General features: G+C 31.1%; 1 protein-coding gene and 2 non-coding genes across 3 annotated transcripts; all 3 read left to right on the top strand.

Annotated features, from left to right (window-relative positions):
• Positions 1–30,031: 30,031 nt before the first annotated feature.
• LOC145277660 (small ribosomal subunit protein eS19-like) lies at positions 30,032–55,692 on the top strand. Its single transcript, XM_080129320.1, has 6 exons — positions 30,032–30,116; positions 34,323–34,390; positions 39,738–39,838; positions 44,363–44,431; positions 44,603–44,717; positions 55,489–55,692. The coding sequence occupies exons 1-6, from the start codon at positions 30,099–30,101 to the stop codon at positions 55,619–55,621; spliced, it is 504 nt and encodes a 167-aa protein (XP_079985446.1). The 5' UTR covers positions 30,032–30,098; the 3' UTR covers positions 55,622–55,692.
• On the top strand, positions 45,806–45,875 carry LOC145278600 (small nucleolar RNA R38). The gene has a single exon (XR_013868379.1). It is a non-coding gene; the product is annotated as a small nucleolar RNA R38 (small nucleolar RNA).
• On the top strand, positions 55,266–55,336 carry LOC145278599 (small nucleolar RNA R38). The gene has a single exon (XR_013868378.1). It is a non-coding gene; the product is annotated as a small nucleolar RNA R38 (small nucleolar RNA).
• Positions 55,693–72,089: the final 16,397 nt, after the last annotated feature.

Genomic DNA, 72,089 nt, shown 5'->3' with positions numbered 1-72,089 from the left:
ATTTAGACATTAAATCAAGACAAAATTGACATAGTTCAAAAATTGTAATTTCCCATGTACGCGGACATGTGAGATTTTGCCTATTTTAAAGCGTTTTTGGTTTAGATGCAAATTTCAATATTTACTGAACAATACTAGTGTCATAATGTATTTCTTATGTATTTTTAGCTGATTTTCCATTATTTAGACATTAAATCAAGACAAAATTTACATATTGCAAAATTTGTCATTTCCCATGTACGCGGACCTGTGAGATTTTGCCTATTTTAAAGCGTTTTTGGTTTAGATGCAAATTTCAATATTTACTGAAGAATACTAGTGTCATAATGTATTTCTTATGTATTTTTAGCTGACTATCCATTATTTTAAAATAAAATAAAGTCAAAAATGACATAGTTCAAAAATTGTAATTTCCCATGTACGCGGACATGTGAGATTTTGCCTATTTTACAGCGTTTTTGGTTTAGATGCAAATTTCAATATTTACTGAAGAATACTAGTGTCATAATGTATTTCTTATGTATTTTTAGCTGATTTTCCATTATTTAGACATTAAATCAAGACAAAATTGACATAGTTCAAAAATTGTAATTTCCCATGTACGCGGACATGTGAGATTTTGCCTATTTTAAAGCGTTTTAGGTTTAGATGCAAATTTCAATATTTACTGAGGAATACTAGTGTCATAATGTATTTCTTATGTATTTTTAGCTGATTTTCCATTATTTCGACAAAATTGACATAGTTCAAAAATTGTAATTTCCCATGTACGCGGACATGTGAGATTTTGCCTATTTTAAAGCGTTTTAGGTTTAGATGCAAATTTCAATATTTACTGAGGAATACTAGTGTCATAATGTATTTCTTATGTATTTTTAGCTGATTTTCCATTATTTCGACATTAAATCAAGACAAAATGGACATAGTTCAAAAATTGTAATTTCCCATGTACGCGGACATGTGAGATTTTGCCTAATTTAAAGCGTTTTTGGTTTAGATGCAAATTTCAATATTTACTGAAGAATACTAGTGAAAAAATGTATGTCTTATGTATTTTTAGCTGATTTTCCATTATTTAGACATTAAATCAAGACAAAATTGACATAGTTCAAAAATTGTAATTTCCCATGTACGCGGACCTGTGAGATTTTGCCTATTTTAAAGCGTTTTTGGTTTAGATGCAAATTTCAATATTTACTGAACAATACTAGTGTCATAATGTATTTCTTATGTATTTTTAGCTGATTTTCCATTATTTCGACATTAAATCAAGACAAAATTGACATAGTTCAAAAACTGTAATTTCCCATGTACGCGGACATGTGAGATTTTGCCTATTTTAAAGCGTTTTTGGTTTAGATGCAAATTTCAATATTTACTGAAGAATACTAGCGTCGTAATGTATTTCTTATGTATTTTTAGCTGACTTTCAATTATTTCAACATAAAATAAAGTCAAAAATGACATAGTTCAAAAATTGTAATTTCCCATGTACGCGGACATGTGAGATTTTGCATATTTTAAAGCGTTTTTGGTTTAGATGCAAATTTCAATATTTACTGAACAATACTAGTGTCATAATGTATTTCTTATGTATTTTTAGCTGATTTTCCATTATTTAGACATTAAATCAAGACAAAATTTACATATTGCAAAATTTGTCATTTCCCATGTACGCGGACCTGTGAGATTTTGCCTATTTTAAAGCGTTTTTGGTTTAGATGCAAATTTCAATATTTACTGAAGAATACTAGTGTCATAATGTATTTCTTATGTATTTTTAGCTGACTATCCATTATTTTAAAATAAAATAAAGTCAAAAATGACATAGTTCAAAAATTGTAATTTCCCATGTACGCGGACATGTGAGATTTTGCCTATTTTACAGCGTTTTTGGTTTAGATGCAAATTTCAATATTTACTGAAGAATACTAGTGTCATAATGTATTTCTTATGTATTTTTAGCTGATTTTCCATTATTTAGACATTAAATCAAGACAAAATTGACATAGTTCAAAAATTGTAATTTCCCATGTACGCGGACCTGTGAGATTTTGCCTATTTTAAAGCGTTTTAGGTTTAGATGCAAATTTCAATATTTACTGAGGAATACTAGTGTCATAATGTATTTCTTATGTATTTTTAGCTGATTTTCCATTATTTCGACATTAAATCAAGACAAAATGGACATAGTTCAAAAATTGTAATTTCCCATGTACGCGGACATGTGAGATTTTGCCTAATTTAAAGCGTTTTTGGTTTAGATGCAAATTTCAATATTTACTGAAGAATACTAGTGAAAAAATGTATGTCTTATGTATTTTTAGCTGATTTTCCATTATTTAGACTTTAAATCAAGACAAAATTGACATAGTTCAAAAATTGTAATTTCCCATGTACGCGGACCTGTGAGATTTTGCCTATTTTAAAGCGTTTTTGGTTTAGATGCAAATTTCAATATTTACTGAACAATACTAGTGTCATAATGTATTTCTTATGTATTTTTAGATGATTTTCCATTATTTCGACATTAAATCAAGACAAAATTGACATAGTTCAAAAACTGTAATTTCCCATGTACGCGGACATGTGAGATTTTGCCTATTTTAAAGCGTTTTTGGTTTAGATGCAAATTTCAATATTTACTGAAGAATACTAGCGTCGTAATGTATTTGTTATGTATTTTTAGCTGACTTTCAATTATTTCAACATAAAATAAAGTCAAAAATGACATAGTTCAAAAATTGTAATTTCCCATGTACGCGGACATGTGAGATTTTGCATATTTTAAAGCGTTTTTGGTTTAGATGCAAATTTCAATATTTACTGAAGAATACTAGTGTCATAATGTATTTCTTATGTATTTTTAGCTGATTTTCTATTATTTAGACATTAAATCAAGACAAAATTTACATATTGCAAAATTTGTCATTTCCCATGTACGCGGACCTGTGAGATTTTGCATATTTTAAAGCGTTTTTGGTTTAGATGCAAATTTCAATATTTACTGAAGAATACTAGTGTCATAATGTATTTCTTATGTATTTTTAGCTGATTTTCCATTATTTAGACATTAAATCAAGACAAAATTGACATAGTTCAAAAATTGTAATTTCCCATGTACGCGGACATGTGAGATTTTGCCTATTTTAAAGCGTTTTTGGTTTAGATGCAAATTTCAATATTTACTGAACAATACTAGTGTCATAATGTATTTCTTATGTATTTTTAGCTGATTTTCCATTATTTAGACATTAAATCAAGACAAAATTTACATATTGCAAAATTTGTCATTTCCCATGTACGCGGACCTGTGAGATTTTGCCTATTTTAAAGCGTTTTTGGTTTAGATGCAAATTTCAATATTTACTGAAGAATACTAGTGTCATAATGTATTTCTTATGTATTTTTAGCTGACTATCCATTATTTTAAAATAAAATAAAGTCAAAAATGACATAGTTCAAAAATTGTAATTTCCCATGTACGCGGACATGTGAGATTTTGCCTATTTTACAGCGTTTTTGGTTTAGATGCAAATTTCAATATTTACTGAAGAATACTAGTGTCATAATGTATTTCTTATGTATTTTTAGCTGATTTTCCATTATTTAGACATTAAATCAAGACAAAATTGACATAGTTCAAAAATTGTAATTTCCCATGTACGCGGACCTGTGAGATTTTACCTATTTTAAAGCGTTTTAGGTTTAGATGCAAATTTCAATATTTACTGAAGAATACTAGTGTCATAATGTATTTCTTATGTATTTTTAGCTGATTTTCCGTTATTTCGACATTAAATCAAGACAAAATGGACATAGTTCAAAAATTGTAATTTCCCATGTGAGATTTTGCCTAATTTAAAGCGTTTTTGGTTTAGATGCAAATTTCAATATTTACTGAAGAATACTAGTGAAAAAATGTATGTCTTATGTATTTTTAGCTCATTTTCCATTATTTAGACATTAAATCAAGACAAAATTGACATAGTTCAAAAATTGTAATTTCCCATGTACGCGGACCTGTGAGATTTTGCCTATTTTAAAGCGTTTTTGGTTTAGATGCAAATTTCAATATTTACTGAACAATACTAGTGTCATAATGTATTTCTTATGTATTTTTAGCTGATTTTCCATTATTTCGACATTAAATCAAGACAAAATTGACATAGTTCAAAAACTGTAATTTCCCATGTACGCGGACATGTGAGATTTTGCCTATTTTAAAGCGTTTTTGGTTTAGATGCAAATTTCAATATTTACTGAAGAATACTAGCGTCGTAATGTATTTCTTATGTATTTTTAGCTGACTTTCAATTATTTCAACATAAAATAAAGTCAAAAATGACATAGTTCAAAAATTGTAATTTCCCATGTACGCGGACATGTGAGATTTTGCATATTTTAAAGCGTTTTTGGTTTAGATGCAAATTTCAATATTTACTGAAGAATACTAGTGTCATAATGTATTTCTTATGTATTTTTAGCTGATTTTCTATTATTTAGACATTAAATCAAGACAAAATTTACATATTGCAAAATTTGTCATTTCCCATGTACGCGGACCTGTGAGATTTTGCATATTTTAAAGCGTTTTTGGTTTAGATGCAAATTTCAATATTTACTGAAGAATACTAGTGTCATAATGTATTTCTTATGTATTTTTAGCTGATTTTCCATTATTTAGACATTAAATCAAGACAAAATTGACATAGTTCAAAAATTGTAATTTCCCATGTACGCGGACATGTGAGATTTTGCCTATTTTAAAGCGTTTTTGGTTTAGATGCAAATTTCAATATTTACTGAACAATACTAGTGTCATAATGTATTTCTTATGTATTTTTAGCTGATTTTCCATTATTTCGACATTAAATCAAGACAAAATTGACATAGTTCAAAAATTGTAATTTCCCATGTACGCGGACATGTGAGATTTTGCCTATTTTAAAGCGTTTTTGGTTTAGATGCAAATTTCAATATTTACTGAAGAATACTAGTGTCATAATGTATTTCTTATGTATTTTTAGCTGACTTTCCATTATTTTAAAATAAAATAAAGTCAAAAATGACATAGTTCAAAAATTGTAATTTCCCATGTACGCGGACATGTGAGATTTTGCCTATTTTACAGCGTTTTTGGTTTAGATGCAAATTTCAATATTTACTGAAGAATACTAGTGTCATAATGTATTTCTTATGTATTTTTAGCTGATTTTCCATTATTTAGACATTAAATCAAGACAAAATTGACATAGTTCAAAAATTGTAATTTCCCATGTACGCGGACCTGTGAGATTTTGCCTATTTTAAAGCGTTTTTGGTTTAGATGCAAATTTCAATATTTACTGAAGAATACTAGTGTCATAATGTATTTCTTATGTATTTTTAGCTGATTTTCCATTATTTCGACATTAAATCAAGACAAAATTGACATAGTTCAAAAATTGTAATTTCCCATGTACGCGGACATGTGAGATTTTGCCTATTTTAAAGCGTTTTTGGTTTAGATGCAAATTTCAATATTTACTGAAGAATACTAGCGTCGTAATGTATTTCTTATGTATTTTTAGCTGACTTTCAATTATTTCAACATAAAATAAAGTCAAAAATGACATAGTTCAAAAATTGTAATTTCCCATGTACGCGGACATGTGAGATTTTGCATATTTTAAAGCGTTTTTGGTTTAGATGCAAATTTCAATATTTACTGAAGAATACTAGTGTCATAATGTATTTCTTATGTATTTTTAGCTGACTTTCCATTATTTTAAAATAAAATAAAGTCAAAAATGACATAGTTCAAAAATTGTAATTTCCCATGTACGCGGACATGTGAGATTTTGCCTATTTTACAGCGTTTTTGGTTTAGATGCAAATTTCAATATTTACTGAAGAATACTAGTGTCATAATGTATTTCTTATGTATTTTTAGCTGATTTTCCATTATTTAGACATTAAATCAAGACAAAATTGACATAGTTCAAAAATTGTAATTTCCCATGTACGCGGACCTGTGAGATTTTGCCTATTTTAAAGCGTTTTTGGTTTAGATGCAAATTTCAATATTTACTGAAGAATACTAGTGTCATAATGTATTTCTTATGTATTTTTAGCTGATTTTCCATTATTTCGACATTAAATCAAGACAAAATTGACATAGTTCAAAAATTGTAATTTCCCATGTACGCGGACATGTGAGATTTTGCCTATTTTAAAGCGTTTTTGGTTTAGATGCAAATTTCAATATTTACTGAAGAATACTAGTAAAAAAATGTATGTCTTATGTATTTTTAGCTGATTTTCCATTATTTAGACATTAAATCAAGACAAAATTGACATAGTTCAAAAATTGTAATTTCCCATGTACGCGGACCTGTGAGATTTTGCCTATTTTAAAGCGTTTTTGGTTTAGATGCAAATTTCAATATTTACTGAAGAATACTAGTGTCATAATGTATTTCTTATGTATTTTTAGCTGATTTTCCATTATTTCGACATTAAATCAAGACAAAATTGACATAGTTCAAAAATTGTAATTTCCCATGTACGCGGACATGTGAGATTTTGCCTATTTTAAAGCGTTTTTGGTTTAGATGCAAATTTCAATATTTACTGAAGAATACTAGTGAAAAAATGTATGTCTTATGTATTTTTAGCTGATTTTCCATTATTTAAACATTAAATCAAGACAAAATTGACATATTGCAAAGTTTGTAATTTCCCATGTACGCAGACCTGTGAGATTTTGCCTATTTTAAAGCGTTTTTGGTTTAGATGCAAATTTCAATATTTACTGAAGAATACTAGTGTCATAATGTATTTCTTATGTATTTTTAGCTGATTTTCCATTATTTAGACATTAAATCAAGACAAAATTGACATAGTTCAAAAATTGTAATTTCCCATGTACGCGGACATGTGAGATTTTGCCTATTTTAAAGCGTTTTTGGTTTAGATGCAAATTTCAATATTTACTGAAGAATACTAGTGTCATAATGTATTTCTTATGTATTTTTAGCTGATTTTCCATTATTTAGACATTAAATCAAGACAAAATTTTCATATTGCAGAATTTGTAATTTCCCATGTACGCGGACCTGTGAGATTTTGCCTATTTTAAAGCGTTTTTGGTTTAGATGCAAATTTCAATATTTACTGAACAATACTAGTGTCATAATGTATTTCTTATGTATTTTTAGCTGATTTTCCATTATTTAGACATTAAATCAAGACAAAATTGACATAGTTCAAAAATTGTAATTTCCCATGTACGCGGACCTGTGAGATTTTGCCTATTTTAAAGCGTTTTTGGTTTAGATGCAAATTTCAATATTTACTGAAGAATACTAGCGTCATAATGTAGTTCCTATGTATTTTTAGCTGACTTTCAATTATTTAAACATAAAATAAAGTCAAAAATGACATAGTTCAAAAATTGTAATTTCCCATGTACGCGGACATGTGAGATTTTGCCTATTTTAAAGCGTTTTTGGTTTAGATGCAAATTTCAATATTTACTGAAGAATACTAGTGTCATAATGTATTTCTTATGTATTTTTAGCTGATTTTCCATTATTTAGACATTAAATCAAGACAAAATTTTCATATTGCAGAATTTGTAATTTCCCATGTACGCGGACCTGTGAGATTTTGCCTATTTTAAAGCGTTTTTGGTTTAGATGCAAATTTCAATATTTACTGAATAATACTAGTGTCATAATGTATTTCTTATGTATTTTTAGCTGATTTTCCATAATTTACATATTAAATCAAGACAAAATTGACATAGTTCAAAAATTGTAATTTCCCATGTACGCGGACATGTGAGATTTTGCCTATTTTAAAGCGTTTTTGGTTTAGATGCAAATTTCAATATTTACTGAAGAATACTAGTGTCATAATGTATTTCTTATGTATTTTTAGCTGATTTTCTATTATTTAGACATTAAATCAAGACAAAATTTTCATATTGCAGAATTTGTAATTTCCCATGTACGCGGACCTGTGAGATTTTGCCTATTTTAAAGCGTTTTTGGTTTAGATGCAAATTTCAATATTTACTGAAGAATACTAGTGTCATAATCTATTTCTTATGTATTTTTAGCTGATTTTCCATTATTTAGACATTAAATCAAGACAAAATTGACATAGTTCAAAAATTGTAATTTCCCATGTACGCGGACATGTGAGATTTTGCCTATTTTAAAGCGTTTTTGGTTTAGATGCAAATTTCAATATTTACTGAAGAATACTAGTGACATAATGTATTTCTTATGTATTTTTAGCTGATTTTCCATTATTTAGACATTAAATCAAGACAAAATTGACATATTACAAAATTTGTCATTTCCCATGTACGCGGACCTGTGAGATTTTGCCTATTTTAAAGCGTTTTTGGTTTAGATGCAAATTTCAATATTTACTGAAGAATACTAGTGTCATAATGTATTTCTTATGTATTTTTAGCTGATTTTCCATTATTTAGACATTAAATCAAGACAAAATTGACATATTACAAAATTTGTCATTTCCCATGTACGCGGACATGTGAGATTTTGCCTATTTTAAAGCGTTTTTGGTTTAGATGCAAATTTCAATATTTACTGAAGAATACTAGTGTCATAATCTATTTCTTAAGTATTTTTAGCTGATTTTCCATTATTTACACATTAAATCAAGACAAAATTGACATAGTTCACAAATTGTAATTTCCCATGTACGCGGACATGTGAGATTTTGCCTATTTTAAAGCGTTTTTGGTTTAGATGCAAATTTCAATATTTACTGAAGAATACTAGTGTCATAATGTATTTCTTATGTATTTTTAGCTGATTTTCTATTATTTAGACATTAAATCAAGACAAAATTTACATATTGCAAAGTTAGTAATTTCCCATGTACGCGGACCTGTGAGATTTTGCCTATTTTAAAGCGTTTTTGGTTTAGATGCAAATTTCAATATTTACTGAAGAATACTAGTGTCATAATGTATTTCTTATGTATTTTTAGCTGACTTTCAATTATTTAAACATAAAATAAAGTCAAAAATGACATAGTTCAAAAATTGTAATTTCCCATGTACGCGGACATGTGAGATTTTGCCTATTTTAAAGCGTTTTTGGTTTAGATGCAAATTTCAATATTTACTGAAGAATACTAGTGTCATAATGTATTTCTTATGTATTTTTAGCTGACTTTCAATTATTTAAACATAAAATAAAGTCAAAAATGACACAGTTCAAAAATTGTAATTTCCAATGTACGCGGACATGTGAGATTTTGCCTATTTTAAAGCGTTTTTGGTTTAGATGCAAATTTCAATATTTACTGAAGAATACTAGTGACATAATGTATGGTTTATGTATTTTTAGCTGATTTTCCATTATTTAGACATTAAATCAAGACAAAATTGACATATTACAAAATTTGTAATTTCCCATGTACGCGGACCTGTGAGATTTTGCCTATTTTAAAGCGTTTTTGGTTTAGATGCAAATTTCAATATTTACTGAAGAATACTAGTGTCATAATGTATTTCTTATGTATTTTTAGCTGACTTTCAATTATTTAAACATAAAATAAAGTCAAAAATGACATAGTTCAAAAATTGTAATTTCCCATGTACGCGGACATGTGAGATTTTGCCTATTTTAAAGCGTTTTTGGTGTAGATGCAAATTTCAATATTTACTGAAGAATACTAGTGACATAATGTATTTCTTATGTATTTTTAGCTGATTTTCCATTATTTACACATTAAATCAAGACAAAATTGACATATTGCAAAATTTGTCATTTCCCATGTACGTCTGAGATTTTGCCTATTTTAAAGCGTTTTTGGTTTAGATGCAAATTTCAATATTTACTGAAGAATACTAGTGTCATAATGTATTTCTTATGTATTTTTAGCTGATTTTCCATTATTTAGACATTAAATCAAGACAAAATTGACATATTGCAAAATTTGTAATTTCCCATGTACGCGGACATGTGAGATTTTGCCTATTTTAAAGCGTTTTTGGTTTAGATGCAAATTTCAATATTTACTGAAGAATACTAGTGTCATAATCTATTTCTTAAGTATTTTTAGCTGATTTTCCATTATTTACACATTAAATCAAGACAAAATTGACATAGTTCACAAATTGTAATTTCCCATGTACGCGGACATGTGAGATTTTGCCTATTTTAAAGCGTTTTTGGTTTAGATGCAAATTTCAATATTTACTGAAGAATACTAGTGTCATAATGTATTTCTTATGTATTTTTAGCTGATTTTCTATTATTTAGACATTAAATCAAGACAAAATTTACATATTGCAAAGTTAGTAATTTCCCATGTACGCGGACCTGTGAGATTTTGCCTATTTTAAAGCGTTTTTGGTTTAGATGCAAATTTCAATATTTACTGAAGAATACTAGTGTCATAATGTATTTCTTATGTATTTTTAGCTGACTTTCAATTATTTAAACATAAAATAAAGTCAAAAATGACATAGTTCAAAAATTGTAATTTCCCATGTACGCGGACATGTGAGATTTTGCCTATTTTAAAGCGTTTTTGGTTTAGATGCAAATTTCAATATTTACTGAAGAATACTAGTGTCATAATGTATTTCTTATGTATTTTTAGCTGATTTTCCATTATTTAGACATTAAATCAAGACAAAATTTTCATATTGCAGAATTTGTAATTTCCCATGTACGCGGACCTGTGAGATTTTGCCTATTTTAAAGCGTTTTTGGTTTAGATGCAAATTTCAATATTTACTGAATAATACTAGTGTCATAATGTATTTCTTATGTATTTTTAGCTGATTTTCCATAATTTACATATTAAATCAAGACAAAATTGACATAGTTCAAAAATTGTAATTTCCCATGTACGCGGACATGTGAGATTTTGCCTATTTTAAAGCGTTTTTGGTTTAGATGCAAATTTCAATATTTACTGAAGAATACTAGTGTCATAATGTATTTCTTATGTATTTTTAGCTGATTTTCTATTATTTAGACATTAAATCAAGACAAAATTTTCATATTGCAGAATTTGTAATTTCCCATGTACGCGGACCTGTGAGATTTTGCCTATTTTAAAGCGTTTTTGGTTTAGATGCAAATTTCAATATTTACTGAAGAATACTAGTGTCATAATCTATTTCTTATGTATTTTTAGCTGATTTTCCATTATTTAGACATTAAATCAAGACAAAATTGACATAGTTCAAAAATTGTAATTTCCCATGTACGCGGACATGTGAGATTTTGCCTATTTTAAAGCGTTTTTGGTTTAGATGCAAATTTCAATATTTACTGAAGAATACTAGTGACATAATGTATTTCTTATGTATTTTTAGCTGATTTTCCATTATTTAGACATTAAATCAAGACAAAATTGACATATTACAAAATTTGTCATTTCCCATGTACGCGGACCTGTGAGATTTTGCCTATTTTAAAGCGTTTTTGGTTTAGATGCAAATTTCAATATTTACTGAAGAATACTAGTGTCATAATGTATTTCTTATGTATTTTTAGCTGATTTTCCATTATTTAGACATTAAATCAAGACAAAATTGACATATTACAAAATTTGTCATTTCCCATGTACGCGGACATGTGAGATTTTGCCTATTTTAAAGCGTTTTTGGTTTAGATGCAAATTTCAATATTTACTGAAGAATACTAGTGTCATAATCTATTTCTTAAGTATTTTTAGCTGATTTTCCATTATTTACACATTAAATCAAGACAAAATTGACATAGTTCACAAATTGTAATTTCCCATGTACGCGGACATGTGAGATTTTGCCTATTTTAAAGCGTTTTTGGTTTAGATGCAAATTTCAATATTTACTGAAGAATACTAGTGTCATAATGTATTTCTTATGTATTTTTAGCTGATTTTCTATTATTTAGACATTAAATCAAGACAAAATTTACATATTGCAAAGTTAGTAATTTCCCATGTACGCGGACCTGTGAGATTTTGCCTATTTTAAAGCGTTTTTGGTTTAGATGCAAATTTCAATATTTACTGAAGAATACTAGTGTCATAATGTATTTCTTATGTATTTTTAGCTGACTTTCAATTATTTAAACATAAAATAAAGTCAAAAATGACATAGTTCAAAAATTGTAATTTCCCATGTACGCGGACATGTGAGATTTTGCCTATTTTAAAGCGTTTTTGGTTTAGATGCAAATTTCAATATTTACTGAAGAATACTAGTGTCATAATGTATTTCTTATGTATTTTTAGCTGACTTTCAATTATTTAAACATAAAATAAAGTCAAAAATGACACAGTTCAAAAATTGTAATTTCCAATGTACGCGGACATGTGAGATTTTGCCTATTTTAAAGCGTTTTTGGTTTAGATGCAAATTTCAATATTTACTGAAGAATACTAGTGACATAATGTATGGTTTATGTATTTTTAGCTGATTTTCCATTATTTAGACATTAAATCAAGACAAAATTGACATATTACAAAATTTGTAATTTCCCATGTACGCGGACCTGTGAGATTTTGCCTATTTTAAAGCGTTTTTGGTTTAGATGCAAATTTCAATATTTACTGAAGAATACTAGTGTCATAAGGTATTTATTATGTATTTTTAGCTGACTTTCAATTATTTAAACATAAAATAAAGTCAAAAATGACATAGTTCAAAAATTGTAATTTCCCATGTACGCGGACATGTGAGATTTTGCCTATTTTAAAGCGTTTTTGGTTTAGATGCAAATTTCAATATTTACTGAAGAATACTAGTGTCATAATGTATTTCTTATGTATTTTTAGCTGATTTTCCATTATTTAGACATTAAATCAAGACAAAATTGACATAGTTCAAAAATTGTAATTTCCCATGTACGCGGACATGTGAGATTTTGCCTATTTTAAAGCGTTTTTGGTGTAGATGCAAATTTCAATATTTACTGAAGAATACTAGTGACATAATGTATTTCTTATGTATTTTTAGCTGATTTTCCATTATTTACACATTAAATCAAGACAAAATTGACATATTGCAAAATTTGTCATTTCCCATGTACGTCTGAGATTTTGCCTATTTTAAAGCGTTTTTGGTTTAGATGCAAATTTCAATATTTACTGAAGAATACTAGTGTCATAATGTATTTCTTATGTATTTTTAGCTGATTTTCCATTATTTAGACATTAAATCAAGACAAAATTGACATATTGCAAAATTTGTAATTTCCCATGTACGCGGACATGTGAGATTTTGCCTATTTTAAAGCGTTTTTGGTTTAGATGCAAATTTCAATATTTACTGAAGAATACTAGTGTCATAATCTATTTCTTATGTATTTTTAGCTGATTTTCCATTATTTACACATTAAATCAAGACAAAATTGACATAGTTCACAAATTGTAATTTCCCATGTACGCGGACATGTGAGATTTTGCCTATTTTAAAGCGTTTTTGGTTTAGATGCAAATTTCAATATTTACTGAAGAATACTAGTGACATAATGTATGGTTTATGTATTTTTAGCTGATTTTCCATTATTTAGACATTAAATCAAGACAAAATTGACATATTACAAAATTTGTAATTTCCCATGTACGCGGACCTGTGAGATTTTGCCTATTTTAAAGCGTTTTTGGTTTAGATGCAAATTTCAATATTTACTGAAGAATACTAGTGTCATAATGTATTTCTTATGTATTTTTAGCTGACTTTCAATTATTTAAACATAAAATAAAGTCAAAAATGACATAGTTCAAAAATTGTAATTTCCCATGTACGCGGACATGTGAGATTTTGCCTATTTTAAAGCGTTTTTGGTTTAGATGCAAATTTCAATATTTACTGAAGAATACTAGTGTCATAATGTATTTCTTATGTATTTTTAGCTGATTTTCCATTATTTAAACATTAAATCAAGACAAAATTAACATATTGCAAAATTTTTAATTTCCCATGTACGCGGACCTGTGAGATTTTGCCTATTTTAAAGCGTTTTTGGTTTAGATGCAAATTTCAATATTTACTGAAGAATACTAGTGTCATAATGTATTTCTTATGTATTTTTAGCTGACTTTCAATTATTTAAACATAAAATAAAGTCAAAAATGACATAGTTCAAAAATTGTAATTTCCCATGTACGCGGACATGTGAGATTTTGCCTATTTTAAAGCGTTTTTGGTTTAGATGCAAATTTCAATATTTACTGAAGAATACTAGTGACATAATGTATTTCTTATGTATTTTTAGCTGATTTTCCATTATTTAGACATTAAATCAAGACAAAATTGACATATTACAAAATTTGTCATTTCCCATGTACGCGGACCTGTGAGATTTTGCCTATTTTAAAGCGTTTTTGGTTTAGATGCAAATTTCAATATTTACTGAAGAATACTAGTGTCATAATGTATTTCTTATGTATTTTTAGCTGATTTTCCATTATTTAGACATTAAATCAAGACAAAATTGACATAGTTCAAAAATTGTAATTTCCCATGTACGCGGACATGTGAGATTTTGCCTATTTTAAAGCGTTTTTGGTGTAGATGCAAATTTCAATATTTACTGAAGAATACTAGTGACATAATGTATTTCTTATGTATTTTTAGCTGATTTTCCATTATTTACACATTAAATCAAGACAAAATTGACATATTGCAAAATTTGTCATTTCCCATGTACGTGTGAGATTTTGCCTATTTTAAAGCGTTTTTGGTTTAGATGCAAATTTCAATATTTACTGAATAATACTAGTGTCATAATGTATTTCTTATGTATTTTTAGCTGATTTTCCATTATTTAGACATTAAATCAAGACAAAATTGACATATTGCAAAATTTGTAATTTCCCATGTACGCGGACATGTGAGATTTTGCCTATTTTAAAGCGTTTTTGGTTTAGATGCAAATTTCAATATTTACTGAAGAATACTAGTGTCATAATGTATTTCTTATGTATTTTTAGCTGATTTTCTATTATTTAGACATTAAATCAAGACAAAATTTACATATTGCAAAGTTAGTAATTTCCCATGTACGCGGACCTGTGAGATTTTGCCTATTTTAAAGCGTTTTTGGTTTAGATGCAAATTTCAATATTTACTGAAGAATACTAGTGTCATAATGTATTTCTTATGTATTTTTAGCTGACTTTCAATTATTTAAACATAAAATAAAGTCAAAAATGACATAGTTCAAAAATTGTAATTTCCCATGTACGCGGACATGTGAGATTTTGCCTATTTTAAAGCGTTTTTGGTTTAGATGCAAATTTCAATATTTACTGAAGAATACTAGTGTCATAATGTATTTCTTATGTATTTTTAGCTGATTTTCCATTATTTAAACATTAAATCAAGACAAAATTAACATATTGCAAAATTTTTAATTTCCCATGTACGCGGACCTGTGAGATTTTGCCTATTTTAAAGCGTTTTTGGTTTAGATGCAAATTTTAATATTTACTGAAGAATACTAGTGTCATAATGTATTTCTTATGTATTTTTAGCTGACTTTCAATTATTTAAACATAAAATAAAGTCAAAAATGACATAGTTCAAAAATTGTAATTTCCCATGTACGCGGACATGTGAGATTTTGCCTATTTTAAAGCGTTTTTGGTGTAGATGCAAATTTCAATATTTACTGAAGAATACTAGTGACATAATGTATTTCTTATGTATTTTTAGCTGATTTTCCATTATTTACACATTAAATCAAGACAAAATTGACATATTGCAAAATTTGTCATTTCCCATGTACGCGGACGTGTGAGATTTTGCCTATTTTAAAGCGTTTTTGGTTTAGATGCAAATTTCAATATTTACTGAAGAATACTAGTGTCATAATGTATTTCTTATGTATTTTTAGCTGATTTTCCATTATTTCGACATTAAATCAAGACAAAATTGACATAGTTCAAAAATTGTAATTTCCCATGTACGCGGACCTGTGAGATTTTGCCTATTTTAAAGCGTTTTTGGTTTAGATGCAAATTTCAATATTTATTGAAGAATACTAGTGTCATAATGTATTTCTTAAGTATTTTTAGCTGATTTTCCATTATTTCGACATTAAATCAAGACAAAATTGACATAGTTCAAAAATTGTAATTTCCCATGTACGCGGACATGTGAGATTTTGCCTATTTTAAAGCGTTTTTGGTTTAGATGCAAATTTCAATATTTACTGAAGAATACTAGTGTCATAATGTATTTCTTATGTATTTTTAGCTGATTTTCTATTATTTAGACATTAAATAAAGACAAAATTGACATAGTTCAAAAATTGTAATTTCCCATGTACGCGGACATGTGAGATTTTGCCTATTTTAAAGCGTTTTTGGTTTAGATGCAAATTTCAATATTTACTGAAGAATACTAGTGTCATAATGTATTTCTTATGTATTTTTAGCTGATTTTCCATTATTTAAACATTAAATCAAGACAAAATTAACATATTGCAAAATTTGTAATTTCCCATGTACGCGGACCTGTGAGATTTTGCCTATTTTAAAGCGTTTTTGGTTTAGATGCAAATTTCAATATTTACTGAAGAATACTAGTGTCATAATGTATTTCTTATGTATTTTTAGCTGACTTTCAATTATTTAAACATAAAATAAAGTCAAAAATGACATAGTTCAAAAATTGTAATTTCCCATGTACGCGGACATGTGAGATTTTGCCTATTTTAAAGCGTTTTTGGTTTAGATGCAAATTTCAATATTTACTGAAGAATACTAGTGACATAATGTATTTCTTATGTATTTTTAGCTGATTTTCCATTATTTAGACATTAAATCAAGACAAAATTGACATATTACAAAATTTGTCATTTCCCATGTACGCGGACCTGTGAGATTTTGCCTATTTTTAAGCGTTTTTGGTTTAGATGCAAATTTCAATATTGACTGAAGAATACTAGTGACATAATGTATGGCTTATGTATTTTTAGCTGATTTTCCATTATTTCGACATTAAATCAAGACAAAATTGACATATTACAAAATTTGTCATTTCCCATGTACGCGGACCTGTGAGATTTTGCCTATTTTAAAGCGTTTTTGGTTTAGATGCAAATTTCAATATTTACTGAAGAATACTAGTGTCATAATGTATTTCTTATGTATTTTTAGCTGATTTTCCATTATTTAGACATTAAATCAAGACAAAATTGACATAGTTCAAAAATTGTAATTTCCCATGTACGCGGACATGTGAGATTTTGCCTATTTTAAAGCGTTTTTGGTGTAGATGCAAATTTCAATATTTACTGAAGAATACTAGTGACATAATGTATTTCTTATGTATTTTTAGCTGATTTTCCATTATTTACACATTAAATCAAGACAAAATTGACATATTGCAAAATTTGTCATTTCCCATGTACGCGGACGTGTGAGATTTTGCCTATTTTAAAGCGTTTTTGGTTTAGATGCAAATTTCAATATTTACTGAAGAATACTAGTGTCATAATGTATTTCTTATGTATTTTTAGCTGATTTTCCATTATTTAGACATTAAATCAAGACAAAATTGACATAGTTCAAAAATTGTAATTTCCCATGTACGCGGACCTGTGAGATTTTGCCTATTTTAAAGCGTTTTTGGTTTAGATGCAAATTTCAATATTTATTGAAGAATACTAGTGTCATAATGTATTTCTTAAGTATTTTTAGCTGATTTTCCATTATTTCGACATTAAATCAAGACAAAATTGACATAGTTCAAAAATTGTAATTTCCCATGTACGCGGACATGTGAGATTTTGCCTATTTTAAAGCGTTTTTGGTTTAGATGCAAATTTCAATATTTACTGAAGAATACTAGTGTCATAATCTATTTCTTATGTATTTTTAGCTGATTTTCCATTATTTAGACATTAAATCAAGAAAAAATTGACATAGTTCAAAAATTGTAATTTCCCATGTACGCGGACATGTGAGATTTTGCCTATTTTAAAGCGTTTTTGGTTTAGATGCAAATTTCAATATTTACTGAAGAATACTAGTGTCATAATGTATTTCTTATGTATTTTTAGCTGACTTTCAATTATTTAAACATAAAATAAAGTCAAAAATGACATAGTTCAAAAATTGTAATTTCCCATATACGCGGACATGTGAGATTTTGCCTATTTTAAAGCGTTTTTGGTTTAGATGCAAATTTCAATATTTACTGAAGAATACTAGTGTCATAATGTATTTCTTATGTATTTTTAGCTGATTTTCTATTATTTAGACATTAAATAAAGACAAAATTGACATAGTTCAAAAATTGTAATTTCCCATGTACGCGGACATGTGAGATTTTGCCTATTTTAAAGCGTTTTTGGTTTAGATGCAAATTTCAATATTTACTGAAGAATACTAGTGTCATAATGTATTTCTTATGTATTTTTAGCTGACTTTCAATTATTTTAACATAAAATAAAGTCAAAAATGACATAGTTCAAAAATTGTAATTTCCCATGTACGCGGACATGTGAGATTTTGCCTATTTTACAGCGTTTTTGGTTTAGATGCAAATTTCAATATTTATTGAAGAATACTAGTGTCATAATGTATTTCTTAAGTATTTTTAGCTGATTTTCCATTATTTCGACATTAAATCAAGACAAAATTGACATAGTTCAAAAATTGTAATTTCCCATGTACGCGGACCTGTGAGATTTTGCCTATTTTAAAGCGTTTTTGGTTTAGATGCAAATTTCAATATTTATTGAAGAATACTAGTGTCATAATGTATTTCTTATGTATTTTTAGCTGATTTTCCATTATTTCGACATTAAATCAAGACAAAATTGACATAGTTCAAAAATTGTCATTTCCCATGTACGCGGACATGTGAGATTTTGCCTATTTTAAAGCGTTTTTGGTTTAGATGCAAATTTCAATATTTACTGAAGAATACTAGTGACATAATGTATTTCTTATGTATTTTTAGCTGATTTTCCATTATTTAGACATTAAATCAAGACAAAATTGACATAGTTCAAAAATTGTAATTTCCCATGTACGCGGACATGTGAGATTTTGCCTATTTTAAAGCGTTTTTGGTGTAGATGCAAATTTCAATATTTACTGAAGAATACTAGTGACATAATGTATTTCTTATGTATTTTTAGCTGATTTTCCATTATTTACACATTAAATCAAGACAAAATTGACATATTGCAAAATTTGTCATTTCCCATGTACGCGGACGTGTGAGATTTTGCCTATTTTAAAGCGTTTTTGGTTTAGATGCAAATTTCAATATTTACTGAAGAATACTAGTGTCATAATGTATTTCTTATGTATTTTTAGCTGATTTTCCATTATTTAGACATTAAATCAAGACAAAATTGACATAGTTCAAAAATTGTAATTTCCCATGTACGCGGACCTGTGAGATTTTGCCTATTTTAAAGCGTTTTTGGTTTAGATGCAAATTTCAATATTTATTGAAGAATACTAGTGTCATAATGTATTTCTTAAGTATTTTTAGCTGATTTTCCATTATTTCGACATTAAATCAAGACAAAATTGACATAGTTCAAAAATTGTAATTTCCCATGTACGCGGACATGTGAGATTTTGCCTATTTTAAAGCGTTTTTGGTTTAGATGCAAATTTCAATATTTACTGAAGAATACTAGTGTCATAATCTATTTCTTATGTATTTTTAGCTGATTTTCCATTATTTAGACATTAAATCAAGAAAAAATTGACATAGTTCAAAAATTGTAATTTCCCATGTACGCGGACATGTGAGATTTTGCCTATTTTAAAGCGTTTTTGGTTTAGATGCAAATTTCAATATTTACTGAAGAATACTAGTGTCATAATGTATTTCTTATGTATTTTTAGCTGACTTTCAATTATTTAAACATAAAATAAAGTCAAAAATGACATAGTTCAAAAATTGTAATTTCCCATATACGCGGACATGTGAGATTTTGCCTATTTTAAAGCGTTTTTGGTTTAGATGCAAATTTCAATATTTACTGAAGAATACTAGTGTCATAATGTATTTCTTATGTATTTTTAGCTGATTTTCTATTATTTAGACATTAAATAAAGACAAAATTGACATAGTTCAAAAATTGTAATTTCCCATGTACGCGGACATGTGAGATTTTGCCTATTTTAAAGCGTTTTTGGTTTAGATGCAAATTTCAATATTTACTGAAGAATACTAGTGTCATAATGTATTTCTTATGTATTTTTAGCTGACTTTCAATTATTTTAACATAAAATAAAGTCAAAAATGACATAGTTCAAAAATTGTAATTTCCCATGTACGCGGACATGTGAGATTTTGCCTATTTTACAGCGTTTTTGGTTTAGATGCAAATTTCAATATTTATTGAAGAATACTAGTGTCATAATGTATTTCTTAAGTATTTTTAGCTGATTTTCCATTATTTCGACATTAAATCAAGACAAAATTGACATAGTTCAAAAATTGTAATTTCCCATGTACGCGGACCTGTGAGATTTTGCCTATTTTAAAGCGTTTTTGGTTTAGATGCAAATTTCAATATTTATTGAAGAATACTAGTGTCATAATGTATTTCTTATGTATTTTTAGCTGATTTTCCATTATTTCGACATTAAATCAAGACAAAATTGACATAGTTCAAAAATTGTCATTTCCCATGTACGCGGACATGTGAGATTTTGCCTATTTTAAAGCGTTTTTGGTTTAGATGCAAATTTCAATATTTACTGAAGAATACTAGTGACATAATGTATTTCTTATGTATTTTTAGCTGATTTTCCATTATTTAGACATTAAATCAAGACAAAATTGACATAGTTCAAAAATTGTAATTTCCCATGTACGCGGACATGTGAGATTTTGCCTATTTTAAAGCGTTTTTGGTGTAGATGCAAATTTCAATATTTACTGAAGAATACTAGTGACATAATGTATTTCTTATGTATTTTTAGCTGATTTTCCATTATTTACACATTAAATCAAGACAAAATTGACATATTGCAAAATTTGTCATTTCCCATGTACGCGGACGTGTGAGATTTTGCCTATTTTAAAGCGTTTTTGGTTTAGATGCAAATTTCAATATTTACTGAAGAATACTAGTGTCATAATGTATTTCTTATGTATTTTTAGCTGATTTTCCATTATTTAGACATTAAATCAAGACAAAATTGACATAGTTCAAAAATTGTAATTTCCCATGTACGCGGACCTGTGAGATTTTGCCTATTTTAAAGCGTTTTTGGTTTAGATGCAAATTTCAATATTTATTGAAGAATACTAGTGTCATAATGTATTTCTTAAGTATTTTTAGCTGATTTTCCATTATTTCGACATTAAATCAAGACAAAATTGACATAGTTCAAAAATTGTAATTTCCCATGTACGCGGACATGTGAGATTTTGCCTATTTTAAAGCGTTTTTGGTTTAGATGCAAATTTCAATATTTACTGAAGAATACTAGTGTCATAATCTATTTCTTATGTATTTTTAGCTGATTTTCCATTATTTAGACATTAAATCAAGACAAAATTGACATAGTTCAAAAATTGTAATTTCCCATGTACGCGGACATGTGAGATTTTGCCTATTTTAAAGCGTTTTTGGTTTAGATGCAAATTTCAATATTTACTGAAGAATACTAGTGTCATAATGTATTTCTTATGTATTTTTAGCTGACTTTCAATTATTTAAACATAAAATAAAGTCAAAAATGAAATAGTTCAAAAATTGTAATTTCCCATGTACGCGGACATGTGAGATTTTGCCTATTTTAAAGCGTTTTTGGTTTAGATGCAAATTTCAATATTTACTGAAGAATACTAGTGTCATAATGTATTTCTTATGTATTTTTAGCTGATTTTCTATTATTTAGACATTAAATAAAGACAAAATTGACATAGTTCAAAAATTGTAATTTCCCATGTACGCGGACATGTGAGATTTTGCCTATTTTAAAGCGTTTTTGGTTTAGATGCAAATTTCAATATTTACTGAAGAATACTAGTGTCATAATGTATTTCTTATGTATTTTTAGCTGACTTTCAATTATTTTAACATAAAATAAAGTCAAAAATGACATAGTTCAAAAATTGTAATTTCCCATGTACGCGGACATGTGAGATTTTGCCTATTTTACAGCGTTTTTGGTTTAGATGCAAATTTCAATATTTACTGAAGAATACTAGTGTCATAATCTATTTCTTATGTATTTTTAGCTGATTTTCCATTATTTAGACATTAAATCAAGACAAAATTGACATAGTTCAAAAATTGTAATTTCCCATGTACGCGGACCTGTGAGATTTTACCTATTTTAAAGCGTTTTTGGTTTAGATGCAAATTTCAATATTTATTGAAGAATACTAGTGTCATAATGTATTTCTTATGTATTTTTAGCTGATTTTCCATTATTTCGACATTTAATCAAGACAAAATTGACATAGTTCAAAAATTGTAATTTCCCATGTACGCGGACATGTGAGATTTTGCCTATTTTAAAGCGTTTTTGGTTTAGATGCAAATTTCAATATTTACTGAAGAATACTAGTGTCATAATGTATTTCTTATGTATTTTTAGCTGATTTTCCATTATTTACATATTAAATCAAGACAAAATTGACATAGTTCAAAAATTGTAATTTCCCATGTACGCGGACATGTGAGATTTTGCCTATTTTAAAGCGTTTTTGGTTTAGATGCAAATTTCAATATTTACTGAAGAATACTAGTGTCATAATGTATTTCTTATGTATTTTTAGCTGATTTTCTATTATTTCGACATTAAATCAAGACAAAATTGACATAGTTCAAAAATTGTAATTTCCCATGTACGCGGACATGTGAGATTTTGCCTATTTTAAAGCGTTTTTGGTTTAGATGCAAATTTCAATATTTACTGAAGAATACTAGTGTCATAATGTATTTCTTATGTATTTTTAGCTGACTTTCAATTATTTTAACATAAAATAAAGTCAAAAATGACATAGTTCAAAAATTGTAATTTCCCATGTACGCGGACATGTGAGATTTTGCCTATTTTACAGCGTTTTTGGTTTAGATGCAAATTTCAATATTTACTGAAGAATACTAGTGTCATAATCTATTTCTTATGTATTTTTAGCTGATTTTCCATTATTTAGACATTAAATCAAGACAAAATTGACATAGTTCAAAAATTGTAATTTCCCATGTACGCGGACCTGTGAGATTTTGCCTATTTTAAAGCGTTTTTGGTTTAGATGCAAATTTCAATATTTATTGAAGAATACTAGTGTCATAATGTATTTCTTATGTATTTTTAGCTGATTTTCCATTATTTCGACATTTAATCAAGACAAAATTGACATAGTTCAAAAATTGTAATTTCCCATGTACGCGGACATGTGAGATTTTGCCTATTTTAAAGCGTTTTTGGTTTAGATGCAAATTTCAATATTTACTGAAGAATACTAGTGTCATAATGTATTTCTTATGTATTTTTAGCTGATTTTCCATTATTTACATATTAAATCAAGACAAAATTGACATAGTTCAAAAATTGTAATTTCCCATGTACGCGGACATGTGAGATTTTGCCTATTTTACAGCGTTTTTGGTTTAGATGCAAATTTCAATATTTACTGAAGAATACTAGTGTCATAATCTATTTCTTATGTATTTTTAGCTGATTTTCCATTATTTAGACATTAAATCAAGACAAAATTGACATAGTTCAAAAATTGTAATTTCCCATGTACGCGGACCTGTGAGATTTTGCCTATTTTAAAGCGTTTTTGGTTTAGATGCAAATTTCAATATTTATTGAAGAATACTAGTGTCATAATGTATTTCTTATGTATTTTTAGCTGATTTTCCATTATTTCGACATTTAATCAAGACAAAATTGACATAGTTCAAAAATTGTAATTTCCCATGTACGCGGACATGTGAGATTTTGCCTATTTTAAAGCGTTTTTGGTTTAGATGCAAATTTCAATATTTACTGAAGAATACTAGTGACATAATGTATTTCTTATGTATTTTTAGCTGATTTTCCATTATTTAGACATTAAATCAAGACAAAATTGACATATTACAAAAATTACAATTTTTGCAATATGTCAATTTTGTCTTGATTTAATGTTTAAATAATGGAAAATCAGCTAAAAATACATAAGAAATACATTATGACACTAGTATTCTACAGTAAATATTGAAATTTGCATCTAAACCAAAACCGCTTTTAAATAGGCAAAATATCACAGGTCCGCGTACATGGGAAATTACAATGTTTGCAATATGTCAACTTTGTCGTGATTTAATGTCTAAGTAATGGAAAATCAGCTAAAAATACATAAGAAATACATTATTACACTATTATTCTACAGTAAATATTTAAATTTGCATCTAAACCAAAAGCGCTTTTAAATAGGCAAAATCTCACAGGTCCGCGTACATGGGAAATTACAATTTTTGCAATATGTCAATTGTGTCTTGATTTAATGTTTAAATAATTGAAAATCAGCATGAAATACATAAGAAATACATTATGTCATATTCTTTACTGGGACATCTGGGAAAGTCTCACCGATCTGGTTGAACTCAAAGAAAATCAGACGGATTGTCCACAGTACCTATGCTGCAGAAACAATTTCAATGTCTGAAGCTATTGATATGGCTGGCTTCATCTCCACCCTTTTTGGTGAATTGATAACAGGAAGAACAAATCCCAAGAGTCTACCTACAATTTGTGCCACTGATTGTAAATCTCTCTATGAAGCGGTCAAATCAAAAACATCTGTCAAAGAAAAACGATTACAGATCAAAATCAGTGGTATTAAGGAACTTGTGGAAAATGGACAGATTGAAGAGTTCCAATAACAAGAGACAGGAAGACAATTGGCAGACTGCCTCACTAAACGGGGTGCATCTCCTTGGTTATTGAGAAGCGTCTTACAACAAGGCAGTTTGAATGATTGAAATTAAAATCAAAAAAGAAAAAAAAACTTTTAAAGATGAATTTGTTAAGTTGTCTCCCTTTATATTAGCATTAATATGCATATAATTTGTTAAGTTATCTCCCTTATAAAAAGGCAGAGTTAACAAACTTTTCTTTTCAATATGGCTTCGTAATGTTTATGTGTTTGTTAACCGCTAAACTCTAATCGTGAGTGTGTTGCATATTTATTCAATTAATGTATTAGCTGCCGTAATAAATTATATATATATTGTTTATATATATACCGTCGGAGTTGGATTATTTTACTGGTTTTTCAGACACCTATAATAGCCCTACAACACTTCAAATCTCCAGGTCTGGACGCATCATCAAAACCTCCCAAAAGATGGGACAGTTACTAATTGACTTTTTATTTTGTCTCATCATTTCATAAAATGTTTCCTTTTCTTATCTTTTCATCAGTGAAAGAAGGAGAATGTGATAGTATGTAACCGTTACCTCCTCTTAGAGAACTTTAGGTGAGGTAATTGTTTTTCCTTTCTAATAAATTATAGCAAAGAACAAAAGAAACACAAACTCCTTTTTAAACAATAACAATGAAGAGTATTTTATTTGTAGCAGGAACTGGCAGGTCAGGCTGCTTTTTTTTTTTTTTTTACATGGGGGTCACCATTTATCAAGGCCCGAAGGCACTCAGGGATAAGGGTTATTGCGTGTACAGTAATCAATGAGATAGTATTGTAGTAATCATTAGTATTGGGGATTTTGATGGAGTGTCTTACTTAAGGGGGCGGTTTGTCAGGAGTTTGTTTATGTTGGACTTGAAGACGTCCAAGTGGTAGTCAGGTGAGAAACAGGCAAGCGGCAGAGAGTTCCACTGACGTGCAGTTCTAAGAAAGAAACTTTGCTCATGGAATCTACGTTTGGATTTAGGCACAGATAAAGAGTGCGGAAAATTATTGACAGTAGTTTCAGCCAGACAGGTGTTTCTCGTGAAAGATTGGCGAGGGGGGACGCAGGATTGGAGATCAGACGAGCACCTGCCATGGAAATAACGATAAAACAAAGACAGGCTCGCAACGTCTCTTCTGTGGGAGAGAGGTTGCAGGGAAGAGAAAAGGGTATCCCCCACTAAGCCACGAAGTCTAAAAAGGAAGAAGGTCAATCAGTACCATGTTGTCCCCAGCTGGATAGCAGTTGTCTCAAATCGAGACCGTCAATGCTACAGTGAGATGTCCAGTGGACAGGGGACGAGAGAAGAGGTGTTGCTTGGCTGAAGGTCCGGCCCTGACTGGTTGACTTTCCCCCAAGACATTTTAGGGAGCAGATGAATCAATGCGCCCTGTTAGCTGATAGGTCAGCCTGTGGCCGAAGAACTCAGAGGGGGGCATTGATTCACCAGAGAAAATAGTTCTCTGTGACTGCTACAGAACTCTCTAATCAGCAGAGTTTAAGATAGGTAGTGACTGCTATATATGGTCAGAACAGACAACAAAATGGAGTTTCATTCTATATTCAAAAGCAACTTTATTTGTTATCTTTGTTAGTAGAGTGTACAAGAGAGAAACTGGGTAGTAGCTGGAAGTTTTCTTGCGTGTAAGGATAGTATGAATATTATGCCAGCTTGTTGAAGGGGAGAATAGTTCAGTTTACATGTGTTTGTAGCTAGTAGTCTTCAGGACGAAGGAGGCCGGTTAAAGGAGAAAGAGCAAAGTCTTCAGTATGTTTACATGGGTACTAGGAAAGTGTGTTGGTGTATCGACGAGAGCAGTTCTGCACTATGATAAAGAAAGTTTGTGTGGGTACTGCACATGGAAATAAGTGGGTGTTTGAAGGTGGCCATGTTGGCTTGTACTCACGTTAGCCTGGGGCCAAAGGCCCAAACGAACGTCTGCTGCCAACAAAAGCCAGGGAGAAAGAGGAGGAAGAGTTGCTGATTTCTCCTTTTATGTACTCGGTCATGTGATTGAATAAGCCAGGGAGAAGGTTGATTTAAATCTCACAGCGAGATCTATCTCCTGCCTGTGATTGAAGCAATTTTTCGACTGCTACACATCATGCACCTAAATTCTCAGCATGGAAAGTGCCATATCGAATGAGAATTAATTTTTTTCCACAAGTTATTTTGAACTGTTTTCATATGTAATGAAAACACACACACACACACACACACACACACAGAACGCATACATGTTTTAATGACCGTTTTCTTTTCCCTCCAGAAAATAACCACGTGTGTCTTTTTCTCATGAATATCTGTAATCATGAACTTTTTGCTTTTTCTACAAGACACTTATTAGCAAAGACTGTCTAATGAATACATGTTGCAAAACCTTTAATGTTAGAATGATTTGAATTACTTTTTCTTGAACATATAAATAAATGTTATTTTATCCCAGTACAGCGATCTCAAATTCTTTATGGAATGTCATTATTTTTCCGAAGTTATTCATGCCTTTTTAATTTATATGGATGTGGATGTAACTCAGTGGGACCCTTTTGTAAATCAGAGAACTCGTTAAATTTATCTTTAACGGTCCCAATGATACTCTATCGCTTTCGACTTACAGTTATTCCTGCACCTGCAACCTTGATCTCTAAAATTGGTGGATTCCAATTATAAATTGGTAAACACCGACTCACATCCCATATCCTATAAGTAGTGACTCCGCCGTGAAACATATCTGGTGACCCTGACGTTAAAAGCAACATGCAACCTCTGCACATCCATCACCACCCAATACCTATATCTGGTGGCCCTTGTGAGTTTGGAACCTGATGGACACTCCGATGAAATACGATCGCACATTTTAGCCGTCCGTAAACTCTTTTTAAACCCGCACGTGAATCCAGAAACAGGACTACTTAAGCACAAAAGGACTCATTTCCATTAACCGTTATTGAAGAAATAACAATATCAAACTTCATTAAATAACTCCTACAGTATATGGACCGTAATCAAAGAATTACCGAACGATACCAGCGGATCAAAACAGTCACGCACCAAAATGGAAAATGCCACAGTATCATCAAAGTCGACTATGGTTGCATTGGTTAAAGTCCCGCCTTTTTGGATAGACGACACTATGCTTTGGTTTTTCAACTCAAGGAAGGAAAGAAAAAGGAACGAATCTAATCTTTCTTTTCCAATCATCTAATACGACGTCAGTAAATCAACCACACGTACTCACGGATCTTCTTACGAAACAACAACATTGGTCTTAATAAAATTATCGATTTATGTGATTAATTGCTCAAAAATTGAAAATTAAACAACACGATTTCCCTATGAATCAAACTCTGTCTACAGTCAATTAATGCGAAAAACAGTCTGATAGATATACAACCCTTTCCGTTTAGGCACGTTTTACGGAAAATAAAAATGGAGGTCATATTATGACTTATTGACTATATCATGCGTCTTGTTTTTCTTCGTTTTTAATAATGAAAGAATATTTCAGTTATGTATGTTTCCCGAACGATAGGTGTGTCAGAAATTTCGTGAAAATAGTGAATAGTTCCACCCCGTCTTTCCAAGCTTATAACTCCTCGAAAAATGTAATTCAAGCCCTAATATTTTTTTTTTTCAATTAAAGGAGCAAGGACCAAGGTTTCATTAAAAAAACAAACAAACAAAAAAAACAACGTGTTTTTTTTTTTTAAAAGGTTTTAAACTTCGTACTTTACAGGCAAATTTCTAAAAAACAGTACTTTTTTTTGTTTTAAATTTGAATATATTATTTATTGACCTTTTCTCTTCAATTTGTGATATATAACACTTTGGTACATAAATTAATTATTTACTTTTTAATAGACATTTCAAAATGGGAGGCGTGAATTATTCGACCCCCTGTCTTTCTAAGCTTATAACTCCTCGAAAAATGTAATTCAAGCCCTAATTTCTTTTTCAATTAAAGGAGCAAGGACCAAGGTTCCATTTAAATAAATAAATAAATAACGTGGTTTAAAAAACAAAGGTTTTAAACTGCAAACTTTACAGGTAAAATTCTAAAAAACACTACGTTTTTTTTTTGTTTTAAATTTGAATTTATAAATTTATTTTTTCTCTTCAATTTGTGAGTAAATTGATTATTTACTTTTTAATAGACACTTGAAAATAGGGGGGGTGAATTTAAAAAAAAAAACGTTTGTCTAAAATATTATATTCGGTTTATTGGAAAGAACATAAAATTTCACATTGACCTTGAAAATATCGTAAAAATAGAATCAATAGGAAAATTTTGATAGATTTTTAAAGTTTAAAAATTGAAAAATATTGAGTTCGGAAAATTCATTAGTTTTTTAAAAAAAATTTATATATATACTTTTAAAACAACTTTAATAGTTTCATTTGTAAGTATAATCCATAAAGAAAATAAACAACCCACTTTTAACAGAGAAATTAAGAGATTTTTATATTTTATTCGCAGTTTCGTGTTAGGGGTGTCAAAAATTCCTACAAAAAATTCTGATACACCTACCCAAACGATGAACAGGCATCGTGTTGATTTCTTGTCAGGTTTCATTTTTATTTTGCAAACATTACTTAATAGATAATGCAATCTAACAGTGTTTTAAAAATGGGCATTGCCAATCAGACTTAGGGTTAGTGGTAGGAGTAAGGGAGAGTATTTTTGTTTCGTATGGAGCAAATAATAGAATCAAACAGTATTTAAGAAAGCCGCAAAAATTAGACAACAAATTAAATACAGTGGATTAATTTATCGAGTCAGTCAGTGCAGTCACCGATTGGGAAATCGAGTAAATTAGTCGATAATAATTGGCAGTTATTTTGGGAGCCAACCGCTTCAATATATATAACCACTGAATGTGAATAAAGTTGTTTGTCTTACTCACATGAAAAATATGGGTTGTCTTTCACGAAGTTCTGTCTCTAATTTTTACTTTTTTAAAGTGATTTTTTTTTCATAGATTTCTAACTTAAATTATTTTATTTTCTGGAAAATAAATTTTAAAACAAAATAAAATAAATATTAAAAAAAAAAAAAAAAAAAAAGGGAAATCCATTTTCTGCGAGTGTGACTTCCGGTTTAATAGATTAAGAGAATACATGTATTTTCTCGCGTTTTCTCTGTAAACGAACAGGAATAGCAGCGAGCACTCCTTTCATTGGTCGGTGAAGTCACGTGCCCAATCCTTTTGCAATCATGGTCAACGAACGTAAGGTTTGTGTCTCTAGTTTCTATCAAATTTCCTCTTTTTATTAACGTCTTTTATTTTCAAATTTGCCTTAAAATTAAACCAAATATATTTTAATAGTCTCAGTTTCTGATAAACTAATTTTTGTATACTTTTAATAATAACTTTGTTGATTAAATTCGTTTTTTTAGTAGACCACGTTGTTGGAATATATGTAGGCCGCCATGTTCAATTTGAGTTTCAGTAAGCGAGTAAATTTTAGATTTTATTTTTTCTTTATTTATTATGTTTGTTTTTATAAGTAAGTATATTATATTTTTATTTGTCTCTCGATATGCTTTTCTCAATAATAGCTTTATTTACGTAAATAAAAATCCAAGTTATAAATATCGGGTGTCGCTGTCTACGTTAAACCATGTGGTGTTCTCAAAAAAATAATTTTTGATCTAAAAAAAATAAAAAGTTTTTCTTCAACTGTATGATTTCTATGTGAGAAAAATTAATTTAAATCTTTATAAACTTTTAAAATTGGTAAATTAAAATTACAACATCTTTCCAGGAAGGAAACTTATCTGAATGTTTTAATCGTTGGCGGCTGTTTTTTCTTAATATTAAAAATATACCTAAATATTTTTATACCATTTAAATTTTAGCTTTTTTGTAACATAAAGCTGCTTGGACATCTGTTATTGCTCTTTTTTTCTTTTTTTTTAAATCTGTGTATTAAAACAAACCCGTATTTTCAAGTTAAATTCAATTTACAGTATTTAAGTGGAAGTACACTACTTCCACTTAACTTAATTTTTAAGTATGTCGGTTTAAGCAAAAACAATATCACGTACTTATGTCGAAAATAGTAACGTATCCAAAAATTACGAAAATTCAAACTAGAATGTTTAGTACAAATTCTATTGCTATAGTCAAAAATTGCACACTGAACAAGTAATCTAAAATATTCGTTCCGATTTCTCTTGTGTGTGAATTCTCATTGTCTTTGTTACGTCTAAGAAAAATGCAATTTTACCCAATTTCCCGTAAAAATTCCTTAAATTTCTACTCAAATTTGTCATTTCTGGATATTCGGCATGACAAGTGTATAATGTTTTTGCTTTAAACGAAATTTTAAATATCGGTCTATCGATTATCTAAAATTCTGAAGTTTTTTACGAATTTAAAAACAAAAAAAAAACTTGTATCAATTATTTCAGCACGATACCTTTATAAGTACCAATTTTTTTCTGCTTTTTTTCCATTAAAAAAAAACAAAAACAACCATACGTTTTTCTTTTTTTTTGATGTGCCGGGAAGTAAACACGTGCCCCCTCCTCACCTTTTATAGCTTAATTGTGATTCTAAAAAATGTAGGTAGGGTTATATATATATATATATATATATATATATATATATATATATATATATACATTATTTATTTATTTTTTTTTAATATAATTATCCACTCATGTCTACGACTCATCAGAGTGGCTGAATCTAGCGAGATTCGAAATCGGGACCCCACGCTAATGAACCTAAACCCCTTACCGCTCATCCATCTCGCACGACTGTTTGGTACTTATGTATTTTCCCAACTCGCATTTAGGTAAAAATTCACTTTCGCAAATAACTGAATTCATTCAAAACGTATCACAAAAACATCTAAGTAAATCGCGATATGTCCAAACAGTCGTGCGAGATGGATGAGCGGTAAGGGGTTTAGGCTCATTACCGTGGGGTCCCGATTTCGAATCTTGCTAGATTCAGCCACTCTGATGAGTAGTAGGCGACGAAACACGTGTCAGTGTATAAATATATTTAAAAAATAATACATATACATTGCATCTCATGTGAGGGTACCAAAATTATTCCCAACTCGCATTTAATGCACTTTCGTAAATTGAATTAATTCAAAACGTATCACAAAAACAGTGTATATATATATATATATATATATATATATATATATATATATATACACTGTTTGTTTTTGTGATACGTTTTGAATTAATTCAATTCATATATATATATATATATATATATATATATATATATATATATACCGGAAAACGAAATGAGCACTTTATTATTCTAGAAGAATGTATCGTTTCGGATCACGGTGTTTCGCTTTTTACAAAGTTCATTGCCTAATGTATAGGTATTTAAAGTTTATTTCTCAAACTGTATATATATATTTTTTAATTTGAAAAGATTCTTCGTTCGATAATATTTACCAGAAAATCACTGATGCTTATGTATTTTTAGTAAATATTAAAATAACGCGCTATATTTTTTTTTCCTGGTTAAATTCAAGTTTCACGATATTTTTTTTTTTTTTTTTTTTAATTGTTAGGTGGAAGCCCAGAATAGTTACACGTTAAGAATGGCTTTCGAAATACACTTTCAGCACGGTTACACAAATACATCAGTACCAAATCATTTTTAATGGTTGCACAGAATTTTGTTTTCTCGCAATAGTCACACCGCGATTTAGTGACTTTAATACGACACTTTATCTCTTATGTCTTGTGGGTGAAATTTAAACATTTTCAGTGTAGCCAACTAAGCAAAAAATTGGTTGAAAGTATAAAATGTTACCAAAGACAGGATGTATTACTCGGATTTAGGAGATAAGCCAACAAGCGAAAAAAGGGTAAGAAAATTAAAATTTAGAAAGGCGAGTTTTTGGGTTTGTGTTACTATACACATAGATTCGAAAAAGTTGTCCAAAAAAAAAAACAAATATATAACAAATAAATGCTATCAAACGCAAGATAAGTTACTTTTCTACCAAACTGGATAATTAGTGTTTTTATTTAATGTAAAATGTTTATTCAGCTCAAAAGTTGTTACCGATGTATTGGAAAATTGCACCGAACTCTCTGCTGAACACGGTAAGTTTGGGAAAAAGAGTTAAAAATGAAAAAAAATACACAAAATACTGTTAAAAAACCCCACCGAATATATGTTAGCCTATGTCACGGTAGCATATATCGAGCGAGTTTCTAACAGTATTTTGTTTTTAGTTTTTAATTTTTAACTCGCTTTTCCCAAACTTACCGTGTCAAAGAGTCGGGCGCCATTTTAAATTTTTCAATACATCGGTAAACACTGTTTTTCGAGCTGAATAAACATGTTACATTAAATAAACACAAATTTATCCAGTTAGGTAGAAGAGTAACTTATCTTGCCTTTGATAACATTTGTTATATATTTAATTTTTTGACAACTTTTTCGAATCTGTGTGTATAGTAATACAACCCCAAACTTATTTCCAGTAAGTGTGATCTTGCCTTAGATAAACATATTTGTTATATATTTGAATTGGGGGGGGGGGGTCCCCCGTTTATTTGTTTATAGTATCGACGAAGACTGACTACTTTTGGCCTCCACCTCGATAAATATTCAGTTTAATAGACCCGAATCCAACATGGCTCCATGAATCTTGAGGTTAATAAAGGGCTTGTTTACTATGAAATTAATGTTTCATTGTACATAGCCTTCACATGCATGGCGTCGCCATGCATGTGATGGCCATGCCATGGCGAATATGTTAAAGTTCTAAAATCTTCCTTTTGAAGAAACTGGTTTTTTAATAAAATCAATGGTAAATTTTTACGATCTGCTCCAGCGTAGTATAAACACCCCCAAACACCATGTTAAGAACGGCTTTCGGAATAAGCAAACCCCAACCTCGAAAGCCGTTCTTAACATGACGTGGTTGGGGGTATTTATACTACGCTGGGGCAGGTCGTAAAAAAAAAAAAAAAAAAACAAATCAATTGACTATTTTAAATTTTCAAAGGAAATTTAAATGAACTTAAAGGGTGCTTTTTTTTTTATGCAGAGAAGGGAAGGGTACCGTGCTGAAATAGCATTATTTAGAAACCCGTTAACATGAGGAGGGTGTTTACTTCTGTACTTCCACCTAACTATTTAGTAAAAGATACTGTGAAACTTAAATTTAACTTGAAAATACTATTAAAAAAAAAAATAGTACGATAAATTCTCTGCAGAAGTATCGATTTTTTTGACACTGCTCTCTCCTAATCGAGTAGTGGGGGGCAATGTCTATACCATTTGATGTTGTAACGGTGATTTAATTGGAAAACAATTTTAGCTTTTATTCTTTTCCCAATTCAAATTCTTTCTTAGGATTTAATATAAGAAATATAAATCGTCTCAATTATATTTGATGCATTTTGATTGGTATTTTATTTTTTATTTTATTTTTTTTTCAGACTGGCGTCAGCGTCAAAGACGTAGACCAACATGAATTTACGAAGGCTTTGTCCACCTTCCTTAAAAGGTTTGTATTATTGATGGTATATTAAAAAAACAAAAAAAAACTGGACATTTAGCAGGATAGCCAACAAACGAAAAAGGGAAATTCAAATATATAAATTACTGAAGGCAAGATATGTTACTCTTTTTACCTCGATAAGTTTTGTTTTTAACGTATTTTAAAAGCTATTTGGTTTGAAAAACAAGCAGTGTCAAGTTGGTTAAACCAATCTTCATGGCAATCTCAGAGTATCAATAATGGCTCAAATGTCGTAAAATAAACAAAATATTGATAGAAATGTACCAAATAACTGTCACGGTGACACTTATTGAGTAGATTTTGTGACATTTGACGATCCGGAAATGGCATGTTCTCGTCTGTCGTGGTGATCATTAGTTTAACTTACCAACTCGACATTGCTGGTTTTTCAAACCAAATAAAAGCTTTAAACTACGTTAAAACACAAAATTTAGTTTAGTAATATCTGTTATATATTTGAGTTTTTACTTTTTTTCTTCGCTTGTTTGCTTCTCTTCTAAATGTCCATAAACTGCCTTTTTTAGCCAAAGAGCGACCATATTCCTGAAAAATACATTCATTTTTTTTATTTATATACTAAAAATCTACCATTGATTAAAAAAAAAAAAATGGGCTATTAGAATAGGTAATAAAACGAAAAAGGATTTTTAAAAAAAAATCAAAGGTTCTTAAACTGGATGAGTTTTTGTTTAATTTTTTTTTAACAAATGTGTAAAATCTGTGTCAAGTTAGAATAGAAAAAATGTTGCTGTCCTTTAAGTTTAAATCGCTCAAAAAATCGAATTAAAGATTTGAAGTAAATAAACACTTTAAAATAAGTTTAAACACAACTGTAACTTTCCTTGCGTTTGCAAACTTATTTTTTGCACCCCACCCTTTTTTTGTTATCCTTGCCCATTGTAACAAATGTCAAAAAATTCAATAGTGTAAATGTATCAATAATGAAAAATAAATGGTTTCTTTTTTGCCATTTCAGTAATCTGTGTTTCATTGTGTGTGTGTCATTGAATCTACAACCGTCGCATTGACAGTCGGCAGCTCTCACCATTCGGCTACGAATTCGTGCCGTAAATATTTCTCCTAGAGTGTGTATTAAATCCACACCCTCCCGTCGCAAAGTGCTCAAACCATCAGCTTGTTTACAAACAAATTAATAGTGGGCTTCGCTTAATCACTTTAAATATGCGTCGGATGAAAATATATTTACAAAGTGCTCAACGCAAAGAGAGGGCTTTGTCATCCATATACAGTACTGTTTCGTTGTATCACAACTCATCAGTGCGGCTAGACAAACACCTTTCCCCAGCCATGGATTAAACCTATATATATATATATATATATATATATATATATATATATACTGTTGTCATAACTTGTTACAGGATTTTACCAAGCCAACATTGGCAGCACAGTAAAAGCACTTTACTGTTTCAAAGAGTATTTAAAAAATTTATATTTTGTAACTGTTTATCAAAATCAATTTCTGAATTTCGCACGTTGTTGAATCATGTTGATATTTGCCAAATCTTTATATTTTAAGTAGATTATTTTCAAACAAAATATTGAATAAAATGAGATTTTTTTACTTGAATCTAATTTTTAGTTTTGGTTCAGTTCAGAAACATCTGAAATATTTTGAAATCTGAATTATTTTCATGGAAAGTGTTCGACTGAGCTTCAGTCTATGGTCCCCCCTCGCCAAACTTTCAAAAGAAACTCGTTTAGCTGAAAACACTTAATAATTCCCCCCACTCTTCATATGTGCCTAAACCTAAACATAGATTGTCTTCAGTTTTCCAGCTGACTACAATATGGTTGTCTTCAAGTCTAACGTAAACAAGTTCTTGATGAGTCGTTCCACTTGTTAACAAATTTACTGAATTTCCATTTACTAACGATTACTATATTGTCCAATTTCTACTGTACACTCTTTAACCCGTATCCTCGAGTGGTCTCTGGGCCTTGATAAGTGGTGATGACCCTGTAAAAAAAATAAAAATCAATCCACGGAAAATATTAGTGGATGCTGACTTAAAATTGAAATACTTAACAAGCTCTTCTTTGATTCAAATCTATTCCGTTCCTAGATTTTTATTAGGGTTTGTTGGCTAAGCTCGCTCCAGCATGAGTTTGCACTCAAGACGTTTTTGTAGACATCCAAATTAATCGTGTTTAGAATCATTTTACCAAATTTCAGCTTAATCAATTGATGTTGTGGTTCCAAAAATGACATAGCAACTATATAGCACGTTACACAGTGCCACTGTTGTCATCCAGCTTCTTCCTTTGTCCCTTTTTCCTGAACAGTTCCTTAAAGGATTGTCTTGATAATTATGTGACCTTATTTCATTTTCATATTACACGCAATGACAACCAATGTGTCAAATTTAATTCCGACCCTGGTTGGGCTGCAAAATGATCGTTATTTCATGACCCCAACTCGGGAGTTAACAGCTTGAAGAAATACAACGCATTGGCTCTCTTGTGAGATGTTGGACTGGCTCTGAGAGGAACCAACAACTCCTGTATCCTGCAGAGGCTCCCGTCTGCAGCATACCTCATTACTATGCCCAGACTTGGAAAGGTGCATGTACGTCGGCAAGCAACTGGTAACAGATAAAGTGCTCCCTGAGGTACTGCTAGGAACCTCGTTATGTAACACGATTAGATGCAATATAAGAAACTACTGGGCAGACAGAACACGGATGACGTCGGCCGCCACTCAGAACTCTCTTGAATAAAGGGGCGTGCACTAAATGAACCTCCACTGGCTCAAGGCATGTTCGATATATATCTAAGGGCCAGCGCCTCCAACAACGTAAAATGGCAATCAGAAACACCTTAGGGTGGAACCGACCTTCTCGGACCTCCACCCCCTTCTTGGCATTGGTCCTTCCCTTATTTTTGTCACACACTCCCAACAACAAATTAAAAAACAAAAAAAAAATGAACCCAAAGCTTTGAATCTTTGTTTATTCCAAACAGGCAGTAAAGGAATATTCAAATAACAATCAAATATAAAGATGTGTAAATAGCCTAAATCTTCCTGGTACTTCTGCAGAATCTGAACCAAACTTTTTTTTTTTTTTTTTTTTTACCCTAACCAAATATTTAGGTTTTACTGCAGCAAGAGTTCGTTTGATATGGTTCAAACCCTGCAGAAGCATTAATGTCATTTTTAAAAAAAATACAAAGATCAAATAATGAAACAAACTAGTTCGAACCGTCATTGTTTAAAATTATACTCAATTGTTCTCGGGGGGAGGAAAAAGAAATGGCAGTCATGCTGAATGTAAATTTAGCAGTATTTATAACCCATGTGGTGCCGTCCTCAACGTACTTCACTAATTCGCCCAAACTCGGTATGTATGTCAGCAACCAGCTGGTAACAGATAAATGGTCACCGAGGTACAGCTAGCATCTACTCGAGTCATGTAGCATGAACTGATGTAATGTTAATAAGCAACAAAGCAGACCCGGAACTCCGCAGTACACTATTGGTAGGGTAGAAATGATGGTTCGCACAGTCGTAGTGATAGTTCAACCATTCAAAATATTAGTGAATAATGTCCCGTCAGTCATGTAAAAGTTGCAAATAAATTCCAGTTATTGGTTCGAATAGGAGTCCGGTGATAAACCTCGTATTCTCTTAGGTAATGAGGCTCCATTAAGACGTTCCCATGTACGTCGAATATTGATAAAATGCTTGCTTGTGGTTGTCATTTTCTCCTGGTTTGATACTAGATTCATTATGCATAGGCTCGGTTACTGTGTTCTGGTTGGGGATTCATTTTGCAAAATACCAAATTAGTTAACAGCTTGTTGAAATATGACACATTGACTCTCTGGTGAGATGTTAGACTAGCTCCGAAAGGAACCAATCTAAATGATTCTTCGCTTATGTACATATATGATTATGGGGAAGGTATGAGCCCACCTTTAGCAGTATCAGAATTTTTGTAGGAATTTTTGACACCCCTAACACGAAACTGCGAATACAATATAAAAATCTCGGAATTTCTCTGTTAAAAGTGGGTTATTTATTTTCTTTATGGATTATACTTCCAAAATAAACTATTACAGTTGTTTTAAAAGTAATAGAAATATTTTTTTTTTTTTTTTTTTTTAACAGTAATGAATTTTCCGAACTCAATATTTTTCAATCTTTAAACTTTAAAAATCTATCAAAATTTTTCTATTGATTCTATTTTTACGATATTTTCAGGGTCAGTGTGAAATTTTATGTTCTTTCCAATAAATCGAATATAATATTTTAGACAAACGTTTTTTTTTTTTGTTTTGTTTTTTTTTTTTTAATTCACGACCCCCCCATCCCAATTTTTAAGTGTCTATTAAAAAGTAAATACTTAATTTAGTAAAAGGAAAGTAAATAATTAATTTACTCACAAATTGAAGAGAAAAGGTTAATACATAATATATTCAAATTTAAAAAAAAAAAAGACATCGTGTTCTTTTAGAATTTTACCTGTAAAGTTTGAAGTTTAAAACCTTTTTTTTTAAACCACGTTATTTGTTTTGTTTTTTTTATGGAACCTTGGTCCTTGCTCCTTTAATTGAAAAAAAAATTAGGGCTTGAATTACATTTTTCGAGGAGTTATAAGCTTGGAAAGACAGGGGGTCGAATAATTCACGCCTCCCATTTTGTAAATGTCTAATAATAATTAATTTAGACCCGCATAAGTACATAATTATTTACTCACAAATTGAAGAGAAAAGGTCAATACATAATATATTCAAATTTAAAACAAAAAGAACATATTGTTCTCGTAGAATTTTACCTGTAAAGTCCGAAGTTTAAAACCTTTTTTTAAAAAAAAAAACACTTTTTTTTTTTTTTTTTTTTTTTTTTTTTTTTTTTTTTTTTTTTTTTTTTAATGAAATCTTGGTCCTTGCTCCTTTAATTGAAAAAAAAATTAGGGCTTGAATTGCATTTTTCGAGGAGTTATAAGCTTGGAAAGATGGGGTGGAATTATTCGCTATTTTCACAAAATTTCTGACACTGCTAGCCCACCTTATCTAATGGGTAAAAGGGCAGTCAATGGTGGATGAATCATGCAAAAGATGTATTAAAGAGTTTCTCATAAAAATTTGTAGTTTTTAGTTTTAAAAAAATGTAATCTAATGAACAGTGAACTTTTAAATTCTATTACATCTATTTTCTGCATGTTTTAGTGTTAATTTTATTTTAAAACTTAGGTAAGCTTAAAATATAATCGAGAGTTATTTAAATCAGCATTTTGTAAGTACTGCTCACTGATTTTTGAGAAATGGATTTAATTTTTCAACATTCTAAAAACTTTTTCTTCAACAGATCGGGAAAAATGAAAATTCCTGATTGGATTGATATCGTCAAATTGGGAAGATTTAATGAATTAGCACCTTATGAAGAAGATTGGTTTTTCATCAGAGCGGGTAAGTAATGTAAACATTTCTTTTAAAAGTACGTTTGGAATTGTTGCATTCACTTGATTACAAGTCTTAAGTTTTGAGACTTTGTGTTGAACAAAGATGGTGGCGTAGTTCAGATCAGTAACCAAGATGGCAGCTGCAGTCTGTGGCGCAGTTAACGGCAAACTGACTGAATCCAAAATTCGACAATTTTTATAATTTTGAAATGTTTTCATTGGTTGTTTAGCACAGCCGTTTGGTTATAAAAATTATTTGAATCCATTCGTCTCATACCCTCATTTGGAGTCAAAAACATTTTACACACACCCTTTTTTGATATAATGGAAAAATCCTTTCGGATTCAATTTTGGTTTCACTGGAGAAAAGGAAAGAAAAATAAACCAATAAATTTTTTTTTTTTTTTTTTTTTTTTTTTTTCTTCTCATTGGTCAAAAAGAATTAATATATTGGTATAATGTGTGCAAAAAGCATTTTTTTTTTTTTTTTTTTTTACATATAAAAAAACACTTTTCAAATATATATAAAACATACAAATAGAATACTTTTCAAATACATATAAACATATTCACAAATATACATTTTTTTGGTTTGTTTTAAATGTTTGCCAAAAAAAAAAAAAGATACAAAAAGAACTATTTGACAAATAGGAAGTTTACAAAAGGGTTTTAACAAGTGATTTGGTTAGTAAGGTAGAAATGGTCGCAGTTTAACGTCGTGCCCGGGACAATTTATTATGAGTAAGAACCACATATTCTGCTTCACAAGTAGAAAGTTGTTGCTTTTTAGTTTTCCCAGAGATCATAGGTCTAGTCTTTGACAGTGTAAAAAACAATACCCCGCTGTACTCTTTCTATCCTCAGTTAGCCCAATCTGAATCCGAAAATCCTTCTAAATTTAGAGGATATGTAGACTTTTTAAATCTTAAAGATTGTTCCTTGGTTCCTTTTTAGGTAACGATGGGTTTGTTTTGCACGATTAAGGTCTTTAATTGTCGGTTTCGATAAGTTTTGAGATAGCTTTGTTACAGTCTAACATATGTCAGGCCTTGTTGCGGTCATCAAGTAGATGAGACTCCCTACCATTTCCCTGTATATTCGATTATCTATGGATTTTGTTTCGGTCCCTATATTTTTATTTATGTCCATTTCGATGGGAGTTGAACGTGGCTTACAATCTTGCATTCCGAAAAGTGAGTAATATATCGTCAACCCATAAAAACAAAATCAACAATTTATTACCTACATTTTTGGTATACATGCACGCGTCTACGGGACATTGTTTGAATTCCTGTTCTATTAAATAATTATGGAATATTAAATTCCAATTGTGTGCACTTTGTTTTAGTCCATATAACGATTTATAATTTCCACACCCAATTTTTATTTTTCATTTTAAATCCCTCTGGAGGGTAAATGTAGATTCCAGTACATCGGAGCATTTAAATAAGCATTTTTTTACATCCATTTGATGTATTTTTAAATTGTATGGAGCGGCAAGTTGTAATAAAATTCTAATTGTCGTTGGTGAAAATGTTGCAAAATATTCCACTCGAGAAATTTGTGAATAACCTTTTGCCACAAATCTTGCTTTAAAAGTTTCACTGCCAGAAACTGTGATTTTCTCCAGCGTGAAGAAATATTTTTATCTGTTGGTTTTGCCACTATTTTGTATGTTATTTTCAGATAAAGTTTTCAATTCGGATACCATAGCTTGTTCCCATTCTTGGTGATTTTCTGAATTAATCGCCTCATAACTTTCCAGTGCGCTGTTCAATGAATAACAGTAATCCACGGCGTAATCTTGTATCTTTTCAATTTGTAAGAAGTCTGGCCTTTTTCGCTCCCTTATTGGGTATCGACGTGTTTGGTTAATATTTTCGTCAAAAGTTTTACTGTAATTGTCGTCATTATTAATATTTTCATTGTGATCGATTAAGATACTACGGTGGTTAATTAATAGAAGTTCACGTTTTTCATCCAAAGTTAATGTATCATTGAATTTTACACATCTAACCCTTTTTATGGCATTTTGAGTTTGGAAGTAGATTAAGTATGCTAGGCTATTTTTATCGTAACCTACGAAAGTACCTTTTTCGCTTTTAGTATTTAGTTTACTGGTGTTTTCTATAAATGCAAAACTATCAGAACTAAATAGATTCATTCTGTTCATTTTAGGTTTTACACCGCAAAACGCTTCATACAGCGTTTTTCCTAGCCTCTTATTGAACGATCTATTTCTGATATATGCTGCTGCCATTAAAGCGTATGTCCATAAACTATGCACTTATTTCGATTCGATAAGTAGGCATCTTGTCATCTCAAAAAGGGGTTCGCCATGCTCTTTCAGAGGTGCCGCTTTGGAAGGGGGAATACGGCGCTGATTTCTCATGTTTAATACAGTGGTTAATTAATAGAAGTTCAAAGTCTTTACTGGTAAATTCAGTCCTATTGTCTGAGCGAATACATTTTACTGAACTGTACGGGGCAACATCAGCTAAATATTTCGTAGTGGCCAGGAAATGTCGGATTTGTTTTTTAGAAAATAAACCATAATTAAACCGGAAAAATCATCAATAAAGTTCAAAATGTACCTTAGATTATTTCTCCCCATCGGGCTTATCGGACCTGCTAAGTCACAATGCACAAGTGAGAGAATTTTCGTAGCTTTTTTTGTCTGGCATTCAGCTTATATCTTTTGTCATTTTCACCTGTGCACACACATCACAATTTGGGAGATCGTCTGAAGGTATTATTTTCATGCCTTCGACTACATTTGGTAATTTTTTAATATCAGCTGTATTACAGTGTCCTAGAATTTTATGCCAGGTTTCCAAGTCGTGACAGGCAGTTTTTGAGGGAACCATACTTTTTAAATAATATAGTCGGCCATTTTCTTTAATGTCAAATACAGTTCCATTGGGGTGTATAAATTTTGACTTGTTTTGGCCAAACTTTATATTCACGCCTTGTTTAATTGCAGCCTACACGGAAAATGTCTTGCTTAAATGTAGGTATGAACAGAGCATTTTTTAGAATAGTTACAGATTTCGCTTTTATTATTTTTTAGGGATATTTTAACATCGCCTCTTTTCAAGACTATATCATTTAGTTCGCTACCGTCATCAAGTTTGACAATGACTTTGAGGATTAACGTTTGAATCAAAATTAATAAAATCAGATTCCTTGGTGATAATGTCTACAAGGAGGTTTTTACCGTTTGTGGTATTGTCAAAGTTACGTGTGAATAGAAATGTATGTTCTTCCTCAAAGTTCTCAATGTTTTTTACGGAGTCCATTTTAGAGCGTTTATATCGACATTGGAAACTTTTGTGGTTGGGTCGTCCACAATTATAGCAGATAATTTTATTTTTCTTGGGGAAAATTACTTTTGGAGAATACGTTGCAGTGAGTTGCGTAATTTGGTGGTGTCTGCTTTCGAGAAGCATTTTTGAACTTCATAATATTGCTGGAGTTATTGTCCACGAGCATACGATTAGTCTCTTCGTAACTGCGCAATGCTACTTTAATTACACTGAAATTTATGGGTTTGTCTTTCTGAGTTATAACAGTTGTAAATAGTTTAAAATCGGCTGGAAGTCCCTTGAGGGTCATTGATATCAAGAAGCTATCGCTTATTATTTCACCTGAGAGTTTTAAGGCATTGGCGGTTGTTTCTGCCCTTATAACGTAGTTGGTAATCATTCTCGTTACGTTTCAGACACGTTCATTTTGTATATAGGGATATTTTCGGTTTCCTTTTTTATAAATGTTCTCTTAATATGTTCAATGCTTTCCTTCCATCATCCAATGCGCAGTTCTGCAAAAACAGTCGCATTCTTTTTGAGAAATTCAGGGTTGTTTGGATTCTCTGTTGGAGATTGTATGACTAGTTTTCGAATCCTTAGATATCCCAGAAATTTTACCTGCCACAATTTGAATTTAGATTCCGATCCGTCAAAGAAAAGATGGTGGCTGGGCGCATAACCTGTTAAGTTTTGAGACATTGTGTTGAACAAAGATGGTAGCGTGGTTCAGATCAGTAACCAAGATGGCGGCCAAGAATCAAATGCAGTCCGTGGCACAGTTAACAGCGAACTGATTGAATCCAAAATTCGACAGTTTTTATAATAATTTTGAAATGTTTTCATTGGTTGTTTAGCACAGCTGTTGGTTATAAAAATGATTGGCGAATCCATTCGTCTCATACCCCCATTAGGAGTCAAAAACATTTTACACTTATATAAATACAAATCCTGTATTTGTATAATTGGAAATATTTGTAAATTTGACATTTCTTCTGTAAAAAGTCATTCTTAGTTGCAATTGAGCCTGTGTTTGTGATGAAATATTGGTCATGCTAATACTGAGGTGTCTTTTTGACCAGGTGTGCTGGTCTTTTGGCATCAGATGAGTTGCTCTGACATCTGAAACAGGCTTGTTGCATTTCCAATTTAGATTTTTATATTTGTATATGTTTTGATGTTTACCTCCTTAATGTTTTTCCTCCACTTTTTTTTTTCTTCTAAAGCTTCCGTATGCAGACATCTCTACATCACATCACCTGCTGGTGTTGGAGCATTTACAAAGATTTATGGTGGTATGTATTTTTTAATTTATTTTTAATCGTCCTGAACAGTCTGTTGTACATTTAATTATTGTAAAAAATAAAAAATGTTGTTGAAAAACGTTTTTTAAGACCCTACTCTATCAGCTTACAACTAAACGTTTTGCTAAAATTTAGATTAAAGAAAAACTTTTTTTTTCGTAGGTCGTAAAAGGAACGGAACCGTCCCTAGCCACTTTTGTCCCAGTTCTGCATCAATTGCACGACGAGTATTGCAAGCTTTGGAAAACCTGAAGTTAGTTGAGAAAGACCAAACTGGGTAAGTAAATGAAAACCATTTTTATTTCGGGGCTCAAGAACAAGACGTGGACCATCTTTACAAATCTTTAATCAGTTTCTTTATGTAGTGTTGATTAGGTTATTTTTGTCTGTAGAAATCAAACAAATCAGTTTCCTCCTTGGAAAGAAAAATGGCTAACTCGATACTCCTTCACAAAGTTCACTACTTAGAATATTTGAAACAAAGATTCTTATGCATTTTTAGGTGCTTTTATATTTAAATAAGAAATAAATATTGATTTTTCAAGTAAAGCAAATGGCACCTATGTAATTGTCAGGTAATAGTAACATATCCCAAAATAGTAACATATCAAAAATGACAGGAAAAGATAGGTAGAAAATTAATTTGTGAAAGTTTTGCTAAGATTATACACAGTTGAACATGTTGGGTCATGTGACATTAGCAATGGGGAAGTAACTCTATTGAAACACCAAGTATAGCAGACAAAATTTATTCAGAAAACAAAAATAAACTATAATATATATATATATATATATATATATAACACATGCATAATTTGAATTTTTTTTTTTTTTAAATAACTGATTTTTATATTTTTTATAAAAAATGACTGTTTTAGCATTAGATTTCTGAGAGATTGAAAACTTGATTCTCTCCACTGTTAAATTGAAGATTTTGAAACCAAATCTCTATTTTACAAATGTCTTTGTTCATGATTAATTTTCTATCTTATTATTTTCTGTAATTTTTGCATTTGTTACTATTTATGACATGGAAATTACATAGATACCATTCGTTTCACTTGAAATTCAATACTTGTTCATTGTTTAAATTTAGAAGCACCCATTTTTATAATTAGCTGAAATCAAAACCATATTTTGCATTATTCATATAGTCATTAACATTCTGGAAAACAAAACTTTTATTAAAATAAAAATGGCTAAATTAAAAGAAATAACAACAAGTAATTAAGAAACTGCAATATGCAAATTAACCTTAGAATGTGTCTTATGTAGAGTTGGAATGAGTTTTGAAATCGCCAATAATGATAGGATAAACCCACCTTGAACATTTATTCATTTAGATGATTTGAAGGAGCTATATTTAATATCCTGTGATGAGTTTTGTTATCCCTGTCTGAATTATCAGTGTGGACATTTTTACTCTGAGGTTTTTTATACTCTGATAATTAGCATTGCTTATTTTATAGCCTGGCACTACCAGATCAAGCTGTGTGAAGATGCTGGTTTCCTGACTGAAAATGCACCAAATATGTATTTTTTAACTCAATCATTTTCAACAAAGTCTAAAATAACAATTTTCTTTTTAAAGAAAAAAAAAAAAAATCAAACCAAATATGAATAAACATTTAAAAATATAAAGAATTAAAAAAGAGTAATTATTCCAAAATTACTATATTCAGCATTAAATAACCTAAAATGATTTGATATGCCACAAAACAAAACCATTTTTGTAGCATAACATTAAATCTGTACATTTAAATAGTAATTTTAAAATGTAGCTTTTCCTTTTTTTTTTTTTTTTTGTGGCAGATCGGGTTGGCTAGCTAAATGCTATTTCGAAATTTAAATAAGGGTTTTGAATGAATCGTGATAAATGATTATTTCTTTTGGTTTTACCTTTTATAATTTATTTAGATCGGTGCATATTTAAAATTCTATTAAAACTTTAAATGAACTTTTCCTTTTAGATGGTTCTAGAATATTTTTGCTTTTAAGTTCTTACTGATCATCCAGATTAATGTTTATTCCTGAATTTGTTGACAACCCTATCTGCTCCTGTGATGAGTTTTGTTATCCCTGTCTGAAATATCAGTGTGGACTGCTTTACTCTGAGGATTTTAGTTAATGAACATTGCTCAATGGTAAGTTCTCTACTAATGAGGCTAATCTCTTGTTTTTTTTCTCTCATAAAATATATTTTTGTATACTAATGCGTCATCTATATATATATAAAAGCGAAAATGTATGTATGTGTGTTTGCTTTTTGTGTACGTCTACAAATGGCTTTTTTCACTGTGATTCTCGGTTGGCTCGCTCCTTAAAACTTTTTATATTCTGTCTAAATAATAATATCTATGACTATAATATCTAAGGAACTCGGGTCGCAGCTATTTTTAATTTGCCAGACTTTTACAAGCTATTTTCGAGATATTTTTTGATCGCCGCATAACAGGGAAAACAGAAACGGCTTCCAGCACAAAACTAGGTCAAATATCACGCGACTTAACGTTCTCGCACCTGCTAATTTCTGTTTATAAACGTCAACTTAACACACTTATCTATTCATCTATTCCCGTGGTTGAGATGGTTAGGACACAGGTTTTTTTTTTTTTTTTTTTTTTTCCATTTCCTTTCCACCTCTGCGTCAATCAGTTTAAGCCTACCTTTCTATTAAAACTTTTTTTTCCTTTTACACTTTTTATATGCTGCCTAAGAGTTACGAACGAGGGTCGCGTGTATATTTAATTTGCCTGACTTTCACATGCTATTTTTTCCAGAATTTTAGATCGTCTTGTGTATCTTTCGCTTTTCAGTATAAAAAAAGCGAAACTGGATTCAAATCGGCAGTTTCCTGTAGTCTCCGAAAAGTTATGCAAGAGTTTGGTCAATGTTGGCTTTTTAGCGTAATATCAAACAATTGCTTTCTTCTGGACACTCCCCTGATAAACGGAGCTGGTTTTCCCCAAAGTTGGGTAAAAACAAAGTTATTGACCTCATTAAAAACTGTCCTGCAGAAAATGTTAACTGCTGACTAGCTATTGTTTAAGTCGTCATAACGCTTGTAGAAAATGTTAACTCCACGATTTCCACTTGACCTCATTAAGTCATTAGGTGCGGACACCTGTCAATTCTCTTCCTACTTGAATAAATTCAAACGTCTTTCAGTAACTTTCTTGCTGGCCGATTGGTTAACATGTCATGTTTTTTTCACATTTTATTTTCCAACTCCACCTCAGGGCTTCAGGTTTGATCCTACCTACATACCAAAACTTTTTTTTTTTTTTTTTTTAACACACACACACCTCCAAACACTCGGGCAACACCGGGTACTCCCCGCTAGTCACTTATAAAAACCAAAAATAATTAGTACATGGATTAACGAGTTGAGTGGATATTTCTATCACTTATATTTGTATTAGTCTAACTACTGTTCTATTTTTGGATCTTATTCTCACTTTTTTGGCCGAAGTAACCTCTAACCTTTAGTTGTACCTATTTACTATGCCTCCCCACGGGACAGAGTTAGACACCAGGGTCGTTTTTTTAACGTGGAGAAAAGGTACAAAAATAAAAATTGTCTAAGTCGTGAAGGATTTCTCCTTCACCGAAAGAGAACAAGAAAATGAAGTGCAGCATCTGAAGAACAGATACTACACTTTGATCGTGACCAAAATTAGTTGTATCATTGAACTTTAGAATCTGTATGGAATTCAGGAGGTGGGGGTAACTTGTTTTTCATCTCATTAGCCATGACCATGTCAGTCTTAATTTGTATTCTTCGTCTTGGCCATACTGAAGACTGAACCATCAACCTCCAGACGTGTCACTTACCTAGCACTTCATTCACAACAGGTTCTTGTGGAGAATTCTATTTAGGAATCTTAGATCTATTATTTTAGATGTATGTATTTTTGTAAAAAAAAAATTTTTTTTTACATAGGCATAACCACTTATCAAGGCCCAGAGACCACTCGCGGATAAGGGTTAAGAGTGTACAGTTAGTAATCATTAGTAATAGAAATTCGGTAAATTTGTTAACAAGTGGAATGGCTCATCAAGAACTTGTTTACGTTGGACTTAAAGACAACCATATTGTCAGCTGGAAAGCAGGAAAACTGAAGACAATTCCACAGGCATGCAGTTCTAAGAAGCTTTGTTCATGGAATCTATGTTTAGGTTTAGGCACAGATAAAGAGTAAGGGGAATTATTAATAGTGTTTTCAGCTAGACGAATATTTCTTGTGAAAGTTTGACAAGGAGGTACCATAGATTGAAGTCGAAGTGTAAGCCATGTTTAGTTTCAGAACAGTTTCCGATGGCTCGTTGTTCTAAACAAGTCTTGAAAGGTGACTGGTTTGTGGTAGACAGTTCCACAGAGCAAAATATTCTTACCGTGTCGAGACGGAAAAAAACATGCAAAATTGCTACAGAAAAGATTTAATATTTATGGAACAATTCTGGTTTCTGATTGGTTGGTAGCAGAACGTGAATTAATTCGATTCGTCAGTTCCTAGCAGCATCATTTATAAATAGAATTGTCCGACTGTGTGGGATCATACCCCATTACACATCCAAAATATTGCAACAACTTTCCATGAAAATAATGATAAACCAAACTTGCAACATGTCTTCTGTGAGATAGAGGTTGCAGCGAAGAGAAAAGGATATCTCCTATGAGGCTACGAAGTCTATTTTGAACTCTATCAAGGCAGGACAAGTCCTTTCTAGCAGTTCCTGCCCAGATGTGGCAACAGTATTCCATCCTTGGGCATACCTGGCTCTTATATAGATAGAGAATTGCATCAGCAGTAAGATATCTACTGGATCGATAAAAGGATCCCACCATTTTTCCAGCAGCCTTGGCAACAGATTTGATGTATGTGTTCCATTTAAGATCAGGAGTAAAGGTCAAGCCCAGAAGCCTATCAAAACTTAAGGCCTCCCCAAGACGAGGGCCATTCATTTCAATTGATGCCAGATGGGGATCAGAACACTGATGTAAAGAGAGAGGCTTGGTGTTAGATGCATTAAAAGTAACCAGCCACTCCTTTCCCCATTGTACTATGTGCTCAAGATCAGAGGAGAGAGAATCTAAGAGAACTTCGTCATTTACTGTCTTAGATGTGCTACCATAGATGGTAGTGTCATCAGCATAAATGTTTACGAATGATGTAAGGATATACGTGTAAAATGGAATGCTTATACTCAAAATGGATAAACATTTTGACCCCTCGCTTTTACTTAAAATTCACCAAAAATCAGAGAATTAACCAGTTTTTATGAAATTTTCAGTATTAATCAAATAATGATCGTGGAATATAATTAACCCATTATTTTTATCGGAATCTTGGTGGAAAGATATTTTGTTTAAACAAGACACTTTTATTGAAGTTCTAGTTTTCAGTAGTAAAAAAAAATGAATATATCTTTGCTTTTTTTATGAAAATAAAACCTCATGAATTGTAACAAATAAAAAAGCCCCTAAAGTCCGTGTTTATGAATTCAATATAAATTAATTTTTCTAACTACCGATATTATCATTGAATTAAGCATCGTTTATTTAATATTTTCATACACAAAAATAATTGCAAAAAAAAATTTTTAGATTACATGTTTCACAATTTTTCTATGTAAGATTCTAATATTTTCCTTGCTGGAATGAATGTCAAATTTTCGGCATAAAATAATTTTTATGTAATCTTGAAAAATAAAAATTTTAATTTAAAAGCAAGAACACAGAAAAATAATTAATTGAAAAATGGCAAAAATTATACAAACATAAGAATGTATGGATGCACGGCTAGAGAAAAAAGAACACCAGTACCTCTAACTACCTGATGTCATTTTCAGACAGCCGTAGAATCATCACTTACACGTAAACGAAGGTAGAATTTTTTGCTTCTGGGATCTAATAAAGCCAGTTTTTTTTTTTTTTTTTTTTTTTTTTTTCTCTCTCAATATCTTAGGGTTTTACTAATTATCTTAGAAATAGACCCAGAAAATTCACTTAACTTTCAAAGGATTTTTACAATTAATTTATTTAGCTGAATTTGTTAGCTCGCCATAAAAACATTTTTCATTATAACTTTTTTTTTCCGTCTTGGAACTTCGGGTACGATCAAAAAGTAGTCAGAAACCTACAAAAAATTATGATAAATCGGCTATCAATGTGTGTATGTATACACACTAGCAGGGAGACCCGACATTGTCTGGGATTAAATGAGGATAAACAAATGTTCCACACTTCATTGAAATCGGTGAAATTACCTATTCGTCGATCAAAGTGATTGATTGCTATGTTCGGGAATCTACCCTGGTGAACCAGAAAGCTTGCATGCCTTTCTGCAGTGACAGTTCGCTACACATTGTAGTCTACATTGTACTGCAGACTAACCTACTGTTGATTTTATCATTTTTTTATGTAATGACATTAATTATAGTTTAAAGTGTAAAGTTAAGTATCTTGGTTCAGTTGTGATCTTAATAGAAACATTCATTTTGAACATACCTCTGTCTTATCAAAAACCTACGGTTTTATATGCTGGGCCCTTCTGCTTGTGCAATGATAAAACTTCTCAGATGCGCTTGTAATGTTAGGCTGTACAAAAATTTTAACTTTGATCAAAATCGGACTGTTCCTTTTTAATCTGATATTTTTTATGCTTATCAGATGTATTTTTGGTAGAAAACAATTAGAACATTCTCAGATACATAACGTACATTTGTGTGAAATTTCAAAATTGTTCCAGCCATTTTGGAGTCTATGAGGAGCACACACACACGTGCAAAGTGCTATTTATATATAAATACTAGTGGGGAGATTTGACATCGTTGGGGACTAAATTATGGTCAACAAATGTTGCATCCTCCCATACTTTTATCAAAACCAGTAAAATCACTCATTTTTTAATCAAATTGATTGATTTGGCTGCTCTAGTTTGTGGCTTGAAGCAAAGATTGACAAAAATGATGCATATGATGTAGATATTTTTTCTTCTAGGTAACAAGCCAAAGCTTCATAATGTTCCTTGCTTTCATCCCATTAGAAATGCTTATCTGAAACTTAGATAACAGCTGTCTGCTTTCTTTTAAAATGGCTGGCTAGTTATGTCCCTTAAACTTATTTCATGTCATGATTTTCTTTTATCATAAACCATTAAATATAAATTAAACTTGTAGAAATGAGGATTTACAGACTGTTTCACAAAGTAAGTTTAATTTCTCTTTACCAATTTTTATTTCCTTAAACTTATTTTTTTCTTTGAAATAACATCTATTCAATGTGGTTATATTACATTGGAATTAATATGGATTAAGCACTACGGATCAAAGTGATTTCTTCTTCTTCTTCTTCTTCTTCTCCCCCCCCCCCCCAGTTTTAAATCCCTCCCTATATTCACAAGTTTGAATACAGATGTTATATTTCTATTTCTGAAGATAACTTAAACTAGTGATTTGAAAATCGTCTCGTTCTGGGACAATTAATCTGAATTTGAAAAATTTGTGCCTATTTTCCAATGGCAAAACAATTCTAATTGTTTTATTTGATTTTTTCTTAACGCAAATAAACTGATAAAATAAAATATTTGAAGTTACCAATAAAACTAAAATCTAGATTATTCTTCCAAGTGTATTTTAAAATATCTGCACATCTATTTATGGTAATAGAGGTGGGGGCATGACAACTCTATAGTTAAGTATTTAGAGATTTTTAAAGAATCTGAAGGTGGGTGTGGGGGTGGATCGTCCCATCACTAAAATATATAAATCTCACTGGTGTGGTACTTAATTAAATTGTCCTTTTTGAAAAATAGAAACAAATTTTATATTTAACTTTGAACTTCTTAGTTACAATATTTTATTTTAGGATCTTAGCATTTAAAATTTATTTTCACTGTTATACTTGCTTCTGTAATTTATTATCCCTGTCAGTTATCAGTGTACACATCTTTACTCTGGGATTTTATACCCTGTGCTTATAATTAGCCTTGCTTATTTAAATCCAACATTTCTATAGATGATCTAATTTTAACTTAAACATTGTAAAGATGAAACTATTGATTTACAGAATTGTTAAATGTTCAAAATAACTTGTGAGTTTAAAATATTTTAATTTAGTTTTTTTTTTTTTTTTTTAACTTGTGATTTAAGGAAAGCACAAGAGTATTTAAAAATTACTATACAATAAAAGTTAAAAAGATTTTATGGACTTTGGTAGAATGAAGGAATTAAATAATTACATTACTTAATTATATATAATATGGATTTCCTCCTGTGATGAGTTTTGTTATCCCTGTCTGAATTATCAGTGTGGACATCTTTACTCTGAGGTCTTCATACCATACAAAAAGTATTGCTTGTATTAAATCTAGCATGAGACTTGGATTTAACTTGTACATTTATACGGTTTAACTTTTTGTTTCAACAGCGAAAAATTAGTAAATGCTCAAATTTTGGAGCTGGTGATTTTCAAATGTTAAAATTTAAACAATTTTTAATATATTTCTAATGACTTGCATTAGAATATAAACATTTTTACTAGTTTTGTTTTTTCTCTAGGCTTGATTAATATCATGAGTTTAGTTATCCAGGTTTCGATTTCAGTGTTTGGCATATTGATGGTTTTAATAAACAATTTGTTATTCAGTCTTTGATGTTTTTGTTTTATAGTATAAGTTTAACTGAAATTTGACTTGTGTGCGAGAAGTGTCACTTTTTTAAGAATTCTAATCTGTCTGTTTGCATTCAGTGTTTGTGTACTTGGGATTATATTAAAAAAAAAATTCCCCCCCCCCCTCCTCATTTGTTTCTCTAAAATAAAAAATTATGAGCCAAAGAATTTAGCAATTTTTATTTTTTCACAAAGATTGTATACAACTTTCTTTATTCTATCCTGGATGGGGTGCATTAGCAGTATCAGAATTTTTGTAGGAATTTTTGACACCCCTAACACGAAACTGCGAATACAATATAAAAATCTCGTAATTTCTCTGTTAAAAGTGGGTTATTTATTTTCTTTATGGATTATACTTCCAAAATAAACTATTACAGTTGTTTTAAAAGTAATAAAAATATTTTTATTTTTTTTTTAAACAGTAATGAATTTTCCGAACTCAATATTTTTAAATTTTTAAACTCAATATTTTTAAATTTTAAAATTTTAAAAATCTATCAAAATTTTTCTATTGATTCTATTTTTACGATATTTTCAGGGTCAATGTGAAATTTTATGTTCTTTCCAATAAACCGAATATAATATTTTAGACAAACGTTTTTTTTTTTTTTATTCACGGTTTCCCCCCCCCCCCCCCAGTGTCTATTACAAAGAAAATACTTAATTTAGTCTCGGATAAGTACATAATTATTTACTCACAAATTGAAGAGAAAAGGTCAATACATAATATATTCAAATTTAAAAAAAAACGGACATCGTGTTCTTGTAGAATTTTACCTGTAAAGTTTGAAGTTTAAAACCTTTTTTTAAACCACGTTATTTGTTTTTTCTTTTTTCTTTTTTTTTTTTTTAATGGAACCTTGGTCCTTGCTCCTTTAATTGAAAAAAAAATTAGGGCTTGAATTACATTTTTCGAGGAGTTATAAGCTTGGAAAGACAGTGGGTCGAATAATTCACGCCTCCAATTTTGTAAATGTCTAATAATAATTAATTTCGACTCGGATAAGTACATAATTATTTACTCACAAATTGAAGAGAAAAGGTCAATACATAATATATTCAAATTTAAAAAAAAACGGACATCGTGTTCTCGTCGAATTTTACCTGTAAAGTCCGAAGTATAAAACCTTTTTAAAAAAAAAAACACGTTTTTTTTTTTTTTTTTTTTTTTTTTAATGAAATCTTGGTCCTTGCTCCTTTAATTGAAAAAAAAAATTAGGGCTTGAATTGCATTTTTCGAGGAGTTATAAGCTTGGAAAGATGGGGTGGAATTATTCGCTATTTTCACAAAAAATTCTGATACTGCTAGGGGTGCATTAGAGAAAAATGTAAAATATTGTCATCTTTACAATTCAAAAGATTCATGGGATTTTTTCATTTTAGATCATATATTATATTTTTCTTTCAATTCTATTAAAAAAAAAAAAAAAAGTTACATGTGACTATGCATACACAAAATCTTGACTAGTAGTTTAATAAATACATTATGATGTTTTTTTTCTTGGGTTATTCATTTCTGTAAAGGTTTGCACAGTGGCATTTTTTATATAAATGAACTTGATGAATAATTTTATAATGATATTCAATAGAAAAGTTTTTTCCTTTCTAAAATTTTAAAGTAAATAAATCTGTCGAATGTTTCTTCGATTAAAAAGTATTCCTCTTCATTGTATAAGTTAGTTTTAGGGTAATAAGTATCAAATTCTTTAAAACTTTCTAAAATATGGTTTTTCCCAGAATTCTTTATTTTAAAAATGCAAAATTCAAGAAAAATTTGATATGTGTCTATGATTAAACAGATATATTCCAAAAATCAAATAAAAATTAGAGGAGCTAGTTTAAAAATATTCTATAACAAAAAAATGAAGGGAGGTAACATTGTTTGAATGCTTACAAGTTTCCATTAGTCAGTTAAGAATTATTTTCTTTAAAAATAAAACTGCTTGATTATCAATTTTGTAATGTTTAGAATATGATTTTTCCTTTTTTTTAATATAGAGGCAATTCTGGATAAGAACCAAAACTATTTACATCCCAAAATAACAAATTTGCATTGTAACTAAATGCCAGTAATACATTTGTCTGAAAGATTATTTTTGAATTTCTCTTAGTGTGAAGCAATTTTGAATACAAAATCTTTCTTGGGTTTGATACCGTTGATGAGCATTGTTATCCCTGTCTGATTAATAAAAATGTAGACAATTTACTCTGAGGTTTCAGCCGAACTAAACAAGGATTTTGTAGTTATAATTTAGCTTCTTTTTTTCTTTTCTTTTTTTTTTTTTTTTCTTTTCTTTTTTTTTCTTTTTTCTTTTTTTTTTTCTTTTTTTCTAACATTTTTTTTTTTTTTTTTTTTTTTTTTTTTTAACAGTGGTCGCCGACTCACTTCTCAAGGACGCCGAGATTTAGACAGAATTGCATCACAAATCAAATTCAAAAATACTAAATCCTCTAAACCAGTAATAGCAGCAGCCACACCAGCAGCAGCAGCAGCAAAAAAGTAAATTTCCCCAAACAAGATTTAAAAAAAAAAAAATTGTAATAGGATGGACCAATAAAAATGTTGGTTGATTAATTTTTGGTGTTTTACATTTTCTTTTTCTCCAAGAATGTTTTCTGAAGTATGCAGATTGTTTGGAAATAAAATGTTAGCAACAGTTTGTACTAATGTTAAAACCATTGACTTTTTTCAGGTCATTAAAGTCTGGCCTGGGTAGTATTAAGAATTATACCTATTTTATAATGTTAAATATGTGGATGCTTAAATTTAAAAATTCAACTTTTTGGTTAATACTTAAGTGTGTGTGTAAAATTTTGTTGAAAATTCAAAGACTTAGTCCATAAACATATCCTATCCCCAACTTCTTCAGATGTTTATCCATTAGATTTTTACAGCAAGAGGTATATTTTTAACATGCTGAACATCGTATTCGGATATATATATATATATAAAGAGAGAGTGTGAGTATCTTTTGTACATTTTAAAATTAAAAAGTAAATTTACAACTGTCGCTTGTGGAAGTTACTAATTAGTCATTGTAATGTACAAGTCTTATAAGTTGAATTTTATAGCTATATTTAAGCAAATGCAACCTCTTAAATTGTCTTTTACAGAGCATCAATCGAGTCTAAGCGATGCATTGAAGAATAAAACAAAATGCATCAGTTGCTGTAAGTTTTAAAATGTTGATGCAGAGAACTAGTGGGGCTGGATACTGCTAAAACATTATCTTGTTTACATTAAGATAGTATATAGGTTCTCAGACTTTAACATGGAAGGCCTGGTGTACTTAGATATTGCGAACAAAATTGAATGTCTTTAATTTTATGGATTTTTGCCAGAATATTTATTTTTTAGGGGTGTCCTTGTATGATTTTACATGCACATGGTCTTGGAAATAAAGTTGCTCATGCCAATTGGGGCAACAAGATTTCCATCAAAAAAGTAAATGAAATACCTTGGTTTTCAAAAACTTACTGAAAATTTCAACATATCTTTGGCACATGAAAAATCAGATTGGCATTTAAGCAAAACTTGTTGCACATTTTTCAGAATTGGAAAAATCTAACTTTTGTTTGATTTCTGATGAAATAAATACTGTTCAAGCAAAGTAATGGCTTAATAAGTATTATTTGGACTCTGCTAACAGCATCCACAATATTTTGTTTGATCATAAATTGATAAATGTGTAGGATCACAAAAGTTGACAATACAAGAAGGCAATATGTTCATTTTTTGGTGAACCTTGGTATACGAGAATGCTGTTCTAAGTGAATGCTATGTTTGTTCAGTTTACCAAATCAACTAGTTCAGAGCGTTGTTTCAATGCAACAGTTTTATATGACAATGACTACTACATCACTCCAGAATCAAATCTACATTTACCGGAGTAAACAGTATCAAATGACGTCTGTCCAAACGTGTGAACATCAATGAGCAAGGTTGGAAATGCAAAGAATTTTCTTGAATTACCTTGAAAGGAAGAATCCTCAGTCGTGAATATTATATAGCATTATTGGTACATTCGAAAGAAGAAAGTGCCACATTAAAGAAAAGCTTTTCCACCAAGACAATATACAATGTCACAAGTTGATCACAAAGCTGGCATTTTTTCCCATACCCACCACATCTCAAAAGATTTTGCTCCAATGAATTGATATTAGAAATTAAGGCTGAAGTTTAAATTTGTCTAAAAGTTATTTTATTATTTAGTCCTTGGACTTAGTGTTACTTTGCAAAGAAAACTTAATAAGTCAGTTCAATTCACTTTGACAGAGGAGCACTTGATGATCTAATAAAGATTGGATTTTCAACATTTGTACCAGTCAGTGACTTCTCTTCCAATAATTCCTATTTATTTCAGAACTAAAACAAATTAAGGTTATCAAATGTTATTCAAAGAATCAGATATTAAAGCACAGTTTAAAGGTTCATAAACACTTCAGAATGTTGAACCTTGCAATCCACATATTGTCATTAGTGTAATAGCTGCATGCTGCTACTTTGCTCGGCAACATTGTGAATCCCCATTATATTTCCTTTTTTATTCTCGTGTAGTCTCCCACGCATTGACTGCTGAGTGTACACTGGCTCGCAAGTATAAAAATAAAATGCAAAAATACATTCTGCTAATATTAGTTGCACTCTGAATGTGTGTTGCCATCAACTCTGAACGTTAAGGTCCTCATCTATGTCTTGTGACACTGTTCAGTCACCATCAGCTCATCTTGATCTGCTCTGAGCCACAACAGTGTCCAACTCCCAACTGCCGCAAAACTCACCACCACACATAAACTAACTTGAAATATGTTGAGCGATCCCTTGTTCCCATTACATCACATCTTGATTAACGATCCTATTTTAGCTTTCTTTTGTGAAAAACTTCCTATATTTTTGTTCTACTGAGAAACTTTTTTTTCAACCACTTGGGATGGGGTGGATAACGTTGATAGTATCACAATCAGTTTGAGAAGATTACACCTGCATAATGATCCGGTTAGCATTTAAAAAATTTTTTGTTATTTTGTCATGTTGACTTAACAATATTAATGAATAATTTTCCTGGAGTTGTGGTGAGTTAAACCTGGTGGAGCAATACAGACTATCACTTACAATTTCTGACTTTAAAAGTTTTACTTGGCCTGTTCAATAAAATGATGTACAACCTAGTGCAATATAAGTATAAAAAAAATCCTTCCAAACACGATTATGTTATGCTTTTCAGCATGCCTAATGATAAATCCTGGATCAATTAGAATGTGATTCTATTACAGAAGGGAAAATAGGAACATTTAACTAATGTTCAAAAGGGAAATATAACTTAGACAGATGGCTTCTAAAATGTCAAGAAATCTCTCAGCATTCAGGGATCATCAATATACAGTCTTCAAAAAGTTAACTATAAATTTAAACTATTTCTTTTAATGAAACTTAAAAACTTCTTTTACTGAATCATTTTCATGGCACCATCTTGTTTTAATTCTTGGACATTGAGTAGGGTGAAATGGCCTAAATGCTTCATGCATTTATCATCCGATTTTTTGTTCTTTTCTTTTCTTTTCGAGTTTATTAACCCTCTAGGGCTGGCCGTGCCATATATGGCACAATCCTAATCAGGAAGATTAGAGCCCAAGGTGACAGATGGCACATTTCATAACTTTCAAGTTTTTAAATGAATTCACTTTTTTTTTTTTTTTGTTCAGATTCATGATTCTTGATCCAATAAAATTTATAATTTCAAATTTCAATTAATGTTTAGGCTCTAGAGGGTAAAAATGAAGTTTTAAGAAAACTAAATAATTTAGTAACTTATTGAAAGCGTGAATCATTTACAGAAATGTATGTATAGGAATATTTGGTTGAATGACATACATTTTTAATGTGCATTGTGTAGAAGTTTTAATAAGATTTTTAAGTAGTTTTTTGAAGCCTCTGTATATTTTTCAATTTTATAAGATTCCAAAATACAAATTTTTAAAAACTAAATTCCATGCTCAGATTTTTTTTTTTTTTTTTTTTCTTGTCGAGCTATAACTGATCAATCTGCCGAAGGAAGGAAGTAGGAAAAAAAGATTTATGAATAGACAGACTCTTAAAGAGGTAAGGTTAGATTTAAGTTCAGGGTGTGACAAATGACCAATAGAGAACAATGGACTTAGGATTGAACAATCTGCCTGTGAGTATTTTGGGAGAAAGGTTACTATGGGTTAGAGGAACAATAGGGTTGACAAAGTTGGACTTTTTTATAACAGACATGAGTTGGGATTTTACAAGTCAGAGTTGGGAGTTCAGTTGGAGGCAAATCATGGCTTGGGCCAGATCAGGAAAGCTTTGGTTGGTTGGTTGTTTTGTTTTATGGCATATCAACCCTTTTCAGGTTATTTAATGCCGAATCTGGTGATTTTGAGGAACGATTTTTTTAATATAGTATATTTGTTTTTTAAGTCGTATTCTATTTAACCCATAGTTGGGACTCCGGGTCAGAGTGGACCTGGGAGCAATGGCAATTAAAGGGTGGCTCCACACTCCCTAAGGCCTGCAAGCTGGGGCCCTCACCATCGGATATAGTTTAAGGTCATATCCAGGACTGGAAAGCTTTGGGAGATGGAGAAATGAACTGATAGCAACAGTTGAACCCAGTCTCGACAGCATGTATATGTGAACCTTAGCATGTAAAGATACACACTCGGGAGTCCAATCATCATGTGGAGCATCAGCATCTGTGTTTTTCTTGTTTTCTTCTTCTGTGCGCCCCCCCTTGACAGTTGCCAGTGGGAAAAATGAGACAATGACACAGCCAGAACAAGAAAGATGGGGGGAACAAAGCCACGACACAACAATTAGAGTCAGCGACTTGTTGGTTGTTTTTGTTTTATGGCACATCAACCCTTTTCAGGTTATTTAATGCCGAATCTAAAGATTTTGAAGAAAAGTTTTTTTAATAGAATTTTTTTTTTTTTTTTTTTTTTTTAAGTTGGTTTCTATTTAACCCATAGTTGGAACCCTAACAGGTACTATCACTCCAGGTCAGAATGGACCTGGGAGCAATGGCAATTAAAGGATGGCTCCACACTCCTCAAAGCCCACAAGCTGGGGCCTCACCATCTGATACAGTTTAAGGTCATATCCAGAACCGACTTGTCGGTGGGGACAGATATCGACAAATGTTGGTGATAGCTGATCTCTTCTGATTTATATTTTCCATTCTGTTGTGCTTTTCAGTGGAGAAATATAAAATTTTTAATTTAAACTGCATTTGTTTTTAAAAAAAAAAAATGTTAGTCTTACTTGCTAAGTAAAATAGAAATATTTCTTTCTCTGATTTGATTTGCTTTGATTCAGAACATTAAAAAAAGAAAAACTTGAGTGCCTTTTATCAAAAACAAAAAAACTCAAAAGGTAAGGATTAACGAGATGGAGAAACCGACAACTGAATGATGAATACTTTGAGAGGATAAAGCATCTTCAATAATTATATCAGCAATTCTTTATTTCTTAGACCTTACTGATAGAATGTGAGAACCAAACAGTTTTGAGACTGCTGAAAGTAGCTTTCAAATGTTGGATGACCTCTAGCAGCCATCTATGCTGAAAGTGAACCATGGCTTTCTTTAATTTTGGTTCCATCTTCAAGAAATTAACTCCTCTACAAAGCATATTACTTTATATTTATTGGTTATTTGGTCCCCCGATTTCGGAGAGGAACCTATGTTTTCAGTGGCGTCCGTTAGTCCGGACTATTGCCAGATGACCGTTCGTTAGTTTTTTCCCGAAATTTTGCCACAAATTGTATTTCATTAAATAAATATGCACAGTAAAGAAAAATATTTTTACAAAAATTCCCGTTGCGCCCCTGCCCCCCCCCCCGGGGTTCAAAAGAGGTAAAAAATGCCCCCAAATGGCCAAAAATTACACATTTTACCCCATAACTTTTGATCCATCCATTAGATATTTTTTAAACTTGGCCAAAATGTGGAGGCCATTGTTCTTAATATAAATTCAGTATGGGTCACCCTGGCAAAATTCTGGTTCGTGACTCCGGGGACTTTTAGTGCTAAAAATGCTTCTTCTTGTAGCTCTTTTTTCATATTGCCAAAAAAAAATTATGTCTGACTATATAGTGGTTTTTCATGGTGGTCAACTCAAATATACATGTGTTAAGGCTTGAAACTGCACCGTTATCCATTTTACACTGGGATACACACAATTGTAATGGATGGCTCTCGTCTGGGTAAGGCCCCGTGTTTTGACAAGCTTCTGGGTTAGACCTTTACTCCTGATCTGAAATGGAACACGTACATCAAGTCTGTTGCCAAGGTCGCTGGAAAGATGGTGGAATCCTTCTACCGCTCCAGAAGATATTTCACTACTGATGTAATTCTCTATCTATATAAAAGCCAAGTACGTCCAAGGATGGAATACTGTTGCCATATCTGGGCAGGAGCTGCTAAAAACAGCCTATCCTGCCTTGACAGAGTACAAAATAGACTTTTTGGCTTAGTGGGGATGCCCTTTTCTCTACCCTGCAACCTCTCTCCCACAGAAGAGACGTTGCGAGCCTATCCTTGTTTTATCGTTATTTCCATGGCAGGTGCTCGTCTGAACTCCAATCTCTGGTCCCCCCTCGCCAATCTTTCACGAAAAACACCCGTCTAGCTGAATCCACTGTGATAAATTTCCCCCACTCTATATCTGTGCCTAAATCAAAATGCGGATTCCATGAACAAAGCTTCTTTCTTAGAACTGCACGCCTGTGGAACTCTGTTCTGTCTGCCTGCTTCCCACCGGACTACAACTTTGATGTCTTCAAGTCCAATGTTAACAAATTCCTAATGAACCGCCCCCTTAAGTAAACACTTCATCAAATCTCCACACTAATGTAATGTACTTGCAATAACCCTTACCCCTGAGTGGCTTCCGGGCCTTGATAAGTGGTGATTACTGTGTAAAAAAAAAAAATAAATAAAAAAATAAAATCCCCAGGGCCTCAAAAGAGGTAAAAAATGACACATTTTGCCCCATAGCGTTTGATCCATCCATTAGATTTTCCTGAAACTTGGCGAAAATATGGAGGCCATTGTTCTTAATATAAATTCAGTATGGTGACCCTGGCAAAATTCTGATTCGCATCCCTCTGAGACTTTTAGTGCTAAAAAAAACATGCCTTTTTGGAGCTCTTTTTTTCACGTTAGTCAAGAACTTGTTCTGTATGTCTATATAGTGGTTTTCCAAGGTGCTGAATTCAAATATACATGTCTTAAGGTGTTTGTCCATTTTCACTGGGATTTGACATTATCAGGAGCTCAAAAGGGGTCACAAATGCCCCAAAATTGTAAAAAATGACACTTTTTATCCCATAACTTGTGCCCCATCCATTAGATTTTTCTGAAATTTGGCGAAAATTTGAAGGCAATGTTGGCACTTCTCACATTCATCATTTCTCCACTATTTTTTGTGGCGCCATCTCACATGCTGCACAAGAGGAGGACCATGCATGCGCGGCTTGTCCTATTACTCTTTATATTTCAAAGTTAATTGGATACAAGAGAAGTTAGCATGTGCTACAATTTGCCCAAGGATGACCTGGAACTGCAAGACAAGGGCATTCATCTCTGAAATATAATAGATAGCCAATTTCTGGAGTACATACTGCCCTAGTATACCAAAATGATCATGCTGGCCAGGTTCAATATAGCTTAACTTTGGTGATCTCACAAAAACGTGTCAACATGATTATGCTGTATATGTTAGCCTTTCTCTGATAATCTGTATCGTTACCATTCTGGGGGTAAATGCAGTTCCTCAGGTGTAATGAAAGCAATACATCTGGTAAAAGAAAAGAAGCTGTTAAAAAAAAAAAAAAAAAAAAAAACTGCATAGAGGGAGCCTGTTGACCCTGTACGGCAGTGTTTTGTCATAAGCCAGCATGAAAGTAGTAAGGCTAAAAAAACTCATGAAAAATCCTCATGTCAGTGTGCAATCTATATTTGTAAACTGGACTTGTGGTTTTGTTTCAGAATTCTTTGTTGCAGTACTGACTAAATCAAATAACAAACTTTGGACCTGCAAAATGAGTAGGACGATCACGTCCCACGTAGTGAATGCAAACGCTCGAGAGTATCAGCTGTTAATCTATGGGCATAAAAAACTAGTTTAATTTCTCAACATGCACCTTCATTTAAAAGTGGATAAATCAAATTTTGGGTGATTTCTCTTCATTAAAATAATTTTCACTCACAGCCATTCCATTTGTAGCATCTCTTTTCTCTATTAAGCATATGTTTATACATTTGTAAAATTTTTTTTTTTTTTTTTTTTTTTTTTTTTACATGGTAGTCACCACTTATCAAGGCCCGGAAGCCACTCGGGTTATGGGTTATTGCGTGTACAGTAATCAATGGGATAGTATCAGAGTAATTGTTAGTATTGGAGATTTGATAAAGTGTCTTAAGGAATCAGTTCATCAGGAATGTTGGACTTGAAGACATCCAAGTTGTAGTCAGGTAATTTTGCTTAACCTACTGATTTATACACTGTCAGTGTTAAAAAAAAAAAAATGATATTGATAAGTTTCAAGTAATTTGATTTGCCATAAATTATGGCAGTTAATTTTTGGCCTTTAGGCCAAGATCAAAGTGTAGTATTTGTTATTTTGTCCTTTCTAAACTAAGGCAAGTTTTATTTTTGTCTACTTCCAGAGTGACCCATTTTTGGGAAGCTGGTCCCCCCCCCACATTAAAAACAACATTTTGCTTTTGTGGGGAAACAAATAAATACCAATAGTTGCAGAGTTTAGTAATCTGCATTAAGTTACACATATGAATACATTAGGCGATTAGTGCATCACTGCAAGTGCGTATCTTTTAGCCATTTCTATTGACTTATTTGACGCACAAACATAAACTGAGAAGTCAATATAAATAGAAGTGGCATTTTCTACGACTGTCTTTCACTATGGAATCATTGAGACCAAAATATAAATATGTAAAGCCACCATCATTATTAACTCTAGGTGGATTGAACTAACTTCCTCCAAAGAAGTATATGTCTAGGGAATATCAAGTTCACAAGTGGTCACCAGTCGCATGCATATTTCGGTTATGGGAAATGATTGACGTTATGGATTTTGCAATTCTTGCACAAAAGTGTCAGTGTCCGCTTATATACAGTGCCTGGTATGCCAAAATGGTCACCCATCTGGTACTGACTAGGCTCAATGTTGCTTAACTTCAGTGATCTAACGATAACTGGTTTGTCAACCTGATAATGATGTATATTTATAATGTATATATAGAAGAGTAAAAAACCTGGATTAATGCCTACTGAACCAACTTGTTTGCTTGTTTGATATTTCTGTGTTCCTGTTCTGTTGTACAAAACGTTAAAATAAAGTTGATTTTATTGTATAGAAGATGTTTTTAATTTGGAACTCTGATGATTATCTCTGCATCTTAAACATGCCGAGCCAAGTAAATACAGATGCTACAAAATGGTTACCTTTAATTTCCAACAAGCATAACACCAACCAACCGTCACTCTACACAGAGAAATAATATTCAAACGCAAAGAAAGGCAATGAGAGAGAGATTTAATATATGTAACAAATACTGGCCCAAAATGGTATTCTAGTATACACAACTAAAAGATTATGCTTTTATTTTGTTAATAAATACAATGAATGATGTTTTTCCAATCATAATTTGGAACAGAGAGGGTGGAAATATTTGATAACAAGCAGTCCGCCCGGCATTGCTCCATCGTGAAATACACTTAAATATGAGATTTTGATTAATGCAGATTTTGTATTTATTTATTATATTAGCAGGGGTACCCGGCATTTCCCGGGTATTTGGAGGTGTGTGTGTTGGGGGACACACACACACACACACACACACACACACACAAAAAAAACAAAAAAACAATGTTAAACTTCTTTAAAAAAATTGGAAAAAAACTGCCTGGCGTCGACCATGTGGTAAAAGGAAAAAAAAGTTTTGGTAGATAGGTCGGATCGAATGTTTTGGTAGGTAGGTAGGTAGGATCGAACCTGGAATCTTGAGGCGAAGATGGAAAAAAATTCTGACATGTAACTTAGTCGCCCACCATGGCAGAGTAACAGAAAAGTGATTTAATTTAACTTAAATGTGCGATTTTAATGATAATGAGGTCAAACATTTCAACTGTCAACTTTTACTGCGAGACTGTTTTTTTTTGTTTTCTTTCCCCAACTTTGACTGCTTGTTTTCTCAAGATGTTGTGGAGGGGGAAACCAGCTCCCTATAAAAAGGAGAGTGTTTCAATGAATAGCAATTGTCTGATATAAGAGGTTCCTCTGTATTGATCAAACTTTATTGCTTTTCTGGACGTCCCTGCCACGAATGCCGGGGAACTGCTGATATGGATTCAGTTTTGCTTTTTTTATACTGAAAAGCGAAATAAAGATGTGCCAATCAAAAAAAAACAATCTCGAAAATTGCGTGTAAAAGTTGGGCAAATTTAAGATAAACGCAACCTCCGTTCGTATATATTATGACTTAGACAATATATAAAAAGTTTTAAGAAGGAGTGACCCCACTGAGCGCCCTCCTGAAAAAAGCCTTTGATGGACATACACAAAAAATGCATACACACGCACACACCCACATTTTTGCTTTTATATAATAGACTAGCGAGGGGTACCCGGCGTTGCCCGGTGTTTGGAGGGGGGGGGGGTTAAAAAAAAAATAAAGTAAGTATGAGGATCGAACCCGAACCGTTGAGGCAAAGTTGTAAATTAAAGTGTGAAAAAAAAAAACGTGCAACGTTAACAATTGCCCCACCGCGAGATGCTAACCGAAACACGTTTGAATTTATTTAATTACTTGGATTTAGCAGTTGCCCGTTTTAATGAGTTAATGAGGTCAAGTTTGACTGCGGGATAGTATTCATTTACTGCTGAACGCTTTTTTTTTCCCTCCCCAAGATGTTATAGGAAAAAGACTAACCCACATGCGGCGAGCGACAAATATTGAATATTTATCTTCCCGAGATCGAGCAAATTAAATAGACAGGCGAGCTTCGTTGTTAATTGTAAGATATTACGATTTATATGTGATATAAAAAGTTTTAAAAAGTTGTGAAGCGAGCGACTGCTTCTCTGAAAAAAGCCTTTTGTTGACATACAGAAAAAGCGAACACACATACATACATTTTCGCTTATATATATATAGATTATACTAGCCTGGGTGTCCAGCATTGCCCGGGTGTTTGAAGGTGTGTGTTGAGCCAAAAAAAAAAAAAAAAGCTTTAGTAGGCAGGCAGGCTCAAACCCATGACGTGAAGGCAGAAAAGAAAGTGGAGGTGTGTGTAAGGGTGTTGGTTGAGCAAAAAAAAAAACGGTCTTATCGATGAGCCTACTGTGGTTGTGACATCACCGCCAGTCGAAATAACATCTTTTATCCGATGTCGTTTACGCGAGCTTTGAATAACTTGCAAAAAATGTAAGCGAAAAAAAACGACCTTCCCAGTAGAAAAGTGCCTAGTTGAGGGTGAAGGAATGAATATTTTGGCCAATTTTTCAATATTTGTCACCCGAAGGGTTGAGCTTCAAAATGATACAGATCTCATGAAAATCTGTCGACTCTGTCAAAAGTTTTTGCGAGACATGCATACATAAATTCATTTAAACAGACAGGTGAGATTTATATTATAGAAGATTATATTGGACCCAATATATAGTAATGATTTAAAAAGTAAAAAAAAAAAAAAATGACTTGTGCACCACCACCAAGAATTGAAACCAAAATGTTTAGCTCACGATTTACTTTTCCCTTTGATGTTAATGCCTGAGTTACAAAGACTTGTTTGCTGCAAGTCTAAAAATTAAAACATGAACCAATAACTATTACGTTACACATGCATATTCGTAATGACGTTATTCAACCTTCACTTGCCAAATTCCATTTTTTTTTCTAATTTTCACACTTTTGCACAAAAAAACAAAACAAACAAACAAATTTATAGGAGTATAGATATTTACTGCCCAGCACAAGGATTGAACTTACAACTCTTGTCAACAAAAAAAAAAAAAATGTGAGGTTGGCCTCTTCCACTTTTTGATTAGAATAGGTTCAAACCATTTGTTCATGTCATTTCTACTGGAACGGAAAACTTTTTAGTAATTGCTTAAAGAATGGGTGTAACTCTGGTTGGTGCTGGATTATATTTTAGAAAATTGAAGAAAATATCTTAAATAAAGTAGACAACTATTAAGGTAGGCAATTACACATTATTTTATTCTTGGGACAGAGTTTTTTTTAAGTATTATTTAGAGGTAATCCTGGATATAATTCTGGGGTAAGACTAGGTTTTTTTCTTTTTTCTCCAGATATCCTCATTATAATGACATTTGTTGAAGAAATAGAAACGCTAATGGAAAACAAACGTATAAAGTTTTTTTTTTTTTCTTTTTTACAATTTGTGTATTTTTTTTCTTGATTAACAAGAACAGCTACGAATTTGAACTTACCAAACAGATTTTCTGAACGAAACTTAGGTTAGGATTTTAAAAAAAAAACCAAGAAACATGAATTGTTTGCAAAAAAAAAAAAAAAAAAAAGAAAAACTTAATTTAGTTCAAATTCTGTAGAAATACTGTTTTTTCTATTTTTCTAGAATTTGAACTAAACTTGAATGTAAGTTTTAGGTTTAGTTTGACAAAAGTTGGTTTGGTTCAGATTCTGTAGAAGCAACTTTGTGTAGTTGAGGGGAGGAGGGAGAGAAAGGATACTGCAAATGGAGGTTGGAAGCTGACATTGTTTTTGTTTTGTTTTTTTTTTTGTGGATGGGGGTGGACTAATTGTCACCTGGACTTAGGTTTGGCAGTAGGGTTCCAGTACCATTTTTTGAGCAAGGAAGACTAAACCTGGAGGATCGGGGCTGATAAATTTAAATGATGTATATTTGCAAAATAAAGTAGTAGAAAGTAAGAAAAGCTTTTTTAATGCAGTTTTGTGTGGTAATAAAAAGCAACAAAATAAAGTTATGGTTAATGAAGATGAATTCAAACATTCACATCAACAAAGATTATGCTTTGACGTTGACTGAAGCTTAACATTACAATCACCACTAAAATTTAAAAAAGTAAGATGCAAATCTTATACAAATTTTCTGACAATTAATATTCCAAGTCTTACTGAAAACGAAAAACCATTTTTATTTTAAAGATTTTTAAGTTTTCCTAAACCACTATTTTGTTTTTGTATAGAAGTCAAAGAATTTTAATATTTGCAGAGATTATGGCATATGTAACTGTACTAATGCTTCAAACAAAACAAGCTCTTTTCTTGATTGCCCAGAAAAGAGCAATGCTTTGTATAATAAAAAAGAAGACAAATGAAATTGGGTTTTCTTCAACTTTTTTGGAGGGAAAGGGGTATTTTCACATGCACTTAGGGTTATTGGCAATGTTCCAGTGTTTTTTATGGAGAATGGAGACTGATAAATTGAAATTAGGTATTTTTATGGACTATAAGAAATAGTAGGAAGCGGTTTGTTTTTTTCTGAAATAGAAAGAAATTACTGTTCTTTACCTTGAGAAAATCAAGTCTGCAAGCGTCAACTGATCCTGCTAGCTCCTGTTCTACCCAACCACAGTCATCTATTCTTTCAGTATGACCAAACCAATAGAGGCTTCTGTTTTGCACACATCATTTTTGTTTTTCTTTTTGAAAGAATTATTTTTCTTAAAAAGATGAGTATATTAAAAAAAAAAAAATTACAAAGCCGGACAAAACGTATTGCAATATTTGCATAGGTGCTAGTTTGCAGTGCATTTGTCCAGTAACCAAAGCATTTCAAGCACTGAAAAGGACTTGCTGTGGTTAGTAATATCATGATAGTTGGTGCGTTGACATATGCATTGCTTCACCTATGTAATTCAAAAGCAACACAAATTAATGTCTTTCAAAGTCTGATTTAGGAAATTGTGCATTCAATAAGTGTGATGGATGTGATAAGAAAGTGTAGCTGACTTGTTTCATCCCTCGGTTATAGTCAGCTAACGTACTTCCTAATTTCCAGCATAGTGCTACTGTAGGTGGTGATAAGGCAAATCAGTTCCTTCACTTTTGTGGAAAAAATAAGGGAAGGACCAATGCCAAGAAGGGGGTGGAGATCCGAGAAGGTCGGTTCTACCCTGAGCCGTCTTTGACTCTGCGATTTTACGTTGTTACTGGGAGGAGTGGTGGTAAGCGCAAGCCCTTGGATATATATCGAACATGCCTTGAGTCAGAGGTTGGTCATTGGTGCACGCCACTTCATTCGATAGAGTTCTGAGGAGTTCCGATGTTCATGTTCCGCAGTGTTTCCTGTCTGCCCAGTAGTTTCTTATATTGTGTCTATTCGTGTTATATGACGTGATAGGTAGCTAGCAGTACCTCGGTCAGCACTTTATCGGTTACCAGTTGCTTGCCGACGTACATGCACCTTTCCAAGTCTGGGCGTGGTATGAGGTATACTGTGGACGGAGGCCTCTGCAGAATGCGGGGGTCGTTAGTTCCTTTCGGAGCTAATCCAACATATCACCAGAAAGTCAATGCATTATATTTCTTCAACTAGCGGTTAACTAACTCCCGAGTTGGGGTCACAAAATAACGATCATTTTGTAACCTTTATATTGGGCCCCCATCTCGGACCATCTAGCTCAACTATGGTTGAAATTAAATTTTCCACACTTTTTCCCTCACGTTTATATCTCCCCTGTGCATGTACTTTTTTTACATAATAAACATATATTTATTGTATAAATTCAAATAAAACTTATTTTTAAAATAAAAAATAAAATAAAAAAAACTTATTTTTATAATTTCATAAACCTATTTCTTATAAAAATTATGGTATGACAAGCCATATAACCTAACTTTTGAAAAATGACCTAAATTGACCTTCATGAGAAAAACTTCATGGAGACTTGAATAGTGTCCTAACTATTTTTCTTTGTGCATTAAAGTGATTGTCAATTGAAAAAAAATGCTTTTCGATTGGTATTCGATTTTAAGTGCAGGTGAAACGTTCTTTAGTTTTGATTTAGTCCTAGAGATGGTATTGGTCCTCATCACTTTTCTATGTTGACATCAGGAAAGGCATTCAGTCTATAAAGATCTTGCATCAAATAAGTAAATGACGGTACATATGCCTTTTGTACCATGATGAAATAAGATTTAGAAAGCCATTCTTAATATGGGGGGAGAGAGGTGTTTTGTAACTATGCTGTACTTCCAGCTAACAATTTAACAACAAAAAAAGATATTGTGAAACATGAATTTGACTTGAAAATACTATTAAAAAAGTAATGTGGTACATAAGCACCGAAATGATTTCCAAAGAAAATCTGTTGCGTTTCAGGCTGTGTAGTTTAAATGTTTCAACGTTGTATGGAAGGAAACCTGAAATTGTTAACAGTTGTGGTAGTTTCGGTTCACAGGGGAAAGCAAAGGAAAGCAACTAGTGATAAAATTGACAAAAGATGATTTGGAAGTCAATTTTTAAAGCTAAAAAAAAAAAAAAATGGACATTAAGCAGAATATAATGGGTTTTCTAGCTCCATATAAATATCAAATTGACCCAAAAAGATTATCTGATTATTTGATTTTATTTTTCCACTAACTGTACCTACATGGCAATGCTTGAGTGTTTTTGCTTGTAATTTGTTTTTAAATTGTGCTGTTTTGAGGAGTACAGAGTTATGCCCCTTTCTTTCAAGATGGTATCTCTGAGAAAATAATTCCAACTTGGTCAAAGTATTTTCTGAAGGAATTATATCAGTAATTTATTGAATTATATATTATATTTTATTATTCTTAGAACACACAGCACAATCCATGAAAAAGAATCAAATATGGATTCTTATAGGAAAAAAAGCTATCAATGAAGAAAACTGACTTTATATATTAGAATGAATTTTATAACATTTTTCTGTATAAGTCATATATATGAGGATGATGTTATCGTTTGCTTGAAACATTATGCATAATGTGTAAAGAATTGTTTGAAAATTATGACAATGCAGTCATGTAGAAAAATGCATCGTTGGATACAAAATAAGATAAAAAGTATAAACAGCAATATTGGAAGAATTCAATAATTTTCTATTAATTATTTATTTACCAATGTAATGTATCAGACACGGATGGTATCAGTGATACTATGTTTGAATTTTCGAGGTAAATCTCATCTTCAGAAAGACGAAAATGTATAACAACTCTATTGGAGCGTAAGTCCGACAAGTGCATGAAAGTATTTTTACAAAATTACAAAAAAGAAGAAACCACTTGAAAGATGGAATTGTTTTGTATAAAAATTAACATATTTACTTTCTTGATAATAGAATACAAAAGAGAAAAATAAAAAAATAAAAAAATAATCCAAGTAAATATTTTGTCAAATTTCAGAAGGTTCTTGCTTTGATTTATTCGTATGGATCAATTTCTATATTCATTCGTTTGAGTCACAACCTGTAAACACGTATACTTTACTAACTCTAATATCCACACATCATAATAATAATAAAATACTGTGAAAGAGGCTGGCCAACTTTTTTTGTTTTTATTTGAATATTAATTAAATTTGAATTGATTTGCCAGCAAATATAGAAAAAACAGTTTTTTTTAATTTTGCGGGGGAAAAAAATGGAAATTTGCATAAATAGCATGAACTTGCTTACTTGTGTGATCTTTTATAAGGTACACCATAATAATGCCACATGTAAAATTGACATCGGCAAAAATGGCACAAGTGAATAGATAGGAAGCACATGGTACAAAATAACAACATAGCGGTTTCAAAACTTTTTCTCGGCCGATCCTAATTAAATACTTAAAAATCTGATCACACTCACACTTTGTTTTATTGGATATCACTCTATATAAGGTGTGAAACTATTGGATGTAAGGAGTTAACAAGAATAAAAAATGTGTACCACAAAGAACAGGAAC

Source organism: Euprymna scolopes, chromosome 6, assembly GCF_053919585.1.
Source record: "Euprymna scolopes isolate OS-2025 chromosome 6, ASM5391958v1, whole genome shotgun sequence".
Taxonomy (NCBI): Eukaryota; Metazoa; Mollusca; class Cephalopoda; order Sepiida; family Sepiolidae; genus Euprymna; species Euprymna scolopes.
The sequence above is the reverse complement of the archived record's forward strand: the minus strand, read 5'-3'. Positions and strand labels throughout refer to the sequence as shown.

What these genes read in the sequence shown, in the direction of transcription:
- LOC145277660 (XM_080129320.1), top strand. An exon ending in TTGTCCACCTTCCTTAAAAG is followed by an intron (nt 34,391 to 39,737) that starts GTTTGTATTATT and finishes TTTCTTCAACAG; the next exon opens with ATCGGGAAAAATGAAAATTC. An exon ending in GTTGAGAAAGACCAAACTGG is followed by an intron (nt 44,718 to 55,488) that starts GTAAGTAAATGA and finishes TTTTTTTAACAG; the next exon opens with TGGTCGCCGACTCACTTCTC.